This window comes from Lepisosteus platostomus, chromosome 5 (genome assembly GCF_059453375.1).
Source record: "Lepisosteus platostomus isolate fLepPlt1 chromosome 5, fLepPlt1.hap1, whole genome shotgun sequence".
NCBI lineage: Eukaryota > Metazoa > Chordata > Actinopteri > Semionotiformes > Lepisosteidae > Lepisosteus > Lepisosteus platostomus.
Genome location: NC_142615.1, coordinates 1997127 through 2067825, shown reverse-complemented (window position 1 = coordinate 2067825; position 70699 = coordinate 1997127). Strand labels below are relative to the sequence as shown.

Sequence of the window (70699 nt, the reverse complement as noted above, 5' to 3'; positions counted from 1 at the left end):
TTAAACTACAGTACAGCTAAGTGCTGAGCACACAGGTTTGAGATCTGAAGCAGAATAAAGGTTTTAGTTCAGCACACAGGTTTGTTGAGTATTAAAGCTCAGTACAGGCGCGAGTTTAGCTCACTGAGTATTAAAACTGTAAACTGATTCAAGTACGAAAGCACAGTACAGGTGAGTATTTAACTGTGTCACTGAATGCGAGTATTAAGTTACAGCCTTCATGAGATGTCAGCACACCATTGTCAACACTACACTGTCTACAATAAAACATACCAGAACAGAAATTTAAGTACCTGTCTCTGGGATACAAGAGCTGTGTCCCCCTCTGGAATCAAACCCTGAACTCTGCAACCCACCGGTCCTAATCCCAGCTCAGCACTGCGAGGCTGCTGTTTCACAGACCACATGCAGCTGGACTGAGAGAAAGAGACAAGCAGAGAGACGCCACAGAGGAAGAAATACAGACAGCAGAGAGCTCCTCACCTCCCTCCCAACTCCCCGTCCACACCTGTCTTCACACTGTCAGCCTCTGGACATCCTGGAAAATAATACAGGAGAGATCATACAACTCACACCCCAACTAATCCATACCTGCCTTCCCACTGTCAGTCACTGGACATCTCGGAAAGTAGGAAAAAGATTACATGAGAGACCATCTAACCTGCATCCATACCGGTCTTCCCACTGTCAGATTCTGGACATCCTGGAAGATAGTACAGGAGAGATCATCCAACATGCATCCCAACTAATTGATGCCTGTCTTCCCACTGTCAGCCTCTGGAAAACTAGGAAAAGAATGCAGGAGACACCATCTAACCCATCTTCCCACTGTCAGCCACTGGACATCCCGGACAATTAGGGAAAAAGATTACATGAGAGACCATCTAACCTGCATCCATACCTGTCTTCCCACTGTCAGCCCCTGGAAAACTGGGGAAAAGAATGCAGGAGAGTCCATCTAACCCATCTTCCTACTGTCAGCCTCTGGACATCCTTGAAAATAATACAGGAGGGATCATCCAACATGCATCCCAACTAATCCATACTTGTCTTCCCACTGTCAGCCACTGGACATCCTGGATAAGTAGGGGAAAAAAAAAGATTACATGAGAGCCCATCCTTAGACGGTAAGCTGCATCCATACCGGTCTTCCCACAGCCAGCCTCTAGACATCCTGGAAAATAATACAGGAGAGACCATCTAACCTGTATCCATACCTGTCTATCCACTGTCAGATTCTGGAAACCCTGGAAAATAATACAGGAGAGATCATACAACTCACATCCCAACTAATCCACACCTGTCTTCCCTCTGTCGGCCTCTGGAAAACTGGGGAAAAGAATGCAGGAGAAACCATCTAACCCATCTTCCCACTGCCAGCCTCTGGACATCCTGGAAAATGATACAGGAGGGATCATCCAACATGCATCCCAACTAATCCATACTTGTCTTTCCACTGTCGGCCTCTGGAAAACTGGGGAAAAGAATGCAGGAGACACTTTCTGACCTATCTTCCCACTGCCAGCTCCTGGACATCCTGGAAAATAATACAGGAGAGACCATCCAACATGCATCCCAACTAATTCATACCCGTCTTCCCACTGTCGGCCTCTGGACATCCTGGAAAATCTGGGAGTTAATACAGCAGAGAGCATCCAACCTGCATCTGAACTCCTCATCCAGACCACTATCATGTTGCTCACGCTTTTGAGAGACAAATCAGGAGGAGTCCTCTTGGGGCTCCAGATCTCCACCTGGACCAGGGGCATCAGCAGCTCTTCGTCCAGACCACTGTGACGTTGTCCACGTTTTCGAGAAAGGAACCACAAGTACGCAAACTGTGCAACAACTATTACAACCGAGAGTAACTCCCAACATCACTCGACACAGAGGAGCTGTGTGGATCCCTTCACAGTTAAAAACAGCAGAGACAGTCTGAACTCTCTTCCACTCCTGGTTTAGTCAATTTTGTACAGATCAGAAATATAATACGTCTACTACTGGTCCTACTCGAATACTGCTTCTAATATTCGTGTTCCTCCTGAAAAACACTGCTTTTCCTTGAGCTCCTACTGAAAACTCATACTTTCACTAATGCTGCTGCTGAAAACAGTACTGCTTCTACGCCTACTGCTGCTTCTCAAATTAACAAAGTTGCTTCTATTATCAGGGCTGCTACTGAAAATACCAATTCTTTTAGTTGTGCTCCTGCTGAAAATAAGAGCAATACTGCTTTTATTACTAATGCAGCTGCTGAAAACATTACAGCTCCTGAGACGAGTTAATAAAACATGAAAAACGAATACTACAAGTACGTCAAATACTAAATCACTGCTGATCAATTCAGATCACTAACCTGTGACACAGGAGTGACCAGACTACACTGGCAATGGCTTGTTAATAAGACAGGATTAAGCGTTGCTGTGCTTTCCCAAATGAGGCCCCATCTCTCTCTTCATCTCTGTGGTGCAGCCACAGAGAAGCTATTCATGCAGGCTGATTTAAAGATGTTTTCTTTTGATAAGGGACAGCTCCCGAATGGGGATGCACTTAGCTTAGCCTGGCTATCATGATCCATGGTCATCCGTTGGCGCCTATCTGTCTAGGGAGTGCCAGACAGACATCTGGACTGCATTCCCAAGTGTCAGGAGTAAGGGACTCATATCTCACCTTGATCAACCAATCAGGGACTGGTAGGGCGTGGCAACACCACGTGGGTCTCGGATGCCCATGAAACTTTCAACCAATGAGCGACCTGCAGTTCCCCAAGGTAAAAATAAGCAACAAGGGACAATCCCAGGGCAGGGAAGGACAGTTGGGAAGCACAGAACAGTTCCCAAGGGAACACGGTTCCCAAGCGCAGGACATTCTCAAAGCGCCCCTCCTGACCATCCTCAGACTCAGCCCGGACCACCAGGTAACGGCCAGTGTGTCCGAGTGCAGGACTTTCCTTTGTTCTAAGGGTCGAGGAAGGAGGTAGCCAGCGCGTAAACAAAGGACCCACCCGAGGTTAGCACCAGCAGCAGGCCTCGTGGACAGGTCGGGACTGTGGACAGCTGAATCAGTATTCAGTACTGGTGCTTCATCAGGGACAAATCGGTCCTCTTCCTGACCCGCTGGGACTCTGTCAGTTTTCTCCTGTGCACAAACTCTTGCTCGTTTCAGCCAGCACTAACCAGCTGGTCTTCAGAGAGCATCAGCAGCACAGTGCCATAGGAATCTCCACCACGTCGCCAGCCACACAGCACGGCCTGGCACCGAGCTGGAGAGCGCCGACTGGACACAGCAACCAGCCTGCCTTTGCTTCTTTGTGTCTGCAGGAGATCGGATGAGTATTCAACTTGACTGCATTACAGCTCGAGAATTCAACTGTCATCTCAACCAGTTGAGATCAATTTAATTCCTATAAGTGATGTACTTGTTCTGAGTATCTAGTGTAGAAGTTGTAACCAAGTTCATTTACGAAACGGACTAAATGAACAATATACCGACTCTTCGTGACTAAATGAATATACCTGTTGTATTCTGCTAACCCTCTCGATAAGATCTGTTATGTAACAACCACACAGTACAGCAAATATATAAAAATTATCCAAAAAACACCCCTTCTGGTTTAACAACCACCACGGGAAATATACAAAATAATTATCCCAGGAGGAAAACCGGCTGGTTTAGTGACTAGACAGTAAAATTAACACCCAGCACGGCGATTACATAGAATACATATTCAGGAATAACTCCATCTGGATTAATGACTAAGCAGTAAAATGACCAACTAGTACAAGGTTATTATTCAGGAAAAACACCTTCTGGTTGAGTAACTACACAGCACAAAATACAAACAGTACTGCGAAGGAGCGGGGAGTCGTCTTCCTCAACATCCTGGTACACTAGGGAAAGGAATAGAGTCCAGCCTCATCCCCAACACCTCTTTCATACCCATCTTCCCACTGCCAGCCTCTGGTCATCCTGGAAAACTGGGGAAAGGAAGAGTCCAACCTCATCCCCAACACCTCTTTCATACCCATCTCCCCACTGTCAGCCTCTGGACATCCTGGTACACTAGGGAAAGGAAGAGAGTCCAACCTCATCCCCAACAACTCATCCATACCCGTCTTCCCACTGTCAGCCTCTGGACATCCTGGTACACTAGGGAAAGGAACACAGGAGAGAGTCCAACCTCATCCCCATCACCTCTTTTATACCCGTCTTCCCACTGTCAGCCTCTGGCCATCCTGGTACACTAGGGAAAGGAACAGAGGAGAGAGTCCAACCTCATCCCCAACAACTCATCCATACCCGTCTTCCCACTGTCAGCCTCTGGACATCCTGGTACACTAGGGAAAGGAAGAGAGTCCAACCTCATCCTCAACACTTCTTCCATACCCATCTCCCCACTGTCAGCCTCTGGACATCCTGGTACACTAGGGAAAGGAACACAGGAGAGAGTCCAACCTCATCCCCAACACCTCTTCCATACCCGTCTCCCCACTGTCAGCCTCTGGACATCCTGGTACACTAGGGAAAGGAACACAGGAGAGAGTCCAACCTCATCCCCAACACCTCTTCCATACCCGTCTTCCCACTGTCAGCCTCTGGACATCCTGGTACACTAGGGAAAGGAACACAGGAGAGAGTCCAACCTCATCCCCAACACCTCTTCCACACCCATCTTCCCACTGGCAACCTCTGGACATCCTGGAAAATAATGCAGGAGAGACCATCTAACCTGCATCCATACCCATCTTCCCACTGTCAACCTGGGGAATCAGGGAAAGGAGAGACTGGGAGGAGCATCCAAATGCCATCCATACCCGTCTTCCCACTGTCAGCCTCTGGACCTCCCGGAAAATCAATGAAAAACAGGAGACCCCATCCCACCCACATCCCAACTAATCCACACCCGTCTCCCCACTGTCAGCTTCCGGGTATCCTGGAAAGTTCGGAAAGAGAACACAGGAGAGAGTCCAACCTGCAGCTGGACTCCTCATCCTGACCGCTGAGATGTTCTTCATGCCTTCGAGAGAGAAACCACAAGTACGCAAACTGTGCAGCAACTATCACAACCGAGAGTGACTCCCAACATCACTCGACACAGAGGAGCTGTGGAGGTCCCTTCACGTCCGAACTCTCTTCCACTCCTGACGGGGGGTTCGTCCAGATCATCTCCCGTCAGGAAGGCGAGGGGGACAGAGGAAGGTCCAGAGGCTTCAGCTCCGTGCCAACAAGCCCTTTGGAAGGGTGGCCAGGGGGAGGAGCAGACCGAGGCACCTGGAGCTTGTCCACCGCTGGTCAGAGGAGGCCAAAACTGGACTTTCCGGCCCCGGTCATCGTGGGTACCTGTGGCGCAAGACCTCCTGTACCAGATGGGGGGGGGGGGTCCGCGATGCTCTGGGGCTGCTCTCCCGCCGGTGGTCCGATGGCAGCAGGAGCTCTCAGCGGTACCAGACCCGGTCGCCTCGGGCCTCAGGAGGCTGCGTCGGCGGCCGGAGACGGATCTCCCAACGGGACGAGGATCCAGACTGCACCGCGGCGTCGACAGAGACGGGGCCGACACCGGACAAGGAAAGGACAGCAGGGCTTCGCCACGGCCCTCTCGGCCCCCCGACGCGAGCCCTGCTGAAGACCCCAGGTCCGAGCTGGAGAGGGCTGCCCATCAGCGCCGGGGAAGAGGCTTAGCTTGGACCCCTCAAGCGTACAAGACGGTAACCCCTCGTTCTGGTCAATGTGCCTCTTCTGCCCCGTAAGAAGAAGAAGGAACCAACTGCAGGCTCGTCATCTGATCCTCTTGACGCCGATGCTACAACCCCAGAACGTTCAGCTGAGCTCCAAACATCCTCCTCCAAATACAAGTCCCCTTCTCCTCTCTCGAGAGCACGGGGGTCCGTCATGAGGACGTGTCTGCGGGGAGAAGAGGGCTCCCCATACGGACACTCAGAACGAGCGCTGCTGCCGCCGCCGCCAGCCTGCTGTGCGAAACCCGTGACCTTTGACCCGACCGGAGGCTGCTCTCGCGCCTGTATGAGCGCGTCCTCTCCACGCGCGTGAAGCCGGGACCCTGCTGGACCCACACCGAACCGGAGCGAGGAGTCGTCGTCTGCCTCAACAGCGCACACCTGCGCCCCTCGGGGACCGGGAAGGGCTCTGCATGGAGGAACGGCCCGGGACGATCCCTCCCAGAGTGCTCACCCACCTGACCCAGAGCTGCAGGAACAGACGTCCGGCCATCATCCTCCCCAGGGGAAGATCCACCAAGAGCTCAATACAGGGGAGCAAGAATTGTGTCTCCTTTGTTTCGGGGAAGGTTCTATCTAATGTTTTGTCTTGTTGACGCCAGGATGTTTCATCATTAATTCAAGATAATTGATTCCTTGTGTTGGAAATATATTTCTTCCTATTTACCAAGGGGTGCCAACACTTCTGGAATCCGCTGTATACAATAAAGATACAGGAAAAACATCGTCTGGTTTCGTGACTAGGAATTTAAATTAACAACCAGTTCAGGTAATATACTGTATAACATAAGTACGCAGGAAACACAGTCTGTTTTCGTGATTGGGCAGCACAATTAAGAGCCAGTATGGTGAGTACATAACGATTAAAAAGGAAAAGCTAGTCTAGTTTAGTGACTGGGCAGCACAATTCAGAACCAGTTCGGTGAAGACTGTACATCACAGTTCTTGAGAAAAAACACCATTTGGTTTAGTGACTAGAAATTAAAATGAACAACTAGTACAGTCAATATACAAGAGGACTAGTAAGTAAAAACGGTCTAATGGAGTGTCTACAACACAGTACAATTGACAACCAGTACAGTGAATATATTACAAATATTTAGGAAAAACGCTGTGTGGTTTAGTGGCTGGACAGCACTTGTACGGTGAAGATGTGGAAGGATCCAGAAAGACCATCGTCTGGTTCAGAGACTAGACGCTACAAGTTAAAAACAGTTTGGTGAATGCATAACAACCATTTAGCAAAACACCATCTGCTTTAGTGGCTGGTAATTAAAATTAACCAGTCCAGGGAACAGATAAGACAACTTAAAAGGAAGAGCTGTCTAGTTTAGCGATTAGGAAATTAACAACCATTTTGGCCAATACGGAATTATCCAGAAAAGACTCCTTCAGGTTTAACAGCCAGTACAGGGAATACTAAAAATAATTATCCTGGAAGAACACCATCTGCTTTAGTGGCAAGACGGTACAATTAACAAGCAGAACAGTGAATCTCTCTCATAATTGTATAGGAAAAGGCATAACTGGTTGAGTGACCAGAAACTCAAACTAACAACCAGTACAGCAAGTATATGTAACAGTGTGTAGGGTCAACAGACCACTGACCAGGTCCTTGTGAGGGAGAGACAGCAGGAGTTCAGGACACAGCCCTGAGGGTCACCCCCTGGCACCCCGACAGGAGGAGTCCTCTTGGGGCTCCAGCTCTCCACCTGGACCAGGGGCATCAGCAGCTCTTCATCATCATCATCACCCTCACAGGCTCCAGCAGGCAGGCGAAATAACTAGAACTAGTTACTAGAAATTAAAGTTAACAACCACTACAGTGAAGATATAAAAAGGCATTCATGAAAAACACCATCTGGTTTAGTGACGAGACAGTACAATTAACAACCAGTACGGTGAAAAATTCAGGAATAAGACCATCTGGTTTCACTGACTAAAAACCACAATTACCCACCAGTATGGGATATCAACAATTATTAAGGAAAAGCACTGATGGTTTGTCTGGTTTAGTGACCCTAGTTAGACAATTACCAACCAGTGTGGCAGTTATATCAAAATTATTCTGGAAAACCTGTCTGGGTGAGTGACTATACCAGTAAACCAGGAACCAGCACAGTGAATATATACAGTCATCACTGTGGACAGGAACTGTCTGGTTCAGGGACGAGACCACAGCTGACAACCAGAAAGGGTGAACTGATTCAGGAAAGATGTCATCTGGTTTAGGGACAAGGCAGTACAGTTAAGAGAGTATGGTGATTGTGTAATAATTATTCAGGAAAACCACTGTCTGCTTCACTGGAAAGTAAAATGAATAACCAGTCCAGTGCATCTATATCACAAATCCATCATTACACCATCTGGTTTAGTGATGAGACTGTACAATTAACAACCACTGTGGTGAATACATACTGTAGGATAATTAATGAGGAAAAGCTTCATGATTTAGTGACTCCAAAGTAAAATTAACAACCAGTAGAGTGAATATAAGATCATTAATAAGGAAAAAGACTGTCTGGTATAATGACTAGAAAGTACAATTATCAACCAGTACAGAGAATATAGAAGATAAGGAGAAACTGTCCAGTTTAGTGACTAGAAATTAAAGTTAACAACCTAATAACCAGTAAAGTGAATATACAACATAAGTCATCATGAAAAACACCGCCTGGTTTAGTGACTAGACAGAAAATTTAACAGCCAACACGGTGAATATAGAGCATAATAATGGACAATTGTCTGGATTGCGACTAGAAATTAATATAAAAAGGGAGAATAATTAATACATAATTGTTCAGGAAAACTGTCCGATTTAGTGACTAGAAACTACCATTAACAACGACGACGGTGAAAATAAGATAACTAATAAGAAAAAACTCCGTCTGATTTAGTAACAAAGCAGTAAAATTAAAAACCAGTACAGAGAACAGAAAATTATTATTCAGGAAAAACATCGTCTATTTTAGCGTTTATAAATTAAAATTAACAACCACGCAGTACAACAAATATATACAAATTATTAAAAAAACACCCCTTCTGCTTTAACAACCAATACGGGAAATATACAAAATAATTATCCCAGGAGGAAAACCGGCTGGTTTAGTGACTAGACAGTAAAATTAACAACCAGCACGGCGATTACATAGAATAAATATTCAGGAATAACTCCGTCTGTTAGTGACTAAGCAGTAAAATGACCAACCAGTACAAAGTTATTATTCAGGAAAAACACCTTCTGGTTTAGTAACTACACAGCACAAAATACAAACAGTACTGCGAAGGAGCGGGGAGTCGTCTTCCTCAACATCCTGGTACACTAGGGAAAGGAATAGAGTCCAGCCTCATCCCCAACACCTCTTCCATACCCATCTCCCCACTGTCAGCCTCTGGACATCCTGGTACACTAGGGAAAGGAACAGAGGAGAGATTCCAACCTCATCCCCAACACCTCTTCCATACCCGTCTTCCCACTGTCAGCCTCTGGCCATCCTGGTACACTAGGGAAAGGAACAGAGGAGAGATTCCAACCTCATCCCCAACACCTCTTCCATACCCGTCTTCCCACTGTCAGCCTCTGGCCATCCTGGTACACTAGGGAAAGGAACAGAGGAGAGAGTCCAACCTCATCCCCAACACCTCTTCCATACCCGTCTTCCCACTGTCAGCCACTGGACATCCTGGTACACTAGGGAAAGGAACAGAGGAGAGATTCCAACCTCATCCCCAACACCTCTTCCATACCCGTCTTCCCACTGTCAGCCTCTGGCCATCCTGGTACACTAGGGAAAGGAACAGAGGAGAGAGTCCAACCTCATCCCCAACACCTCTTCCATACCCGTCTTCCCACTGTCAGCCACTGGACATCCTGGTACACTAGGGAAAGGAACAGAGGAGAGAGTCCAACCTCATCCCCAACAACTCATCCATACCCGTCTTCCCACTGTCAGCCTCTGGCCATCCTGGTACACTAGGGAAAGGAACACAGGAGAGAGTCCAACCTCATCCCCAACACCTCTTCCATACCCGTCTTCCCACTGTCAGCCTCTGGCCATCCTGGTACACTAGGGAAAGGAACAGAGGAGAGAGTCCAACCTCATCCCCAACACCTCTTCCATACCCACCTTCCCACTGTCAGCCACTGGACATCCTGGTACACTAGGGAAAGGAACAGAGGAGAGAGTCCAACCTCATCCCCAACACCTCTTCCACACCCATCTTCCCACTGTCAGCCACTGGACATCCTGGTACACTAGGGAAAGGAACAGAGGAGAGAGTCCAACCTCATCCCCAACACCTCTTCCATACCCGTCTTCCCACTGTCAGCCTCTGGCCATCCTGGTACACTAGGGAAAGGAACAGAGGAGAGATTCCAACCTCATCCCCAACACCTCTTCCATACCCATCTCCCCACTGTCAGCCTCTGGACATCCTGGTACACTAGGGAAAGGAACAGAGGAGAGATTCCAACCTCATCCCCAACACCTCTTCCATACCCGTCTTCCCACTGTCAGCCTCTGGCCATCCTGGTACACTAGGGAAAGGAACAGAGGAGAGAGTCCAACCTCATCCCCAACACCTCTTCCATACCCACCTTCCCACTGTCAGCCTCTGAACATCCTGGTACACTAGGGAAAGGAACAGAGGAGAGATTCCAACCTCATCCCCAACACCTCTTCCATACCCATCTCCCCACTGTCAGCCTCTGGTCATCCTGGTACACTAGGGAAAGGAACAGAGGAGAGATTCCAACCTCATCCCCAACACCTCTTCCATACCCATCTCCCCACTGTCAGCCTCTGGCCATCCTGGTACACTAGGGAAAGGAACACAGGAGAGAGTCCAACCTCATCCCCAACACCTCTTCCATACCCACCTTCCCACTGTCAGCCTCTGGACATCCTGGTACACTAGGGAAAGGAACAGAGGAGAGAGTCCAACCTCATCCCCAACACCTCTTCCATACCCGTCTTCCCACTGTCAGCCTCTGGACATCCTGGTACACTAGGGAAAGGAACAGAGGAGAGATTCCAACCTCATCCCCAACACCTCTTCCATACCCGTCTTCCCACTGTCAGCCTCTGGACATCCTGGTACACTAGGGAAAGGAACAGAGGAGAGAGTCCAACCTCATCCCCAACACCTCTTCCATACCCGTCTTCCCACTGTCTGGACCTCCCAGAAAATCAACAAAAAACAGGAGACCGCATCCCACCCACATACCAATTAATCCACACCCGACTTCCCACTGTCAGCTTCCGGATATCCTGGAAAGTTCAGAAAGAACACAGGAGAGAGTCCAACTTGCAGCTGGACTCCTCATCCTGACCGCTGGGATGTTCTTCATGCCTTCGAGAGAGAAACCACAAGTACGCAAACTGTGCAGCAACTATCACAACCGAGAGTGACTCCCAACATCACTCGACACAGAGGAGCTGTGGAGGTCCCTTCACGTCCGAACTCTCTTCCACTCCTGACGGGGGGTTCGTCCAGATCATCTCCCGTCAGGAAGGCGAGGGGGACAGAGGAAGGTCCAGAGGCTTCAGCTCCGTGCCAACAAGCCCTTTGGAAGGGTGGCCAGGGGGAGGCCCTGCTGTCGGAGGAGGAGCAGACCGAGGCACCTGGAGCTTGTCCACCGCTGGTCAGAGGAGGCCAAAACTGGACTTTCCGGCTCCGGTCATCGTGGGTACCTGTGGCGCAAGACCTCCTGTACCAGATGGGGGGGGTCCGCGATGCTCTGGGGCTGCTCTCCCGCCGGTGGTCCGATGGCAGCAGGAGTTCTCAGCGGTACCAGACCCAGTCGCCTCGGGCCTCAGGAGGCTGCGTCGGCGGCCGGAGACGGATCTCCCGACAGGACGAGGATCCAGACCGCACCGCGGCGTCGACGGAGACGGGGCCGACACCGGACAAGGAAAGGACAGCAGGGCTTCGCCACGGCCCTCTCGGCCCCCCGACGCAAGCCCTGCTGAAGACCCCAGGTCCGAGCTGGAGAGGGCTGCCCACCAGCGCCGGGGAAGAGGCTTAGCTTGGACCCCTCAAGCGTCCAAGATGGTAACCCCTCGTTCTGGTCAATGTGCCTCTTCTGCCCCGTAAGAAGAAGAAGGAACCAACTGCAGGCTCGTCATCTGATCCTCTTGACGCCGATGCTACAACCCCAGAACGTTCAGCTGAGCTCCAAACATCTTCCTCCAAATACAAGTCCCCTTCTCCTCTCTCGAGAGCACAGGGGTCCGGAATGAGGACGTGTCCGCGGGGAGAAGATGGCTCCCCATACGGACACTCAGAACGAGCGCTGCTGCCGCCGCCGCCAGCCTGCTGTGCGAAACCCGTGACCTTTGACCCGACCAGAGGCTGCTCTCGCGCCTGTATGAGCGCGTCCTCTCCACGCGCGTGAAGCCGGGACCCTGCTGGACCCACACCGAACCGGAGCGAGGAGTCGTCGTCTGCCTCAACAGCGCACACCTGCGCCCCTCGGGGACCGGGAAGGGCTCTGCATGGAGGAACGGCCCGGGACGATCCCTCCCAGAGTGCTCACCCACCTGACCCAGAGCTGCAGGAACAGACGTCCGGCCATCATCCTCCCCAGGGGAAGATCCACCAAGAGCTCAATACAGGGGAGCAAGAATTGTGTCTCCTTTGTTTCGGGGAAGGTTCTATCTAATGTTTTGTCTTGTTGACGCCAGGATGTTTCATCATTAATTCAAGATAATTGATTCCTTGTGTTGGAAATATATTTCTTCCTATTTATCAAGGGGTGCCAACGCTTCCGGAATCCGCTGTATACAATAAAGATACAGGAAAAACATCGTCTGGTTTCGTGACTAGGAATTTAAATTAACAACCAGTTCAGGTAATATACTGTATAACATAAGTACACAGGAAACACACTGTCTGTTTTTGTGACTGGGCAGCACAATAAAGAGCCAGTATGGTGAAGACTGTACATTACAACTCTTGAGAAAAGAACACCATTTGGTTTAGTGACTAGAAATTAAAATGAACAACTAGTACAGTCTATATACAAGATGACTAATAAGTAAAAACGATCTAATGGAGTGTCTACAACACAGTACAATTGACAACCAGTACAGTGAATATATTACAAATATTTAGGAGAAACGCTGTGTGGTTTAGTGGCTGGACAGCACTTGTACGGTGAAGATGTGGAAGGATCCAGGAAGACCATCATCTGGTTCAGAGACTAGACGCTACAATTTAAAAACAGTTCGGTGAATGCATAACAACCGTTTAGCAAAACACCATTTGCTTTAGTGGCTGGTAATTAAAATTAACCAGTCCAGGGAACAGATAAGACAACTTAAAAGGAAGAGCTGTCTAGTTTAGCGGTTAGGAAATTAACAACCATTTTGGCCAATACAGAATTATCCAGAAAAGACTCCTTCAGGTTTAACAACCAGTACGGGGAATACTAAAAATAATTATCCTGGAAGAACACCATCTGCTTTAGTGACGAGACGGTACAATTAACAAGCAGAACAGTGAAGATCTCTCATAATTGTATAGGAAAAGGCATAACTGGTTGAGTGACCAGAAACTCAAACTCACAACCAGTACAGCAAGTATATGTAACAGTGTGTAGGGTCAACAGCCGACTGACCAGGTCCTTCTGAGGGAGAGACAGCAGGTGGTCAGGACACAGCCCTGAGGGTCACCCCCTGGCACCCCGACAGGAGGAGTCCTCTTGGGGCTGCAGCTCTCCACCTGGACCAGGGGCATCAGCAGCTCTTCATCATCGTCGCCCTCACAGGCTCCAGCAGGCAGGCGAAATAACTGAAACTAGTTACTAGAAATTAAAGTTAACAACCACTACAGTGAAGATATAAAAAGGCATTCATGAAAAACACCATCTTGTTTAGTGACGAGACAGCACAATTAACAACCAGTACGGTGAAAAATTCAGGAATAAGACCATCTGGTTTCACTGACTAAAAACCACAATTACCCACCAGTATGGGATATAAACAATTATTCAGGAAAAGCACTGATGGTTTGTCTGGTTTAGTGACCCTAGTTAGACAATTACCAACCAGTGTGGCAGATATCACAATTATTCTGGAAAACCTGTGTCTGGGTGAGTGACTATACCAGTAAACCAGGAACCAGCACAGTGAATATGTAGAGTCATCACTGTGGACAGGAACTGTCTGGTTCAGGGACGAGACCACACAGCTGACAACCAGAAAGGGTGAACTGATTCAGGAAAGATGTCATCTGGTTTAGGGACAAGGCAGTACAGTTAAGAGAGTATGGTGATTGTGTAATAATTATTCAGGAAAACCACTGTCTGCTTCACTGGAAAGTAAAATGAATAACCAGTACAGTGCATCTATATCACAAATCCATCATTACACCATCTGGTTTAGTGATGAGACTGTACAATTAACAACCACTGTGGTGAATACATACTGTAGGACAATTAAAGAGGAAAAGCTTCATGATTTAGGGACTCCACAGTAAAATTAACAACCAGTAGAGTGAATATAAGATTATTAATAAGGGAAAAGACTGTCTGGTATAATGACTAGGAAGTACAATTATCAACCAGTACAGAGAATATAGAAGTTAATTAATAAGGAGAAACTGTCCAGTTTAGTGACTAGAAATTAAAAGTTAACAATATAATAACCAGTAAAGTGAATATACAACATAAGTCATCATGAAAAATACCGTCTGGTTTAGTGACTAGACAGAAAATTTAACACCCAACACGGTGAATATAGAGCATAATAATGGAAAACTGTCTGTATTGCGACTAGAAATTAATATAAAAGGGAAGAAATTAATACATAATTATTCAGGAAAAACTGTCCGATTAAGTGACTAGAAACTACAATTAACAACGACGACGGTGAAAATATAAGATACTAATAAGGAAAAACTCCGTCTGGTTTAGTGACAAAGCAGTAAAATTAAAAACCAGTACAGAGAACAGATACAATTATTCAGGAAAAACATCGTCTATTTTAGCGTTTATAAATTAAAATTAACAATCACCCAGTGCGGCAAATATATAACAATTATTCAAAAAAACACCCCTTTTGGTTTAACAACCAGTACGGGAAATATACAAAATAATTATCCCGGAGGAAAACCGGATGGTTTAGTGACTAGACAGTAAAATTAAAAACCAGCACGGCGATTACATAGAATAAATATTCAGGAATAACTCCGTCTGTGTTAGTGACTAAGCAGTAAAATGAGCAACCAGTACAAGGTTATTATTCAGGAAAAACACCTTCTGGTTTAGTAACTACACAGCACAAAATACAAACAGTACTGCGAACATTTGTTCAATTGCAAAAAACACCGTCTCTTTTAGCGACTGGAAATTAAAATTAGCAACCACCCAGTACGGAGAATAGATAATTATTCAAAAAAAACACCCCCTCTGGTTTAACAACCAGTAGGGGAAATATACAAAATAATTATCCCGGAGGAACACCGACTGGTTTAGTGATGAGACAATTAACCACTATGGTGAATACATAGGATAATTAAAAAAAGAAAAACTCAGTGATTTAGTGACTCCAAAGTAAAATTAACAACCAGTAGAGTGAATATAAGATCATTAATAAGGAAAAAGACTGTCTGGTATAATGACTAGGAAGTACAATTATTAACCAGCACAGTACAGAGAATATAGAAGATAATTAATAAGGAGAAACTGTCCAGTTTAGTGACTAGAAATTAAAAGTTAACAACCTAATAACCAGTAAAGTGAATATACAACAAAAGTCATCATGAAAAACACCGTCTGGTTTAGAGACTAGACAGAAAATTTAACAGCCGGTACGGTGAATATAGAGCATAATAACGGAAAACTGTCTGGACTGCGACTAGAAATTAAGATAAAAAGGGAGAATATTTAATACATAATTATGCAGGAAAACTGTCCGATTTAGTGACTAGAAACTACAATTAACAACGACGACGGTAAATATACAAGACAACCAATAAGGAAAAACTCCGTCTGATTTAGTGACAAAGCGGTAAAATTAAAAACCAGTACATAGAACAGAAAATTATTCAGGAAAAACACCGTCTCTTTTAGCGACTAGAAATTAAAATTAACAACCACCCAGTACGGCGAACATATAACAATTATTGAAAAAAAACACCCTTTCTGGTTTAACAACCAGCACGGGAAATACACAAAATAATTATCCCGGAGGAACACCGGCTGGTTTAGTGACTAAACAGTAAAATTAACAACCACTATGGTGAATACATAGGATAATTAATCAAGAAAAACTAGTGATTTAGTGACTCCACAGTAAAATTAACAATCAGTAGAGTGAATATAAGATCATTAATAAGGAAAAAAACGGTCTGGTATAATGACTAGGAAGTACAATTATCAACCAGTACAGGACAGAGAATATAGAAGATAATTAATAAGGAGAAACTGTCCAGTTTAGTGACTAGAAATGTAAAGATTAACAACCTAATAACCAGTGAAGTGAATATACGACATAAGTCGTCATGAAAAACACCGCCTGGGTTAGCGACTAGAGATTAAATTGAACAAGTAGCGCAGTGAATTCATAATATAATCGATTAGGACAATCACCGTCCAGTTTAACGCACAGCGCAATTAACAACCAGGACGCCGAATATATAAAATAAGAGAAAACTCCGTCTGGTTTAGCGACTAGACAGTACACTGAATATATAAGATAACTAATAAAACAGAACTCCGTCTGGTTTAGTGAATTAGCAGTCAAATTAAAATACCGGTACAGGGAATTTCAGGAAAAACAGTCTATTTTGGCGACCAGAAATTAAAATTAACAACCTGTACAGCGAGCATAATTATCCCAGAAAAACACCTCTCCTAGTTTAACAACCAGTACGGGAAATATACAAAATAATTACCCCGGAGGAACGCCGGCTGGTTTGTCTACTGGACAGTACAATTAACGAGCAGGGCGGCGGAGATACAACTTCATTATTCAGACAAAACACCGTCTGGTTCAGTCAACGTAACAACCAGTCCAGTGGAGAGACAAGACAATGAATACGGAAAAACTCTGTCTGGTTTAGTGACTAGAAATGACAATTAACAACCAATATGGTGAAAATAAGAGATAAAGAAAAACACCGCGTGGTTTAGTGACTGTTTCACTGAATAAACTATAAGGAAAATACGTAAAAAATGAAAAACCATTTCTTACTACCATACACGGCGAATAAACCGACCAGGACGCCGAAACTCGTTTGTTTGTTTGTTCAGTTTGCAGACGAAGCGGCGTCGAGCGACCTGCCGTTAGTCAATGAACCAGGAGAGTCCACTTCCGCCGCTCAATTAAACAGCCGAGTCCACTTCCGCCGCGTAATTAAACAGCCGAGTCCACTTCCGCCCCTCAATTAAACAGGAGAGTCCACTTCCGCTCCTCGATTAAACAGGAGAGTCCACTTCCGCCCCTCAATTAAACAGCAGAGTCCACTTCCGCCGCGTAAATAAACAGCAGAGTCCACATTCCCTGACAGCCTTCACACAGGAGACTGAAAGAGCCGCCAGCCCCGTGTCCCTCCTCTCCGATGACACTCCTCCTCCAGGGAAATGATCCTCAAGTTATATAGAAACGTCACGTATTCGCGGGTCATTTCAGGACTCACCTACAGTAGGTCTAAAATACAGGATTCATCTGGACCGTGAATAACAGACAGCACTCTGAGCACACAGTGCAGTGATCATTACAGTGAACACACAGTGCAGCGATCATTACAGTGAACACACAGTGCAGCAATTATTACAGTGAACACCTAGTGCAGTGATCATTACAGTGAACACAGTGCAGTGATTATTACAGTGAACACACAGTACAGTGATTATTACAGTGAACACAGTGCAGTGATTATTACAGTGAACGCACACTACAGTGATTATTACAGTGAACACAGTGCAGTGATTATTACAGTGAATGCACACTACAGTGATTATTACAGTGAACACAGCGCAGTGATTTTATAGTGAACACACTGTACAGTGATGGTCATATAGAATACCCAGTACAGTGATTATTATAGTGAACACAGTGCAGTGATTATCACAGTGAACACACATTTCAGTGATTATTACAGTGAACACAGTGCAGTGATTATTACAGTGAACGCACACTACAGTGATTATTACAGTGAACACAGTGCAGTGATTATTACAGTGAATATAAGTGCTGTGATTATCACAGTGAACACAGTGGAGTGATTATCACAGTGAACGCTCACTACAGTGATTATCACAGTGAACACAGTGCAGTGATTATTACAGTGCACACTGCATCCTCTTAGAGCTCTGCGGCTCAAGAACAACGGTGGAGCTGACAGTATTCCCAGTGCGCTCACTGGCGCCGCCCTGCAGGCTGTCCCCGGTACTGTTCCTCCAGAGCAGCCGGGTGGTTTCATCACAGGAAGAGGAACAGGTGAGGAGGCAGGTCAGGGTGACGTTGGAGCCCCTCTGCACCGCTCCAGAGGGGTCTGACCTCACTGGAATGAACAGCACAGAAAAGCAACACGTTTGAAAGAGAGGGCGGAAGTGGACCCTGCTGTTTAATTTAGGGGCGGAAGTGGATTCTCCTGTTTAATCGAGGAGCGGAAGTGGACTCTCCTGTTTAATTGAGGGGCGGAAGTGGACTCTCCTGTTTAATTACGTGGCGGAAGTGGTCTCACCTGGTTAATTGAAGACCGGAAGGGCGCTCGATGCCACTTCCTCTTCAAACTGAACGAACAGACGAGTAACGGCGTCCTTCTCGGTTTGTTCTTTGTATCCGGTTGTAAGAAATAGTTTTTAATTTTTTATGTATGTTCCCTTACAGTTTATTCAGTGAAAGAGTTACTAAACCATGCGGTGTTTTTCTTTATGTCTTTATGTCTTATCTTCACGATATTGGTTGTTAATTGTAGTTTTTCTGTATTAATTCTTGTCTATGCCCTGGACTGGTTGTTGTTGACTGAACCAGACGGTGTTTTGTCTGAATAATGAAGTTGTATCTCCGCCGCCCTGCTCGTTAATTGTACTGTCCAGTAGACAAACCAGCCGGCGTTCCTCCGGGGTAATTATTTTGTATATTTCCCGTACTGGTTGTTAAACCAGAAGGGGTGTTTTGGGGGAATAATTGTAATATATTCGCCGCTCTGGGTGGTTGCTAATCTTAATTTCTAGGCGCTAAAAGAGACGGTGTTTTTTTTTGCAATTTAACAAACGTTAAATATTCGCAGTACTGTTTGTATTTTGTGCTGTGGAGTTACTAAACCAGAAGGTGTTTTTCCTGAATAATAACCTTGTACTGGTTGGTCATTTTTCTGATTAGTCACTAACCCAGACGTAGTTATTCCTGAATATTTCTTCTACTGTATGTAATCGCCGTGCTGGGTGTTAATTTTACCGCTTTATCACTAAACCAGCCGGTGTTCCTCCGGGATAATTATTTTTATATTTCCTGTCCTGGTTGTTAAACCAGAAGGGGTGTTTTTTTTTAAATAATTGTTATATATTCGCCGTACTGGGTGGTGGTGGTTCATTTGAAAAAGAGACGGTATTTTTGGCAGTTTAACAATTAAGTTTTCGCAGTCCTAGTTGTAATTCTTGCTGTTCAGTCACTGAACCAGTCACTGAACCTGAATATTTATTCTGTCTAATCGCCCCGCTGGTTGTTCAGTTTAATTTCTAGCCAGTCAGCTCATCATCAGTGTTTTTCCTAAATACCCGTGTCGTTTATTCTCCGTGCGGGTTGTTCATTTTACTGTCTCGTCCCGAAATCGCAGGTTTTCCTGAACCACCCTGCTATATAGTCGCCGTTCTGTTTGTTTCTTAATGGTGCAGATGGCGTTTTTCAGTCAGTAGCTCGTCTCATGCAGTACAATATTATTATTATTATTTTTATTACAGTATATCCACCGGGCTGGGGGTTCATTTCACACTCTCGTCGCTGAACCGGACGGTGTTTCCCCCGGAGAATCGTTTTCGTGTCGATTTTTCAAGCGCTCGTCAACAATGCCAGACGCACAGTAAGCAACATAAACACACAACATACACAAGCTACAGTACTGACAAACGAGGTGGCGTCTTGACTAAACCCCAGGATCGCAGACGGCTGGCAAGTATATTCGCATCCTGTGCGTTTTTCCAGTTGAGCACCACCTGTATTGGGATTGACCTTCTCTGGTATTGACAGGAAGGACCGTCCCTCAGTCTGGAGGGCGTGCCGACACGGCGCTTGTCCACATCTGGGGTCCTGCGCCCATCAGAGCAGGCCTCCGCACAGCGCTGCTCGGACGGTAGGCCCAGTTCTGCGGAGCACGTGATGGTCAACAGTAATGTCTTGCACTTCTATAGCGCTTCGCTGGACGGTCCACTCGGAGCGCTTGACAGGTAATGGGGACTGGGGACTCCCCTCCACCACCACCAGCCTGACCAGAGGGGTCATCGGACAGCCCCACCCAGACAGCCTGACCAGAGGGGTCATCGGACAGCCCCACCCAGACAGCCTGACCAGAGGGGTCATCGGACAGCCCCACCCAGACAGCCTGACCAGAGGGGTCATCGGACAGCCCCACCCAGACAGCCTGACCAGAGGGGTCATCGGACAGCCCCACCCAGACAGCCTGACCAGAGGGGTCATCGGACAGCCCCACCCAGACAGCCTGACCAGAGGGGTCATCGGACAGCCCCACCCAGACAGCCTGACCAGAGGGGTCATCGGACAGCCGCACCCAGACAGCCTGACCAGAGGGGTCATCGGACAGCCGCACCCAGACAGCCTGACCAGAGGGGTCATCGGACAGCCGCACCCAGACAGCCTGACCAGAGGGGTCATCGGACAGCCGCACCCAGACAGCCTGACCAGAGGGGTCATCGGACAGCCCCACCCAGACAGCCTGACCAGAGGGGTCATCGGACAGCCCCACCCAGACAGCCTGACCAGAGGGGTCATCGGACAGCCCCACCCAGCACCCAGACAGCCTGACCAGAGGGGTCATCGGACAGCCCCACCCAGACAGCCTGACCAGAGAGGTCATCGGACAGCCCCACCCAGACAGCCTGACCAGAGGGGACATCGGACAGCCCCACCCAGACAGCCTGACCAGAGGGGTCATCGGACGACAGCCCCACCCAGACAGCCTGACCAGAGGGGTCATCGGACAGCCCCACCCAGACAGCCTGACCAGAGGAGTCATCGGACAGCAGTTCCACAGAGCCAGGTAGTGTGGAAGTTGTTTTCTGGAGTACACGAGACAGTGTACAGGAGGAGGAGAAGCCCGTGGGGGTGTCAGGAGGAGGAAGAGAGCCTGTGGACAACACGCCTGTGTTTCTCCAGTTCGGGTCTCCAGCACAGCAGCTCTGGGCCGGAGCAGTCGGGACTCGGTGGAGCACAGGCTGCCTTCAGGCCTGTTTATTCCCACCAGACGCAGCTCCTGCAGGAGGAGCTCGGCCCCGCAGGCAGGGAGAGGGCAGGGAGGGACTGGGAGTGGGGTAACACTGTCCCCCGCTGGAGAGGGCGCCCCCAGACCTGCAGGTAGAGGACAAGGGGGTCTGCTTGACTGGTCCTGAAGGGCAGGTGAGGTCAGACCAGGCGACGCTGGTCTTCCACGATCCCACTGGGAGCAGACCGGACCGATCCGGATCCGCGCTCTCCGAGGGGGTGGAGCAGGAGTCGTCTCTGGGAGACGGCCAGGATGTTCCTCCTCCTCCTGCCTGCTGGAGCCTGTGAGGATGACGATGGTGATGAAGAGCTGCTGGAGCCCCAAGAGGACTCCTCCTGGTTGGTCTCTCAAAAGTGTGAGCAGCATCACAGCGGGCTGGATGAGGAGTTCAGTTGCAGGTTGGATGCTCCCTGCTATATTAATTCCCAGATTTTCCAGGATGTCCAGTGGTTGACAGTGGGAAGACGGTTATGGATGCAAGTTGAATGACCTCTCCTGTATTATTTTCCCTAATTTTCCAGGATGTCCAGGAGCTGGCAGTGGGAAGATTGGTTAGATGGTGTCTCCTGCATTCTTTTCCTGAGGCTGACAGTGGGAAGACAGGTATGAATTAGTTGGGATGTGAGTTGTATGATCTCTCTTGTATTAGTTTCCGGGATGTCCAGGAGCTGGCAGTGGGGAAAAACAGGTATGGATGCATGTTGGATGATCTCTCCTGTATTTTCCGGAATGTCCAGAGGCTGGCAGTGGGAAGACAGGTATGGATGCAGGCTAGATGGTCTCTCCTGTATTTTCCAGGATGTCCAGAGGCTGGCAGTGGGAAGACAGGTTAGATGGCGTCTCCTGCATTCTTTTCCCCAGTTTTAAAGAGGCTGACAGTGGGAAGACAGGTATGGATTAGTTAGGATGCATTTTGGTTGGTCTCTCCTGTACTATTTTCCAGGATTTCCAGAAGCTGACAGTGGAAAGACGGATATGGATGCAGGTTAGATGGTCTCTCCTGTAATCTTTTTCCCTACTTTTCTGGGATGTCCAGTGGCTTACAGTGGGAAGACGGGTATGGATTAGTTGGGATGTGAGTTGGATGATCTCTCCTGTATTATTTTCCTGGATGTCCAGAGGCTGGCAGTGTGAAGATGGGTTAGATGGTGTCTCCTGCATTCTTTTCCCCAGTTTTCCAGTGGCTGACAGCGGAAAGACAGGTATGAATTAGTTGGGATGGATGTTGGATGATCTCTCCTGTATTATTTTCCAGGATTTCCAGGAGCTGGCAGTGGGAAGACCGGTATGGATGCAGGTTAGATGGTCTCATGTAATCTTTTTCCCTACTTTTCCGTGATGTCCAGAGGCTGACAGTGTGAAGATGGGTTAGATGGTGTCTCCTTCATTCTTTTCCCCAGTTATCCCGAGGCTGGCAGTGGGAAGGCAGGTATGGATTAGTTGGGCTGTGAGTTGTATGATCTCTCTTGTATTTTCCGGGATTTCCAGAACCTGACATTGGGAAGACCGGTATGGATTAGTTGGGCTGTGAGTTGTATGATCTCTCTTGTATTTTCCAGGATGTCCAGGAGCTGGCAGTGGGAAGACCGGTATAGATGCTGGTTAGATGGTCTCATGTAATCTTTTTCCTTACTTTTCTGGGATGTCCAGTGACTGACAGTGGGATAACCGGTATGGATGCAGGTTAGATGGTCTCTCCTGGTATCTTTTTCCCTACTTTTCTGGGATGTCCAGTGGCTGACAGTGGGAAGATGGGTTTGGATTAGTTGGGATGTGAGTTGGATGATCTCTCCTGTATTTTCCAGGATGTCCAGAGGCTACCAGTGGGAAGATGGGTTAGATGGTGTCTCCTGCATTCTCTTCCCCAGTTTTCCCGAGGCTGGCAGTGGAAAAACAGGTATGGATTAAGTTGGGATGTGTGTTGGTTGACCTCTCCTATACTATTTTCCAGGATTTCCAGAACCTGACATTGGAAGACCGGTATGGATGCAGGTTAGATGGTCTCTCATGTTATCTTTTTCCATGATGTCCGGAGGCTGACAGTGGGAAGATGGGTTAGATGGTGTCTCCTTCATTCTTTTCCCCAGTTATCCCGAGGCTGGCAGTGGGAAGGCAGGTATGGATTAGTTGGGCTGTGAGTTGTATGATCTCTCTTGTATTTTCCGGGATTTCCAGAACCTGACATTGGGAAGATGGGTTAGATGGTGTCTCCTGCATTCTCTTCCCCAGTTTTCCCGAGGCTGGCAGTGGAAAAACAGGTATGGATTAAGTTGGGATGTGTGTTGGTTGACCTCTCCTATACTATTTTCCAGGATTTCCAGAACCTGACATTGGAAGACCGGTATGGATGCAGGTTAGATGGTCTCTCATGTTATCTTTTTCCATGATGTCCGGAGGCTGACAGTGGGAAGATGGGTTAGATGGTGTCTCCTTCATTCTTTTCCCCAGTTATCCCGAGGCTGGCAGTGGGAAGGCAGGTATGGATTAGTTGGGCTGTGAGTTGTATGATCTCTCTTGTATTTTCCGGGATTTCCAGAACCTGACATTGGGAAGATGGGTTAGATGGTGTCTCCTGCATTCTCTTCCCCAGTTTTCCCGAGGCTGGCAGTGGAAAAACAGGTATGGATTAAGTTGGGATGTGTGTTGGTTGATCTCTCCTGTATTTTCCAGGATGTCCAGAGCCTGGCAGTGGGAAGATGGGTTAGATGGTGTCTCCTGCATTCTCTTCCCCAGTTTTCCCGAGGCTGGCAGTGGAAAAACAGGTATGGATTAAGTTGGGATGTGTGTTGGTTGATCTCTCATGTATTTTCCAGAATGTCCAGAGGCTGGCAGTGGGAAGACAGGTATGGATGCAGGCTAGATGGTCTCTCCTGTATTATTTTCTGGGATTTCCAGAGGCTGGCAATGGGAAGACAGGTTAGATGGCGTCTCCTGCATTCTTTTCCCTAGTTTTCCAGAGGCTGACAGCGGGAAGATGGGTATGGATTAGTTGGGATGCATGTTGGTTGGTCTCTCCTGTACTATTTTCCAGGATTTCCAGAAGTTGACAGTGGAAAGACGGATATGGATGCAGTTTAGATGGTCTTATGTAATCTTTTTCCCTACTTTTCTGGGATGTCCAGTGGCTGACAGTGGGAAGACGGGTTTGGATTAGTTGGGATGTGAGTTGGATGATCTCTCCTGTATTTTCCAGCATGTCCAGAGGCTACCAGTGGGAAGATGGGTTAGATGGTGTCTCCTGCATTCTTTTGCCCAGTTGTTCAGAGGCTGACGGTGGAAAAACAGGTATGTTTGCATTTTGGATGGTCTTTCCTGTATTATTTTCCAGGATGTCCAGAGCCTGGCAGTGGGAAGATGGGTTAGATGGTGTCTTCTGCATTCTTTTCCCCAGTTTTCCCGAGGCTGGCAGTGGAAAAACGGGTATGGATTAGTTGGGCTGTGAGTTGTATGATCTCTCTTGTATTTTCTGGGATTTCCAGAACCTGACATTGGGAAGACGGGTTTGGATTAGTTGGGATGTGAGTTGGATGATCTCTCCTGTGTTTTCCAGCATGTCCAGAGGCTGCCAGTGGGAAGATGGGTTAGATGGTGTCTCCTGCATTCTTTTGCCCAGTTTTCCCGAGGCTGGCAGTGGAAAAACAGGTATGGATTAGTTGGGCTGTGAGTTGTATGATCTCTCTTGTATTTTCCAGGATGTCCAGGAGCCGGCAGTGGGAAGACCGGTATGGATGCTGGTTAGATGGTCTCATGTAATCTTTTTCCTTACTTTTCTGGGATGTCCAGTGACTGACAGTGGGAAGACAGGTGTGGATTAGTTGGGATGTGAGTTGGATGATCTCTCCTGTATTATTTTCCAGGATGTCCGGGAGCTGGCAGCGGGAAGATTGGTTAGATGGTGTCTCCTGCATTCTTTTCCCCAGTTTTCCAGAGGCTGGCAGTGGGAAGACAGGTATGAATTAGTTGAGATGGATGTTGGATGATCTCTCCTGTATTATTTTCCAGGATTTCCAGGAGCTGGCAGTGGGAAGACCGGTATGGATGCAGGTTAGATGGTCTCCTGTAATCTTTTTCCCTACTTTTCTGGGATGTCCAGTGGCTGACAGTGGGAAGACGGGTATGGATTAGTTGGGATGGATGTTGGATGATCTCTCCTGTATTATTTTCCAGGATGTCCTTGAGCTGGCAGTGGGAAGATGGGTTAGATGGTGTCTCCTGCAATCTCTTCCCCAGTTTTTCTGAGGCTGACGGTGGAAAAACAGGTATGGATTAAGTTGGGATGTGTGTTGGTTAATCTCTCCTGTGCTATTTTCCTGGATATACAGAACCTGACATTGGATGACAGGTATGGATGCAGGTTAGATGGTCTCTCATGTTATCTTTTTCACTACTTTTCCGTGATGTCCAGAGGCTGACAGTGGGAAGATGGGTTAGATGGCGTTTTCTGCATTCTTTTCCCCCCCAGTTTTCCAGAGGCTGACAGTGGGTGAAAAACAGGTATGGAGCCATGTTGGATGATCTCCTGTATTATTTTCTAGGCTGTCCAGAGGCTGACAGTGGGAAGATGGGTTAGATGGTGTCTCCTGCATTGTTTTCCCGAGGCTGACAGTGGGAAGACGGGTATGGATTAGTTGAGATGTGAGTTGTGTGATCTCCCCTGTATTACTTTCCGTAATTTTCCAGGATGTCCAGAGCCTGGCAGTGGGAAGATGGGTTAGATGGTGTCTCCTGCATTCTCTTCCCCAGTTTTCCCGAGGCTGGCAGTGGAAAAACAGGTATGGATTAAGTTGGGATGTGTGTTGGTTGATCTCTCATGTATTTTCCAGAATGTCCAGAGGCTGGCAGTGGGAAGACAGGTATGGATGCAGGCTAGATGGTCTCTCCTGTATTATTTTCTGGGATGTCCAGTGACTGACAGTGGGATAACCGGTATGGATGCAGGTTAGATGGTCTCTCCTGGTATCTTTTTCCCTACTTTTCTGGGATGTCCAGTGGCTGACAGTGGGAAGATGGGTTTGGATTAGTTGGGATGTGAGTTGGATGATCTCTCCTGTATTTTCCAGGATGTCCAGAGGCTACCAGTGGGAAGATGGGTTAGATGGTGTCTCCTGCATTCTCTTCCCCAGTTTTCCCTGAGGCTGGCAGTGGAAAAACAGGTATGGATTAAGTTGGGATGTGTGTTGGTTGATCTCTCCTATACTATTTTCCAGGATTTCCAGAACCTGACATTGGAAGACCGGTATGGATGCAGGTTAGATGGTCTCATGTTATCTTTTTCCCTACTTTTCCGTGATGTCCAGAGGCTGACAGTGGGAAGATGGGTTAGATGGTGTCTCCTCCATTCTTTTCCCCAGTTATCCCAAGGCTGGCAGTGGGAAGGCAGGTATGGATTAGTTGGGCTGTGAGTTGTATGATCTCTCTTGTATTTTCCAGGATGTCCAGGAGCTGGCAGTGGGAAGACCGGTATGGATGCTGGTTAGATGGTCTCATGTAATCTTTTTCCTTACTTTTCTGGGATGTCCAGTGGCTGACAGTGGGAAGACAGGTATGGATTAGGTGGGATGTGAGTTGTATGATCTTTCCTGTATTTTTCCCTAATGTTCCATGATGTCCAGAGGCTGACAGTGGGAAGATGGGTTAGATGGTGTCTCCTGCATTCTCTTCAACAGTTTTCCAGAGGCTGACAGTGGGATGATGGGTATGGATGCAAATTGGATGGTCTCATTTAATGTTTTCACTAATTTTCCAGGATGTCCAGAGGCTGACAGTTGGAAGACAGGTGTGGATTAGTTGGGATGCGAGTTGTATGATCTCTCCTGTATTAATTTCCAGAGGCTGACAGTGGGAAGATGGGTATGGACGGGGAGTTGGGAGGGAGGTTGGATGCTCTCTCCAGTCTCTCGTTTCCCTAGTTTTCCAGGATGTCCAGAAGCTAACAGTGGGAAGACAGGTATGGACGGGGAGTTGGGAGGGAGGTGAGAAGCTCTCTGCTGTCTGTATTTCTTCCTCTGTGGCGTCTCTCTGCTCGTCTTTCTCTCAGTCCAGCTGCATGTGGTCTGTGAAACAGCAGCTTCGCAGTGCTGAGCTGGGATTAGGACCGGTGGGTTGCAGAGTTCAGGGTTCGATTCCAGAGGGGGACACAGCTCTTGTACCCCAGAGACGGGTACTTCAGTTACTGTTCTGATATCATGTTTTATTATAGAGGTGTATTGTAGACAGTGTAGTGTTGACAGTGGTGTGCTGACGTCACATGAAGGCTGTAACTTAATACTCGCATTCAATGACACACTGTGTGCTAAATGCTCACCTGTACTGTGCTTTAGTACTTGAACCTGTGTACAGTTGTAATACTCAGACATGGAGCTGAACTCTCACCTGTACTGGGCTTTAATACTCAACACCTGTGTGCTGAACTAAAACCTTTATTCTGCTTCAGAACTCAAACCCGTGCTCAGTTCACCTTTATTGTAGTTTAATACTCGGACACATCTGTGTACTGATTCTTCAACTGTACTGCGCTTTTAATAATCGGGGACAGATCAGTGTGCTGAATTATCACCTGTATTGAGCTGCAATAATGACACTGATACTTGTGTGAGGAACTCTAATATGGACAGTTGTAACACTTAAACCTGTGTACTGAATTCTGTACGCTGTACTATAATACTCCATGACGCATCTGTGTACCGAGTTCTTGACTGTACTGAGTTTTAATACTCAATGACAAGCCAGTATTCTGAACCCTTGTAGTGTACTGTAATACTCACAGCTGGACTGAACTCACCTGTAGTGAACTTGAATTCTCAAACCTGTGTACTGAACTCTCTCCTACACTAAACTTTAATACTCTTTGACACCTGTGTGCTGAACTGTATTGTTTCGGTATTTGAACCTGAGTGCTGAACTGTTGCCTGTAGTGTGTTGTAGTACTCAAATTTGTATACTGAACTCTTGGCTGTACTGAGTTTTAATACTCCTTGACACACCTGTGTGATGAACTCTAATACTGTACGTGCAGTTATACTAACTGAGCAATGACATCTGTGCACTGTACTCTCCACTTAAATTAACGACATCAGTATGCTGTACTGAGCTTGACTACTCAATGACAAACCAGTATTTTGAACCCCTGCCTGTGGTGTACCTTAATTCTCAAACCTGTGTACTGAGCTTTAATACTTAGTGACACCCTTGAGTGTACTGTACTGAACTCGCCTGTGTGGAGCTTTAATGACAAACCCAGTTTTCTCAGCTCTCGTCTGTAGTGCACTTGAATAATCAAACTTGTGTGCTGAACTCTCTCCTATAATGCTTAAATTTAATACTCTGACACACCTGTGAGCTGGACTGCATTGTGTTCAAGTATTCTATTCTGAGTGCTGAACTGTTGCCTGCAGTGTATTGTAGTAGTAAAAACTCTGTACTGAACTCTCAGCTGTACTGAGCTTGAATACTCTGCCACACTTGAGAACTCTAGTATGTACAGTCATACTGAACTCTGTACACTGTACTATAATACTCACATTTGTGTACTGGATTCTCAACTGCACGGTGCTTGAATAATTAATGACAGTGTGAGCGATGTGTTGTGCTGTTTTAATACTTAATGACAAACAGTATTCTGAACCCCTGCCTTTAGTGTAATACTGTACTCCATAACCCACCAGTGTGGTGAAGTCTCACCTGTTTAGTACTTCGCCTGTAATATGGTTTAATACTCAAACCTGTGCGCTGAACTCATAACTTTGAGACCAGGTATTAAATCTTGGTAACAAAATGAATTTTACAGTTTTCATATTAAGTGCAGCTTTGTGAACGTGCTGTTTGTTGGCCACATCGTTGCAGGCAGGTGTGAAACTGCTGGTCTCACCACGAGCGAGAGGGAGAGTTTGTGGAAATTGTCACACAAAAGCAGCCCTTCCTGCTCACTAGCTGCTGTACACACACATGAAATGGGCTCTCCTACCACCCTTAATCCTTTCTGGTCTTTTTGATCTGGCGTCTGTATTTCAATCGAAGCCTCACTGTCGCGTGTTTGACTGTTCAGAACAGTTTGACTTTCTGCTGGTCCGCTCCTCTGTTGTGAGAGAGCACTGTCTCCTTCTCCAAGGGATCAGCCAGGAAGGAGACGGGTCATAAACACGGGCACTGATGTGGGTCTCCTCCACAAGTCCCATCCAGCAAGCACAGGTTGTGCAGCACATTTCACCCCAGAACTGTTCCAACATCATCTGTGTGCCGAGTTGACAAGTAAGTAGCATTTGTCGGTAAAACGGTCTTGAAATCGAGCTGTTGAGTTCAGTTCACCTGCACTCGTTGCACGTGTTGTTAAAACAAAATTATATAGAACCTGCAAGAATGTCTCTTTTGTGTGCGATTTCCCATAAAATAGCCACTACTGTAAAGCAGTTCACACAAAAGAGCACTTTTGCAAGACTTGAAAACGAAGGAGTGTATTTTAATTTGTTGGCAGGATGCTTTGTTTTTTTTTGCTGTAGTTGGATAAAGCATCTAAGACCATGTAGCCTTATACACATCAATTTAACGTGAATCTAGTAGCACAAATCTCTTGTGCTAGAGCATGTTTGCAGTGCAAGAGGACTGCTTTTGTCTGTTTTGTTGCCTCATTCTGAAATGCTGGCAATATGGTGTGGCACATTGAAACTTCATCGCTGTTGTGATGTGGAGGTTGCACACTTGATAGTTTCATTGTGGTTTGAAACGCACATCCTTTCTGATTCAGTATAACTTTGAAAAGTTAAGAGTGTTGCAGTTCTCGTTTAATACTCGCAGTAACATCTCTATGATGACTCACCTGTACTGAGCTTTAATACTCTGCCCTGTGTACTGAACTCACCTGTACTGAGCTTTAATTCTCAAACGTGTACTGAACTCTTCACCTGCACAGTTATAACACTCAGACTTGTTCACTGAGCTCTCACCTTTATTGTAATACTGAAGTCTCACGTGCACTTCTGCCAGTCTCAGAGGTATGGGGTAAGTTCTCATGTACAGTATATTCTCTTGTAAAACTCAAACCTTCTGCCCTGAGCTCTGCACCTGTACTATTCTATTCCTCAGCTGCGTGGGCGAAGGTCTCGCATGGTTTCTCTTGTAATACGCAGACGTGTATACTGAACTTGAACCTGTACTGCTGTTGTATTTCTCAGATGTGTATATTGACCTCACCTGTACTGTTTGTTATACTCAGACATGTGTACTCCTGTACTGTTATAATACTCTGATCTGTATACTGATCTCTCAGCTGTAGTATTGTATTCTTCAGATGTGTATACTGAACTCACCTGTACCGTTATACTCAGATATGTGTACTCGACTCGGTACCTGTACTATTACTCTCAATTCTGCACTGAATGCTGCACCTGTAGCATTATCCTACTCTGATCTGTGTACTCACCTGTGCTGTGTGTAATACTCAGATGTGTGTGCTCTGTACCTGTACTGTTGTAATACTCTGATTTTTATACTGATCTCTCATCTGTATTGTTATTGATCTGTATCCTCACCTGTCCTGTTGTATTTCTCAGTGTATACTGAACTCATGTGTACTGTTTTTTATACTCAGACATGTGTACTCTGTATCTGTACTGTTATAATACTCTGATCTCTCACCTGTACTGTTGTATTCATCAGAAGTGTATAGTGAACTCACCTGTACTGTTTCTTATATGCAGACGTGTACTCAACTTTGTAAATGTACTATTATACTCCCAACGCTGCACCTGTACTGTTATCCTACTCTGATCTGTGTACTCACCTGTACTGTTTGTAATACTCAGATGTGTGTGCTCTATACCTGTACTGTTGTAACACTCTGATCTGTGTACTCAGTTGTACTGTTGTATTCTTTAGACGTGTATACTGAACTCACCTGTACTGTTTGTTATACTCAGATGTGTATATTGAACTCACCTGTACATCTTATTCTCAGATGTGTGTGCTTTGTACCTCTGCTGTTATAATACTGTGATGTGTACTCATTTGTACTGGTGTATTTCTCAACTGTGTATACTGAACTCACCCGTACTCTTTGTAATACTCAGATGTGTGCTCTGTACCTGTACTGTATAATACTCTGATCTGTATCCTTACCTGTAATGTTGTATTCCTTCCCTGTGTATACTGACTAAATGTACAATGTGTAATACTCAGCTGTGTGTACTGAACTGTGTACCTGTACTTTCAAGATTGCTTGATCTGTATTCTCATTTGTACTGTTTGTAATACTAAGATGTCTGTATTGAACTGTGTACTTGTATCTCTGGTAGTCTGATCTGTATTCTCGTTTGTACTGTTTGTAATACACAGCTGTCTGTATTGAATTGTGTACCTGTATTTTAAAGATGGCTTCATCTGTATTCTTGTTTGTACTCTTTGTAATACTCAGATGTCTGTATTGAACTGTGTATCTGTACTTCTATGATAGTCTGATCTGTATTCTCATTTGTAGTTTGTAATATGCAGCTGTCTGTATTGAACTGTGTACCTGTACATTAATGATAGTTTCATCTGTATTCTTGTTTGTACTCTTTGTAATACTCAGCTGTCTGCATTGAAGTGTGTACTTGTAGGATAATCTGATTTGTATTCTCTCCTCTACTGTTTGTTATACTTGGATGGGTGTATTGAGTTGTGTACCTTTACTTCTAGGATAATCTGATCTGTGTTCCTAGCTGTACTATTTGTTATATCTGAGGTGTGTTTTGAGCTGTGTACCTTTCCTTGTTTGATAATCTGATCTGTATTCACAGCTGTGTATTGAACTTTGCCCTTACACTACAGTGCTGTGCTACTCTGCACAATGATCTCTCATGTGCACGGTTTCTTAAGCAGGGATACTGAGCTCACCTACAGGTGCAATGCTATATTGAACTCTGCCTAGCACTGGTGCTTCTTCCTCAACTCTGTACCTGTGCTGTTGTAACACTCCTAGGTGTGGCTGGAACTCGGTAGTTGACAGAGGGAGAAGAAGGTACTGGACTCCACCCCCTGCGTGCTGTAAAACTGTTCCCTGTGTACTGAACTCTGCCCCTATACTCCTGCTTGTCTGACTTATATAATAACCTCCCCCGTTGTGCTCTAATGCGGAGTTCTGCTGGTACAAACTCCACAGCTGCCTTTTCATGCTGAAGTCGTATCGGGACTCTGCTCTCCTTTTCCAACCTTTGTTAGTTTCACTTATGGGGGTAGTAAACTCCTCCTCTGTACTGGTGTACCACTGGGATCTGGAGCTGGGGCGTGACGGCCTTCATCTTGTTCCCAAGTTCAGCCCCTGTGCTTTTGTCACACTCAGAGGGCTGTAATACTGTGTACTGAACTTTCCTCCTGTACACTTATACGAGTCAGAGACGTACTTAACCCTGTAACCTACTGTATTTCTCCCCTGAATTGTGCTGTAATATTTACACTCTGCCTTATTCCCAGGGTTAGAACCCAGTAGTGCTCTGCTTCTCCCTGTACTGTTGTAATATTCCTCCCAGGGGTGTGACTGTACTGCAGCTTTCTGATCCCTGTTCTGTACTGTAATGCTCAGAGGGGTAGGTTCACAGCTGTGCTCATGCTAGACTCGTACCCTTCAGCCCTGCGTCCGGACCCCCTGCTGCAGCTGGGGCACTGTGCAGCCCTGTGTCCTAACCCCAGACAGCAGCGGGGGTACTGTGCACCCCTGTGTCTGGACCCCCTGCTGCAGCGGGGACACTGTGCAGCCCTGTGTCCTAACCCCAGACAGCAGCGGGGGTACTGTGCACCCCTGTGTCTGGACCCCCTGCTGATAATGATAATGATTCTTTATTAGCCCTATACAATTTCTTGCATTAGGAATGTGTCTTTTCGCTGCAGCGGGGGCACTGTGCAGCCCTGTGTCTGGACCCCCTGCTGCAGCGGGGGCACTGTGCAGCCCTGTGTCTGGACCCCCTGCTGCAGCGGGGGCACTGTGCACCCCTGTGTCTGGACCCCCTGCTGCAGCGGGGGTACTGTGCAGCCCTGTGTCCTAACCCCAGACAGCAGCGGGGGTACTGCGCACCCCTGTGTCTGGACCCCCTGCTGCAGCGGGGGCACTGTGCAGCCCTGTGTCCTAACCCCAGACAGCAGCGGGGGTACTGCGCACCCCTGTGTCTGGACCCCCTGCTGCAGCGGGGGCACTGTGCAGCCCTGTGTCCTAACCCCAGACAGCAGCGGGGGTACTGCGCACCCCTGTGTCCGGACCCCCTGCTGCAGCTGGGGCACTGTGCAGCCCTGTGGGCTCACCTCTTGCCTCCGTTGGGCTGGAATGGTTAAAACGAGGGGCTGTGGTTTTGCCCGTCCTGTGCTTCGATGGTTACACACCACCACGCCTGCGGGCTGAATGTCAGTGTCTATAATGGGTGGAGGAAGGGATCCAATCTCTACCCTCTCTGTCACTCCTGACTGCTGCAGGACCTCTTGAACTACATTTCCCAGCAGGCCTGGGGGGGGGGGGAGAGACTTATAATGGTGGCCAATGGAATACCTCCCCTGGGTTGATGGGGGACAGGTGCTGTCAATTCAAGCCTGCAGGCAGTGTATATAATGAGGGGGTGAGAGAGTAGAGCTCAGATCCTGCTGGAGCTCCTGCAGAGATACTAGTTCACCCTTTGGGTGGTGTTCTGTGGGAAAGATGTCTCAGTTGCAGGGAAGCCGGGATGGAGGGATATATATATATACATACACATTGAGCAAGTGGGCATGTTTTAAATAAAGCAGGAGCTGGCCTACTTTCACAGTACTGGATTTTTTTTCCTGGATTTCTATCTCCTTTTCTGATTCACCAGCTAGGACTGCTCTTAGTTGATTCTCTTGCTTCATGTCTAAACTCCCTCTCCTTTTTTAGCTTCAGCGTGGCTCTTGTCAGAACCACATTACCCAGAGTGCACTGTAGCTTTCAGTTGCTGCCCAGTGTGAGGAGGAGAAGGAGTGGGCAGGTGACACTGAAGAAGCAGGAAGTGGAGTCAGGCCCTGTTCCTGCAGACAGAGCCCAGTGCTGGTACACGTCCAGGAGCAGTTCAAGCAGAAGGACCATCTCCCAGCCTCTCTCCAGGAGTGGTTTGTTCAGCTGTGGGCACCAGTCAACAGGATGGCAGCTGCTGTGCTTCTTGGTGTGCTGGTCTTGCAGGGATCTGGAGTGGAAGGTCACTGGTGGGCCTGGGGTAATTCACACATGCTCCCAGTGGGATCAGGGGCAGTTATACAGTTAGCTGCTCTGACCTCCTGCCCAGCAGAGTCTCTGGCTGATCAGGAGCTAAACCCAGTAGTTTTCCCATCTTTTTTCAGCTCACGGGACAAGAGACCTGTCCTGGGCCAGTGTCCAAATGACAGCCCAGGACAGGTGGACAGCTCTCAGGACAGACACTCATGGCCACAAGGTAGGGAAACAGGGCTCTTTATTCACAGATCAAGATGAAGTGTTCCAGAAACCACAAGACAAACCTCTAGTTCTTCTCCCAACTGTAGCTAGACGTGCAGTCGGCTTCCCCAGGCCTCTGTGAAGACAAGTCAGACCTCCTCCCCCGACACAGCTCAGCTCTGCAGCTCTTCCCTCCTGCTCTGCTCAACACAACTGCTCTCTGTCCCCAGCAGCACCAGACTGAAGGCCTCCCCTCCTGCCTTTTAACTGTCTCCCCACCAATCGTCTTCCACCAATTAGGCAGGTGATTATAGGCAGCAGGTTGTTCTCCTGGGCCTCGTTGGGGATGATCCCATATAAAAATCAGACTGTTAAACGAGGGCTGGAGCTTGTTTTGGGTCTCAGAATTAATCTTGCTGGATGTCCTACAGGCTCCTCTGTGTTGGGGCTCAGTTGTTCCTAAAAAATCAATAAAAATAAAAGTGTAATTATGTGAATATTTGTGCAAATTAAATGAAAGCCAAGCATCTTGTTTTCTACAGGTTTTGATCCCACAGCCTCTGTGTTAGAAGCCCAGAGCTCTTCCACTGAGCCACAGCATCTCTATAAGTCTGGGGCTCCTGTGTGCTCTTGGCCTTCCCAGCTCAGGGTTCGAGACTGAGGGGTAAAAGACAGACCGAATGAGCTCTCCTTCAGGACAGGAGCCAGTGGAGGAGTGGAGATGGTGCTGAGCTCCTGAGCACAAGGTTGTGGGTTCAAGTCCTGGCTGAGAGCTGAGGTGAATTTACAGTGTGATTCTCCCCAGCAGTGAGAGGGTGAGAAGTAAAAGCCCACAGCCCTTGTGTCTTTATTTATCAGTGTTACTGTTCACAAGAATTAAATTAACAAAAGCTCCAGGTCCTTCCAGGATTTGAACCCACAACCTCCAGGCAGAAGTCCAGAGCTCTTCCCCTGAGCCACAGCATGTCTTTGTAGGTGTGGGGCTCCTGTGGGCTCTTGGTCTTCTTCCCAGTTCAGGGCTGAAACGGAGGGATAAGAGACAGACCGAATCCCTCTCCACTCCGGGCAGCAGACGGAGGAGTGGAGACGGTGCTGGGCTCATGACCGCAAGGTTGTGGGTTCAAATCCTGGCCGGTCCCTGGTAAGTATCACCCAGGTGAGTATCCAAGGTAAGTATGTGGGCTGGGTAGACAGGAGGGGTAGACAGGGCTAGGTAGGAGGGTGGGACAGTCAGGTTGAGAGGGTGGGGTAGGTAGGACAGGCAGGGCCAGGTAGTGCAGGTAGGAGGAGGGTGGGGTAGACAGGCCCAGCTAGCAGGTGGGGGCAGGTCAGCTGAGAGAGGACAGGCAGGGCTGGGAGGTGCAGGCAGGGGGTTAGGTAGAGGGGGTAGATAAGGGGTAGGCAGGGCTAGGAGAGGTAGACAGGTACAGGCAGCAGGAGGTGGGTGGGGTAGGCAGGACCAGGTAGGGTAGAATAGCATGGGGGTGGGGTAGGTTAGGGGAGACAGGGGGTCAGGTAGAGTTGGGAGGGGCAGGCAGGATCAGGTGAGGTAGGAGGTGGCCTAGGTTGAGGAGGAGAGAGTAAGAGAAGGAGCAGAGAGGAGCCCAGGCCACAGGGGGGGTCAGATAGGAGGGGGTAGGCAGGTAGAGTAGAGAGGAGGGTCAGGTGAGGCAGGAGGTGGCCTGGGCTGAGGAGGAGAGAGTAAGAGAAGGAGCAGAGAGGAGCCCAGGCCACAGGGGGGGTCAGATAGGAGGAGGTAGGCAGGGCTAGGAGAGGCAGGAGGAGGAGGTGGGTGGTGTAGGCAGGAGCAGGTAGAAGAAGGGGTGGGGTAGGTGGTGGTGGAGGAGGATGAGGAGGGGGTGTTGACAGGTAGGGGGAGAAGAGGAGGGTGGGCTGATGTTCTCCCCCCCCCATTAGTATCTAGTGTCATTATAAAAAAAATTAGTATCTAGTACCTGTAATATATATAAATAGTATTTATTTATAGATACTAAGGGGGGGGGAGGGGAAGAACATCAGCCCACCCTCCTCTTCTCCCCCTACCTGTCAACACCCCCTCCTCATCCTCCTCCTCCACCACCTACCCCACCCCCTATTCTACCTGCTCCTGCCTACCCCACCCACCTCCTCCTGCCTGCCTCTCCTAGCCCTGCCCACCTAACCCCCTCTACCCCTCCTATCTGACCCCCCCTGTGGCCTGGGCTCCTCTCTGCTCCTTCTCTTACTCTCTCCTCCTCAGCCCAGGCCACCTCCTGCCTCACCTGACCCTCCTCTCTACTCTACCTGCCTACCCCCTCCTATCTGACCCCCCCCTGTGGCCTGGGCTCCTCTCTGCTCCTTCTCTTACTCTCTCCTCCTCAGCCCAGGCCACCTCCTGCCTACCTGACCCTCCCAACTCCCTGTCTCCCCTAACCTACCCCTCTGCTATTCTACCCTACCTCATCCTGCCTACCCCACCCACCTCCTGCTGCCTGTACCTGTCTACCTCTCCTAGCCCTGCCTACCCCTTATCTACCCCCTCTACCTAACCCCCTGCCTGCACCTCCCAGCCCTGCCTGTCCTGCCTGTCCTCTCTCAGCTGACCTGCCCCTGCCCCCACCTGCTAGCTGGGCCTGTCTACCCCACCCTCCTCCTACCTGCACTACCTGGCCCTGCCTGTCCTACCTACCCCACCCTCTCAACCTGACTGTCCCACCCTCCTGCCTAGCCCTGTCTACCCCTCCTGTCTACCCAGCCCACATACTTACCTTGGATACTCACCTGGGTGATACTTACCAGGGACTGGCCAGGATTTGAACCCACAACCTTGCAGTCATGAGCCCAGCACTGTCTCCACTCCTCCATCTGCTGCCCGGAGCAGAGAGGGATTCGGTCTGTCTCTTATCCCTCCGTTTCAGCCCTGAACTGGGAAGAAGACCAAGAGCCCACAGGAGCCCCACACCTACAAAGACACGCTGTGGCTCAGGGGAAGAGCTCTGGACTTCTGCCTGGAGGTTGTGGGTTCAAATCCTGGAAGGACCTGGAGCTTTTGTTAATTTAGTTCTTGTGAACAGTAACACTGATAAATAAAGACACAAAGGCTGTGGGCTTTTACTTCTCACTGCTGGGGAGAATCACACTGCAAATTCACCTCAGCTCTCAGCCAGGACTTGAACCCACAACCTTGTGCTCAGGAGCTCAGCACCATCTCCACTCCTCCACTGGCTCCTGTCCTGAAGGAGAGCTCATTCGGTCTGTCTTTTATCCCTCAGTCTCGAACCCTGAGCTGGGAAGGCCAAGAGCACACAGGAGCCCCAGACTCATAGAGACGCTGTGGCTCAGTGGAAGAGCTCTGGGCTTCTAACGCAAAGGCTGTGGGATCAAAACCTGTAGAAAACAAGATGCTTGGCTTTCATTTAATTTGCACAAATATTCACATAATTACACTTTTATTTTTATTGATTTTTTAGGAACAACTGAGCCCCAACACAGAGGAGCCTGTAGGACATCCAGCAAGATTAATGCTGAGACCCAAAACAAGCTCCAGCCCTCGTTTAACAGTCTGATTTTTATATGGGATCATCCCCAACGAGGCCCAGGAGAACAACCTGCTGCCTATAATCACCTGCCTAATTGGTGGAAGACGATTGGTGGGGAGACAGTTAAAAGGCAGGAGGGGAGGCCTTCAGTCTGGTGCTGCTGGGGACAGAGAGCAGTTGTGCTGAGCAGAGCAGGAGGGAAGAGCTGCAGAGCTGAGCTGTGTCGGGGGAGGAGGTCTGACTGCTGAGCCTGGGAGCTGGGAGTCTGACTTGTCTTCACAGAGGCCTGGGGAAGCCGACTGCACGTCTAGCTACAGTTGGGAGAAGAACTAGAGGTTTGTCTTGTGGTTTCTGGAACGCTTCATCTTGATCTGTGAATAAAGAGCCCTGTTTCCCTACCTCGTGGCTGTGAGTCTGTCCTGCAGAGCTGTCCACCTGTCCTGGGCTGTCAGTTGGACACTGGCCCAGGACAGGTCTCTTGTCCCCTGAGCTGAAAAAAGATGGGAAAACTACTGGGTTTAGCTCCTGATCAGCCAGAGACTCTGCTGGGCAGGAGGTCAGAGCAGCTAACTGTATAACTGACCCTGGTCCCACTGGGAGCATGTGTGAATTACCACAGGCCCACCAGTGACCTTCCACTCCCGATCCCTGCAAGACAAGCGCACCAAGAAGCACAGCAGCTGCCATCCTGTTGACTGGTGCCCACAGCTGAACAAACCACTCCTGGAGAGAGGCTGGGAGATGGTCCTTCTGCTTGAACTGCTCCTGGAGGTGCACCAGCACTGGGCTCTGTCTGCAGGAACAGGGCCTGACTCCACTTCCTGCTGCTTTAGTGTCACCTGACTCCTCCTCCCACTGGGCAGCTGACTGAAAGCTACAGTGCACTCTGGGTAATATGGTTCTGACAAGAGCCATGATAGAGCCACACTGAAGCTAAACAAGGAGAGGGAGTTTCAAGATGAAGCAGAGTATCAACCGCGAGCAGTCCTAGCCACTGAATCGTAAAAGGAGACATAAATCAAGGAATCAGCTCCTGCTTTATTTAAAACATGCCCACTTGCTCAACGTGTATGTATATATATATATCCCCTCATCACAGCTTCCCTGCAACCGAGCCATCTTTCCCACAAAAAGCCACACAGAAAGGGTGAACTAGTGTCTCTGCAGGAGCTCCAGCAGGGTCTGAGCTCTACTCTCGCATCCCCTCATTATATACACCGCCTGCAGGCTTGAATTGACAGCACCTGTCCCCCATCAACCCAGGGGAGGTATTCCATTGGCCACCGTTATCCCCTCCCCCCCCCCCCCCCACAGCCTGCTGGGAAATGTAGTTCGAGAGGTCCTGCAGCAAGACAGTCCCACTGAGAAAGCTAGATGGTGGAGACAGCCCACTCCCTCCTCCCCTTATCAACACTACCTGCCTTTGCGTGCGCACACACACACTGTGTAATACGAATCGATACAGGCAGGGGGGGAACGTACGCTGCCCTGGCTGGAGCGTGGATGTGGTACAGTATGTTGAAATCACAGAGATGACAAGTACGTAGTGTAACAGGCAGCCGCCGTTCGGGAAGGACCTAGCCACTGCTCCAGCCCGACTGCAGCTCCGCCTCGGCTCCCGTGCCCCAGCGGTCCCCAGCCCAGCTCCGCCCTGGGGGAGCAAAACACAGTCTGAGACTGAGCAAAGTCACTCAAATTACCCCCCCGTCAGCAAGCCCAGAGAAATGGGCAGAGCTGTTAAGAACAGCAGGCGAGCGTGGCCGAGGCTCAACACAATTGCGTTGTGCGCAGACGGGTGGCGGTGTGTAACGATTGCAGCATGGTACAGGCCACACCTCAGCACACACGCTTAACCCTTCTTGCCCAACACTGGCAGGAGCTGAGCAGACAGGTCTGCACACTGAAACAGCTGCAGGGTGGGTTGAGGACGGGGCTGAAGTGGACCAGTGCATCATGGGCACAGATGTGAGCCTACACCTCCTGGAATTAACAGGGGACAGTCCAGCACAGAGGTGGCAGCATTAGAACTGGACCGTGGGCAGGTCTGCTTATTTGTGAGATGGGACAGCACCAGCTGGGCAAGAAGTCACGCACCAGGTAACGTATTACAGCACTCCAGGTGAAAGGACAATATACGGGTCACACTCTTACAACAGGACAGGTAGAGAGTTCACTCACCCCTGGTCTGAATACCGCAACGGGACAGGTAGGCAACACAGTACAGACAATTGAGTGTTACAGGACAGGTACAGAGTTCACTCGACACTGGTCTGAATACTGGAACAGGACAGGTACACAGCACAGTGCAGAAAACCGAGTGTCACAGGACAAGTACAGAGTTCACTTAACACTGGTCTGACTACGGCAACGGGACAGGTACAAAACACAGTACATAGATCTGAATATTACAAAAGTACAGGTACAGAGTTCAGTGCTGTAGTTTGATCATCACACTCGTACATGTGAGAGTTAGAAAAATAGGCTGCACTATTAGAGCACAATACAGAGAAGACTTCAATAGAGACATGCCATTTTGTAAATAACATCACAGAGAAAATTCAGCCTCCCTACCTGAGCCTTACAACACTACAGGTGAGTTTGTTACAGACGGCTGAGGAAGGCAGTGGTACAGGTTCAAAATTAAGTGCAGACATCACAGCAATACAACAGTACAGATACAGAGTTCAGCACACAAGGCACAGAGGTACAATGGTACAGGGTTCAGATTACAGTAGTACAACAGTACAGGTACAGAGTTCAGGACACAAGGCACAGAGGTACAATGGTACAGTGTTCAGATTACAGTATTACAACAGTACAGATACAGAGTTCAGGACACAAGGCAGAGGGGTATTCAGAGTACAATATTACAATAGTACAGGTGTAGAGTTCAGGAAACAGGTCACAGTATTACAACAGTACAGGTACAGAGTTCAGTCCACAAGGCAGAGGGGTACAATGGTACAGTGTTCAGATTACAGTATTACAACAGTACAGGTACAGAGTTCAGTCCACAAGGCAGAGGGGTACAATGGTACAGGGTTCAGGGCACAGGTCACATTATTACAACAGTACAGGTACAGAGTTCAGGACACAAGGCAGAGAGATACAATAGTACAGGTACAGAGTGCAGTACATAGGTCTGAGTATTACAATAGTACAGAGGAGTATACATAGAGTACTATAACAGAGGTACAGAGATCAGTCCACACATCTGAGTATTACAATAATACAGGTTAAGTGCAGTATACATGTCTGAGGAACACAACAGGACAGATGAGTATACAGATCAGAGTATTATAACAACACCGGTGCAGGGTTCAGTACATAGTTCTGAGTACTACAGGAGTACAGGTGTAGACTTCAGTAAACAAGGCTGAGTATTACAACAGTACAGGTGAGAGGTCAGAACACACATTTGAGCATTAAACCTCAGTAGAAGGGAGTTCAGCACAGCTCTGAGAACTACAACAGTACAATAAACAGTTCAGCACCAAAGTTGGAATATTACACACAGAGGTCTGAATGTTAAACTACAGCACACAGTATTAGCATGGCCCTGAGTATTATGGATCAGTGGAAGTGAGAGATCAGCAGAGTGGTTTACGTATTTTAGTACAGTTCAGGTGAGAGCTGAGAGTTCAGAATACTGTTGGGTCATTGAGCATTAAGGTTCAGTCCAGGTGAGAGCTGAGCACACAGATTTGAGTATTCAAGTTCCTAACAAGTGACAGTTTAGAATACTGGTGTGTCATTGAGCATTAAAGTTCAGTCCAGGTGAGAGTTCAACACACAGGCTTGAGTATTAAAGTTCAGTACAAGTGAGAGTTCAGCACACTCATCTGTCCTTGATTTTTACAGCAGAGTACACTCCAGAACAGTACACAGATGTGTATTATGAATAGAAGGGAGAGCTAGTACACAGCTTTGAGTACGTATCAGAACATGTGCATACTGTATGTGAGTTCGTCACACAGGTGTACCAGAGTATTAAAGCTCAGTACAGCTGAGAGTATAATACACAAGGTTCAGTACTACAAAACTACAGGACTCAAAACAGTTCAGCACTCAAATACTAAAACAATACAGCTCAGCACACAGGTGTGTTAAGGAGTATTAAAGCTCAGTGTAGGAGAGAGTTCAGTACACAGGTTTGAGAATTCAAGTTCACTACAGGTGAGTTCAGTCCAGCTGTGAGTATTATATTATATTACACTACAAGGGTAAAGAATACTGGCTTGTCTATTAAAACTCAGTACAGCACAGTGATCTGTCGTTAATGATTAAAGTGGAGAATTCAGCACACAGATGTGTCATTGAGTATTATAGTACAGTGTACAGTTGTAATGAACTCTGTACATGTCAGAGTTCTTCACACAGGTGTGTCAAACACTATTAAAGCTCAGTACAGCTGAGAGTACAGTCAGTCTCAACAGGCAACAGTTCAGCACTAGGGTTCAAATACTAAAGCACAAAGCCGTTTAGCGCACAGGTGTGTCAGAGTATTACAGCTCAGTACAGGAGAGAGTTCAGCACACAGGTTTGAGTATTGCAGTGCACTGCAGTCAAGGGTTCAAAATACTGGTTTGTCACAGAGTATTAAAGTTCAGTACAGCCCACTGATCTGTCATTATTCAAGCACAGTACAGTGGAGAATTCAGCGCACAGATCTGTCTGAGTATTACAGTACAGCGTACAGAGTTCAGTACGCAGGTATGAGTGTTACAACTGTCCATTTTAGACGTCTTCACACAGGTGTGTCAGAGTATTAAAGCTCAGTACAGCTGAGAGTACAGTATACAAGTTTGAGTACTACAACACTACAGGAAACAGTTCAGCACTATTCAGGGACAAATACTAAAACACAGTACAGTTCAGTGTGTCAGTGTGAGTGTTAAGGTGATTAAGAAAGTATTCATGAGAATTCAGGAGTCTGCTGTCTACAATACAGCCAATATAATAAAACACTATCAGAACAGTCTATCTGAGCAAAGTCCCCTCTGGAATCGAACCCTGAACTCTGCAACCCACCGGTCCTAATCCCAGCTCAGCACTGCGAAGCTGCTGTTTCACAGACCACATGCAGCTGGACTGAGAGAAAGACGAGCAGAGAGACGCCACAGAGGAAGAAATACAGACAGCAGAGAGCTCCTCACCTCCCTCCCAACTCCCCGTCCACACCTGTCTTCACACTGTCAGCCTCTGGACATCCTGGAAAAATTAGGGAAAAGAATACAGGAGAGACCATCCAACTTGCATCCATGCCTGTCTTCCCACTGTCAGCCTTTGGACAGCCTGGAAAAAGCATCCAACCTCCATCACAACTAACCGTCCACACCTGTCTTTCCAATGTCAGCCTGTGGACATCCTGGAAAATAATATAGGAGAGAGTCCAATCAGCATACATACCTGTCTTTCCACTGTCAGCTTCTGGACATCTTCGAAAAATAGGAAAAATTATACAGGAGAGACCATCTAACCTGCATCCAAACCCGTCTTCCCACTGTCGGCCTCTGGATAGTCATGAAAATCTGGGAAAAGATGGCAGGGGAACCCAGCCTGTACCCCTACCTGTCAGTGTGACCCCTGTGGCTGGTGCTGCATGAGCTCGGAGAGCAGGAGGCTCTGCTGTCGGCTGTACAGCTCACGAGTCTGAGGGCAGCAGTCCGGCTCGGTCCTGCTCCTCCGAGTCCGAGCACAGCACCCCCTCTGCTCCCCAGACCGATGCGGCGTCGTGCCATCGAGAGAGACCTCCAGCCGAGAGGAACGATCATATCACCGGATTCGTTCACAGTAGTTCACCACACCGAGCTGAAGACAAATGGAACACACCACCAAGCAGGAGGCAAAGAGAAACTCCGGACTTCTCTCTGCTTTGTTACAGAAGCCGATACCCTGGCTCCTCTCCAGACACAGCTGGGTGAGCTCCTCCAGTCAGGACAGGAGGCTCTGCTGTACACAGAGGGGGGTGGGGGTGTGGAACAAGCTGCCCAGCCCTGCTGTTGAAGCCGATACCCCGGCTTCTCTCCAGACACAGCTGGGTGAGATCCTCCAGCCAGGACAGGGGGCTCTGCTTTACACAGAGGGGGGTGGGGGTGGGAAACAAGCTGTGCGGATTCTCTCACAGCTAACGAAGAAAAGAAAACTCCTATTTTTTCCTCGACGCCCATTCTCAGCTCTTTCTCAAGCGGCTGTGGTTAGCGCCTCTGACAGGAAGGGGCCGGCTCTCTCCACCGGCCAGTTCAGCCTCAGAGTCGCTTCCTGCTTCTGTCGCTGCAGGGAGGGAGAGACCGAGAGGGCGAGAGGGCGAGGGGCACACTGGCAGACTGGACAATGAGGTCGGCGCTGCCCTCTCTGATGGCACCTCTCCTGATCTGGGCGCTGGGCTCCGCGCAGGGTGAGTCGGGTCACCAGGTCCGGACAGAACCGGAGGGAGGGAGACAGAGGGACTGGGGTTCGAGGAAGGCCATTGAGAAGTGAGAGCAGGAGGCTCTTCTGTACACAGAGGGGGGTGGGGGTGGGGAACAGGCTGCCCAGCCCTGTGGTTGAAGCCGATTCCCTGGCTTCTCTCCAGACACAGCTGGGTGAGCTCCTGGTTAACGAATAAACTACTAACTCATCTTACCGAACAGACTCGTTGGCTATGAGCCTCCTCTCGTTTGAAAGTTCTTACGACACCATGAGGTCAGGAGGAAAGCTGCTAATTTCCCGATCCTGTTTCTTTGTGTTTGGAGATGTGACGCGTCGCTTCTCTTGAAGAGAAAGGGTGAGAATTATAAACCACAACACTGAAAGAGGAAGAAGAGAGGAAACTGAGAATAGAGAGTAGAGAGGAGCTGTAGATACTGGAACAGAGTGAGAGGAGGTGAGGAAGAGGAGAGAGGAGACACATCAGAGCTGTAGACACACTAGAACAGAGAGGAGGTGAGGAAGAGGGGAGAGGAGACACATCAGAGCTGTAGACACTAGAACAGAGAGAGGAGGTGAGGAAGAGGAGACATCAGAGCTGTAGACACTAGAACAGAGGGAGGAGTGTCTGACTGTGGCTGAAGGTGATGAAGAGGTGACGGGAGCTCACGTTGTGCGTCTGTCCTGCAGGTCAGCAGCTGTTCTCCTCTGAGGGAGGGAATGTCTCTCTGCCTTGTGATGGAGACAGGAGCTGCGATTCAGTTTCCTGGAAATACAACACTGGGTCTGGGCCCGAGACACTGCTGATCGAGAACGGACAGGTTGTTACCACACAGACAGACAGGGCTGGGAGACTGACGGTACTGTCTGACTGCTCCCTACACATACACAACCTGAAGAAGGAAGACACTGGACAGTACACCTGTGGTCCTCACTCCACTAGAAGAAAGACCGTCTCTCTCAGCCTGCTCTCTGGTAAGACCCTGAGTGACGAGAAAGAGGTCTGAATGCAGATATCCCAATGACGAGATCGGATCTGAGCGTTCGCGTATTTGATATTTCTCACTGACAAGAATGAAGTCAGGATCCTGTAGTCTGACCTCTCTCCCGGTGGGTGCTTCCCGGTTCACTCCGAGCTCGATCCCTGCAGCTCGCCGCCCTCACTCACTCCCCCGTCCGGCCCGACCCGAAGGAAGAGGTTCTGTTTCCACCCTTTCACTCCAGAGGTCCAGAACCCCAGTCCAGAGGTCTAGAACCCAGATAGACCTACAGTAGAGAGGGTTTCTAGAACGGGTGTTTGATCCTCTCTCTCTCTCCTCCCCAGTCAATTTCAGCTTGATGGGAGAAGTCCTGTCACTGTACTGCAGACTGTATCCTGATGTTGACAGTGCCGAATGTAACAAGACCAAGAACCTGAGACTGACCTGGGTGGACGAGCAGGGCGCAGAGCTGAAAGACCGGAGATTCAGGATCATAGTGTCTCCGTGTGAGTCTGTCCTGACCGTGAAGCTCCGTGATTTCAATCGAGACCAGGCGTGGAGGTGTGATCTGAGAGAGGAAGACGAGCTGAAGGCTTCAGTGCAGTACAGACACTCAGGTACTCTCTACCAGTCCGGACTGAAGACGGGTCACAAAAAATAGTACATTGTACTGCACTGTTCTACACTATACTGCGCTGCACTCCTGAACTGTATTTCGCTACACTATATGATAGTCTTCTGGATTTCACTGTGCTGTTATACTGTACCACACTGCACTATACTAGACAACACTGTACTGTTATACTGTATCACAGTGCACTATGCTACAACTGTACTAGATAACACGGTACTGTTATACTGCATCATGCAATACTATGGTGAATAGCACTATGCTATACTGCCTTGAACTTCACAGTGCTACCATATACTGTACTGTATTACTGCACTGAGCTGCACCTTGCTCAAGTATACTGTACTGTATTACTGTGCTATACTTCACTGAGCTGCACCATTCTTTAATATACTGTACTGTATTACTGCGCTATACTGCACTGAGCTGCACCGTGCTCTAATATACTGTACTGTATTACTGCACTATACTGCACTGAGCTGCACCATTCTTTAATATACTGTACTGTATTACTGCGCTATACTGCACTGAGCTGCACCATTCTTTAATATACTGTACTGTATTACTGCGCTATACTGCACTGAGCTGCACCATTCTTTAATATACTGTACTGTATTACTGCGCTATACTGCACTGAGCTGCACCATTCTTTAATATACCGTACTGTATTACTGCGCTATACTGCACTGAGCTGCACCGTGCTCTAATATACTGTACTGTATTACTGCGCTATACTGCACTGAGCTGCACTGTGCTCTAATATACTGTACTGTATTACTGCGCTATACTGCACTGAGCTGCACCGTGCTCTAATATACTGTACTGTATTACTGCGCTAAACTGCACTGAGCTGCACCATTCTTTAATATACTGTACTGTATTACTGCGCTATACTGCACTGAGCTGCACTGTGCTCTAATATACTGTACTGTATTACTGCGCTATACTGCACTGAGCTGCACCGTGCTCTAATATACTGTACTGTATTACTGCGCTATACTGCACTGAGCTGCACCATTCTTTAATATACTGTACTGTATTACTGCGCTATACTGCACTGAGCTGCACCGTGCTCTAATATACTGTACTGTATTACTGCGCTATACTGCACTGAGCTGCACCATTCTTTAATATACTGTACTGTATTACTGCGCTATACTGCACTGAGCTGCACCATGCTCTAATATACTGTACTGTATTACTGCGCTATACTGCACTGAGCTGCACCATTCTTTAATATACTGTACTGTATTACTGCGCTATACTGCACTGAGCTGCACCATTCTTTAATATACTGTACTGTATTACTGCGCTATACTGCACTGAGCTGCACCATTCTTTAATATACTGCACTGTATTACTGCGCTATACTGCACTGAGCTGCACCATTCTTTAATATACTGTACTGTATTACTGCGCTATACTGCACTGAGCTGCACCATTCTTTAATATACTGCACTGTATTACTGCGCTATACTGCACTGAGCTGCACCATTCTTTAATATACTGTACTGTATTACTGCGCTATACTGCACTGAGCTGCACCATTCTTTAATATACTGCACTGTATTACTGCGCTATACTGCACTGAGCTGCACCATTCTTTAATATACTGTACTGTATTACTGCGCTATACTGCACTGAGCTGCACCATTCTTTAATATACTGTACTGTATTACTGCGCTATACTGCACTGAGCTGCACCGTGCTACCATATACTGTACTGTATTACTGGACTATACTATGCAATACTGCTGTGCACTGCCCCGTGCCACACTAGTGTAGCTGGCTACCCACTCTATACTGTACTGCACTATACTACACTGTAGTCCACTTTACTCCACTCCATGGTAACCGTCTAGTTTGGCAGGGGAACACCAGGCCTGCTGTGAACTGCCGGTGTCGGAAACCCCCTTCCTCCTCTTGCTTCCACAGAACGTCCCGCGGTCCCGGGTTCGAGAGAGGTGTTCGTCCCTGAGGGCGGCTCCCTCCACCTCCCCTGTCTGCTGACCGCTGACCTGGAAGAAGGACAGAAGCTGGTCTGGACCTTTCAGAGATTCAATACCAGCCTCAGTGAGACACTCTTTACCCTCGTACGTGTGGGACCTCCTCTCAAAGGGCAGACAGTAGATGACAGAGTCCAGATGGCACAGAACACATCACTGCTGATCTCTCAGGTCCGGACCCAGGACAGCGGCGTCTACAAGTGTTCACGTTATCAAAATACAAGGCTTCTACAAGACCATCAGAGCGTCGCTCTGAACACGCTGTCAGGTAGGTCCCATCTGCACAGCGCCCCCCGGTGGACAGAACAGCTGATATCGCACCGCTTACCGACCCGTGTCCAGCTGGAGCAGCGCTGACCAGACCATCCAGCGGTACTCAACAGAACCAGCCACCTCCTTCAGGGAAAGGACAGAGAGATGCAATCCGAAATGACCCCCACACAATTTAAGTCATCAGAACGACAACCACGATGATGATGATGATGATGATGATGATGATGGATGTCAGGAACTCGAGTTTCTGGTGGTTTTATTCCGTCTCTGACGGCACTTAGTAAACGCGTTTTGGCTTCTGGGGCATCTGGGATTGCACAGCCTTGTGGGGACAACTGGAGCAGGTGTGGGCTGGCTGGGAAGGTGCTCATTTTGATCCGACAGGTCACCGCGGCTTCGATCTTTTCCCCAGTGAGCGCCGATCACACTGGAGAGGTGCTGCCGGGCTCCACCATCACCCTGACCTGCTCCCTCTCCTGCGGGCTGGGCTGTGGCCACACGGAGCTGAGCTGGCGGGACAGTACTGGGGTCCCACTGCAGGGCGGCGCCAGTGAGCGAACAGGGCAGACCGTCAGAGCCAGGATTGTCCGTTGGCCCCAGGGGCCTGAGAGGATCCTGTGCATCGCGATCAGAGACGGAGCAGAGATCGCCTCCACCCAGGAGTGGACCATCGACCTGAAGGACAAAGACACACCTGGACCCAGTGCAGGTAATCCATCAGGTAGCAAACAGAAACCAGGGCAGTTAAGTGTGTGACCACTCCCGCACAGACAACAAACAACACACACATTACAGAAACACAGAGACATCACACACAGTCATGTCACAGTCAGACAGGCACAGCAGAGACACACGCAGACAGGCACAGGCAACACACAATACACACATTAGAGAAACGCAGAGACAACACACACAGTCATGCCACAGTCAGACAGGCACAGACAACACACATTAGAGAAACGCAGAGACACAACACACACAGTCATGCCACAGTCAGACAGGCACAGACAACACACATTAGAGAAACGCAGAGACACAACACACAGTCATGCCATAATCAGACAGGCACAGACAACACACATTAGAGAAACGCAGAGACACAACACACAGTCATGCCATAGTCAGACAGGCACAGACAACACACATTAGAGAAACGCAGAGACACAACACACAGTCATGCCATAGTCAGACAGGCACAGACAACACACATTAGAGAAACGCAGAGACACAACACACACAGTCATGCCACAGTCAGACAGGCACAGCCAACACACATTAGAGAAACGCAGAGACACAACACACACAGTCATGCCATAATCAGACAGGCACAGACAACACACATTAGAGAAACGCAGAGACACAACACACACAGTCATGCCATAATCAGACAGGCACAGACAACACACATTAGAGAAACGCAGAGACACAACACACAGTCATGCCATAATCAGACAGGCACAGACAACACACATTAGAGAAACGCAGAGACACAACACACAGTCATGCCATAATCAGACAGGCACAGACAACACACATTAGAGAAACGCAGAGACACAACACACAGTCGTGCCATAATCAGACAGGCACAGACAACACACAACACACATTAGAGAACCGCAGAGACACAACACACACAGAGTCATGCCACAGTCAGACAGGCACAGCAGAGACGCACATGCAGAGGGACTCGGGCCAGACCGGACCACTGTGATCTCACCTGGACTGAGGGGGCTGGGATTCTCTCCTCCTCAGGCCCGTCCAACCCGCTGTGGACAGTACTGGTTCCACTGGTCCTTGCGGTCGCGCTGGTCAGCGCCGCAGTCGGGCTGTGCGTCTGGAGGGGGAGGAAGAGGAGGATGAGGAAGGAGCCGTCCGTGGGTCAGAGCCCGGGCCCAGACACAGGTGGGTCAAGAGAGTCTGCTGCAAGAGAGCAGCAACACGCAGCCCGATCCGGGTACCCGCCCCGAGCACAGCGACTGACGGCCGTCGTCCTGGGGTTGGGGAAGAGAAATTCCTGGTGCTGGTCTGTGACTGCAGGAAGGAACGGATCCCAGGAGCTCCCCCAGCAGGGCAGCTTGTTCCCCACCCCCACCCCCCTCTGTGTACAGCAGCGCCTCCTGTCCTGACTGGAGGAGCTCACCCAGCTGTGTCTGGAGAGAAGCCAGGGTATCGGCTTCAACCACAGGGCTGGGCAGCTTGTTCCCCACCCCCACCCCCCTCTGTGTACAGCAGAGCCTCCTGTCCTGACTGGAGGAGCTCACCCAGCTGTGTGTGGAGAGAAGCCAGGGTATCGGCTTCAACCACAGGGCTGGGCAGCCTTGTTCCCCACCCCCGCCCCTCTCTGTGTACAGTAGAGCCTCCCATTTGGAGAAGAACACCAGCTGACGAGTCCCACTGGACAGTAACAGTATCACTGATCTCCCCTCTCCAGGAGAGACCCCCTACGACGAAGTCAAACCGGCTGCAGGGGGGCAGGTGACCCCGGCGACCGCCGACGAGAACTACGCCAGCGTGACCTTCAACCCCGGGCCCGGGGGGGCGGGGCCAGCGGGGGGCGGAGACGCCGTCATCTACTCCGCCGTCAAGGCCGGCAGCTAGGACCCCTCCCACAGTTCCTGAGCACTGTAAATTAGCAGCAGACCAGGCCATCCAGCTGTGTCTGGAGAGGAGCCAGGGTATCGGGTTCAACCACAGGGCTGGGCAGCCTGTTCCCCACCCCCACCCCCCTCTGTGTACAGAAGAGCCTCCTGTCCTGACTGGAGGAGCTCACCCAGCTGTGTCTGGAGAGAAGCCAGGGTATCGGCTTCAACCACAGGGCTGGGCAGCCTGTTCCCCACCCCCACCCCCCTCTGTGTACAGAAGAGCCCCCTGTCCTGACTGGAGGAGCTCACCCAGCTGTGTCTGGAGAGAAGCCAGGGTATCGGCTTCAACCACAGGGCTGGGCAGCTTGTTCCCCACCCCCACCCCCCTCTGTGTACAGTAGAGCCTCCTGTCCTGACTGGAGGAGCTCACCCAGCTGTGTCTGGAGAGAAGCCGGGGCATCGGCTTCAACCACAGGGCTGGGCAGCTTGTTCCCCACCCCCACCCCCCTCTGTGTACAGAAGAGCCCCCTGTCCTGACTGGAGGAGCTCATCCAGCTGTGTCTGGAGAGAAGCCAGGGTATCGGCCTCAACCACAGGGCTGGGCAGCCTGTTCCCCACCCCCACCCCCCTCTGTGTACAGCAGAGCCTCCTGTCCTGACTGGAGGAGCTCACCCAGCTGTGTCTGGAGAGGAGCCAGGGTATCGGGTTCAACCACAGGGCTGGGCAGCCTGTTCCCCACCCCCACCCCCCTCTGTGTACAGTAGAGCCTCCTGTCCTGACTGGAGGAGCTCACCCAGCTGTGTCTGGAGAGAAGCCAGGGTATCGGCTTCAACCACAGGGCTGGGCAGCTTGTTCCACACCCCCACCCCCCTCTGTGTACAGAAGAGCCTCCTGTCCTGACTGGAAGAGCTCACCCAGTCACCTTACCAGTCTCACTCTTCAATGTGCCCATTTCCCCCACCCCGTTTCCCAGCAACCTCCTGGCTCCTCACAGCAAAACACTCTCCCAGCATCACAGCACCCCCTGGTGGAGAGAGAGAGAGAGAGAGAGAGAGAGAGAGAGAGAGAGAGAGAGAGAGAGAGAGAGAAACATTTCCATTTTATTCTAAGTTTTACTCAACACTTTGCTGTTATTTGCTTCTGTTTCAGCCTTGTCCATTGCTTGGTCCAATGAATCAAATCCACATTTCAGCTCAAGGCCGTGATTGGCCTCAACGCGTTTGATTTTGAGAGACGGCGCAGTACCACTCTTCACCACAGTGGGGCGGAAGAGGGCGATTTCTCCGAAAGCCGGCCCTCCACTCCCCCGGGCCCTGGTGCATTCTGGGTTCAGTCCCGGTTCCGAAACCGGGGGGGGAGGGGTACCCTTCTGTGACTCCTTTAGGGGGCCCAGAGGCGGCTCAGGGTTCGAGTCAGAGAGGTCACAGTGGGAGAGGGGCAGCGACTGTAAACTGAGATTTTTCGGGGGTCTTCCGAACGTTTTTGGGCAGTCGGGGACGGAGGGCGGCGCCCGCTCTCAATCGGTACGATCAGTAATAAAGTTATCAATCACCTTGCCTGCTGTCCGGCTGAGTCAATACTGGAGAGAGAGGAATCTGCGCTGTGGGCTGGGCCAGAGGAGAGAGAGAGAGGAGAACACCAGAGAGACAGGAGAGAGAGAAGAGAGAGACATCAGAGGAGAGGAGAGGGGAGGGACAGACAGGAGAGAGAGAAACCAGAGAGACAGGAGAGAGAGAAGAGAGAGACAGACAGGAGAGAGAGAAACCAGAGAGACAGGAGAGAGAGAAGAGAGAGACATCAGAGGAGAGGAGAGGGGAGGGACAGACAGGAGAGGAGAGGGGAGGGACAGACAGGAGAGCGAGAAACCAGAGGACAGGGGAGGGACAGACAGGGGAGACAGACAGGAGAGAGAGAGAGAGATGGGTAGGGAGGAAGAGCAATACTTGAACCACTTTAGTCTTCCTTAGTTTGAGACAGATCCCCACCAGCTGGGGTCAGGGAGGACAGCAGCATCTGGACACGACTGGACGCTGCGGAGGCAGAGTGTCTCAGCATTACTGCAGGACGCACAGACAGTGAGTGTGCCAGAGGGCTCTCTCTCTCTCTTCTCTTTCACTTTCAGTGGGTACGAGTGTGCGTTCAGTACAGACAGGGCGTCCAGTGTGTGAGAGAGCGAGTGTGTGTGTGTGTGTGAGAGAGAGAGAACAGGGCGCTCACAGGCTGGGTGACAGTTGCAGGCAGAGGAAGTTGTTGATATTTCCAGAGCAGCAGGGACGGAAAATAATCTCACTGCAGCCTGCGGCTCTCTGCTCCGCACCAAGGTGAGTCTGTGTGTGTGTGTGTGTGTGTGTGTGTGTGTGTGTGTGTCTCTGCTCCACACCAAGGTGAGTCTGTGTGTGTGCTCTCTCTGCTCCACACCAAGGTGAGTCTGTGTGTGTGTGCGCTCTCTCTGCTCCACACCAAGGTGAGTCTGTGTGTGTGTGTGTGCGCTCTCTCTGCTCCGCACCAAGGTGAGTCTGTGTGTGTGTGTGCGCTCTCTCTGCTCCACACCAAGGTGAGTCTGTGTGTGTGTGTGCGCTCTCTCTGCTCCACACCAAGGTGAGTCTGTGTGTGTGTGTGCGCTCTCTCTGCTCCACACCAAGGTGAGTCTGTGTGTGTGTGTGCGCTCTCTCTGCTCCACACCAAGGTGAGTCTGTGTGTGTGTGTGTCTTCTCTCTGCTCCGCACCAAGGTGAAAGTCTGTGTGTGTGTGTGTGCTCTCTCTGCTCCACACCAAGGGGAGTCTGTGTGTGTGTGGGCTCTCTCTGCTCCGCACCAAGGTGAGTCTGTGTGTGTGTGTGTGTGTGCTCTCTCTGCTCCGCACCAAGGTGAGTCTGTGTGTGTGTGTGTGTGTGTGCTCTCTCTGCTCCGCACCAAGGTGAGTCTGTGTGTGTGTGTTCTCTCTGCTCCGCACCAAGGTGAGTCTTTGTGTGTGTGCTCTCTCTGCTCCGCTCCAAGGTGAGTCTTTGTGTGTGTGTGTGTGTGTGTGTGTGTGTGTGTGTGTGCTCTCTGCTCCACACCAAGGTGAGTCTGTGTGTGTGTGCTCTCTCTGCTCTGCACCAAGGTGAGTCTGTGTGTGTGTGCTCTCTCTGCTCTGCACCAAGGTGAGTCTGTGTGTGTGTGCTCTCTCTGCTCTGCACCAAGGTGAGTCTGTGTGTGTGTGTGCTCTCTCTGCTTCACACCAAGGTGAGTCTGTGTGTGTGTGCTCTCTCTGCTCCGCACCAAGGTGAGTCTGTGTGTGCTTGCTCTCTCTCTCTGCTCCCCACCAAAGTGAGAGTCTGTGTGTGTGTGTGTGTTCTTTGCTCCGCACAGAGGTGAGTCTGTGTGTGTGCTCTCTCTGCTCCGTACCAAGGTGAGAGTGTGTGTGTGCTCTCTCTGCTTCACACCAAGGTAAGAGTGTGTGCGCGCTCTCTCTCTGCTCCACACCAGGGTGACAGTGTGTGTGACTCTCTCTGCCCACAGCGCTGTGTGACAAAGCTCAGCCCCTCTCTCTCTCTCTCTCTGTGTGTGTGTGTGTGTGTGTGTGTGTGTGTGTGTGTGTGTGTGTGTGTGTTGATGCTGCTACACCAGCAGAACCTGACGTCGGTCTCCGGTGTGGGAAGAGTCTCTCTGAAATCAGACTCCTCCTGCTGCACAACAGTCGGTCTTCTACACCGCAGTCAAACCGGGCCGGTTCTGCTTCACCGGGGCTCGACGGACCTGCCCTCTCTCTGCAGCTGGGAGGAGGAGCTAAGGTGAGCAGGCAGGATGAATTACCCCAGAGAACTACCCCAGCTGCAAGGGGGAACACTGACCCACACACCCCCAGAGCTCATCGGCATTGCACCTGCAGCTACTGTTGTTCCTGTGGTGGTGGTGGTGTTGTCGTCATCTCCAGACGCACTGGCCACACACAGACACACAGGGAGTCCTCTCTGTCCTCTCACAACCTCACAGAATCTGAGCTGTGCGGCGTGCAGCATTCCGGCAGTCATGTGCCCTGTCTGAGCTCAGTCACACGGTCTGACACTGTCTCCCTCTTTCTCTTCAATATTAACCCCCCTCTCTCTCTCTCAGTGCAGTGTTCATGTCCTGGAGTGTCCAGTCAGTGTGTCTGTATGAACCCCTCTCTCTCTCAGTGCAGTGTTCATGTACTGGAGTGTCCAGTCAGTGTGTGTGTATGAACCCCTCTCTCTCTCAGTGCAGTGTTCATGTACTGGAGTGTCCAGTCAGTGTGTCTGTGTGAACCCCTCTCTCTCTCAGTGCAGTGTTAAGGTGTTAACTGGAGTGTTCAGTGACTTACAGCACCCAGATCCTCGTACAGGAGCAAACCGGGGACGAGGAGGGTCTCGTGTCCTTGTTCCCGCCCACTTCCTGTTAGAGAGTGTGAAACTGAGGCAGAGAGCGTGAGCACAGACACACAGAGAGCACCCTGCGCAACAGAGCAGGCACACAGACACAGGGACAGAGAGAGACCGGGAGACAGGGGCAGAGAGGAGAGAGAGAGACCGGGAGACAGGGGCAGAGAGGAGAGAGAGAGACCGGGAGACAGGGACAGAGAGAGAGAGAGAGAGAGAGAGAGAGAGAGAGAGAGAGAGAGAGAGAGAGAGAGAGCACAAGCCCACACGAGTATTGGCTTCTGTGCAGGACGGGACCCCCACGCTGCCCGCGGCCCGGATACTGCCCCTCCACACTGCGCTGCGCCTTGGGGTACGTACTGCACCGCCCGACACAACTCGTCAAGCTGTCACCCCCCAAACACTGCGGTCCAATACCTGCCTGTCCTGTCCAGACACAGCTCCAGGCAGGACAGGAGGCTCTACTGTACACAGAGAGGGGTGGGGGTGGGGAACAGGCTGCCCAGCCCTGTGGTTGAAGCCGATACCCCGGCTTCTCTCCAGACGGGGCGGGGGTGGGGAACAAGCCGCCCAGCCTCGTTATTTAAAGTCGGAAGCCCGGCTTCGCTGTGGAAACAGCCGGGGGCAGACGGCTCGGACCAACGACCCAGCTCAACCCCCTCCTCCGCTCTGCCGGCGCGCAAAAATAAACCAGATCAACAGTAAAGAGAGACGCGATCGCCACTTGCAGCCGGAGCCTGACTCAGCTGCAGAAGTGAAACTCGCCGCGGGCAGAGCAGCACAGCGCTTCTGCTTCCGAGCTGACGACCCGGCTCGCTGCGCATACACACACAACACACACACAGCACACACACCCCGCTGGCCCGCCCCTCGGCGAGCCCGGCGGTTTCCGGCCCCCCCCAGGTCACAAGCGGAAGTTGCGATGGCCAGTTCGAAGAAGCAGCTCCACCCCAGTGTCTGCTGGTGCTGCTGCTGCACCTGCAGGCCGGGCGGGGGGTCGCTACCGCCCGCGGCCGCCAGGCGGCGCCGGGGACTCCGCGCTTCTCGACCCGGAAACAGGGTCGAAACGCTGCGTCTCCGTTTCTTTTTTTTTTTTTTGTTTCGTTTTGGTTCGGTTTTTGTTTCCGCTGTTTCAGCCCCCTCGCACCGCGATCTCGTTAAAAAGACACACGACGTGGCGCGCGGCTCGGACGGCCCGGGAGAAGAGGGCACCGCCCGTCGGGAAACGGAGTTTAAAGGCGCAGGACCGTCCGTCGGGAAATTCTGCTTTCGTAGCGGGCGACGCGCCGGGGAGGCGTCCTCTGTAGAGTCGCGTGTTCGGTTTTGGGCAACTCGTTATTCTGTACACAGAGGGGGGTGGGGGTGGGGAACAGGCTGCCCAGCCCTGTGGTTGAAGCCGATACCCCAGCTTCTCTCCAGACACAGCTGGGTGAGCTCCTCCAGTCAGGACAGGGGGCTCTTCTGTACACAGAGGGGGGTGGGGGTGGGGAACAAGCTGCCCAGCCCTGTGGTTGAAGCCGATACCCCGGCTTCTCTCCAGACACAGCTGGGTGAGCTCCTCCAGTCAGGACAGGAGGCTCTGCTGTACACAGAGGTGGGTGGGGGTGGGGAACAGGCTGCCCAGCCCTGTGGTTGAAGCCGATACCCTGGCTTCTCTCCAGACACAGCTGGGTGAGCTCCTCCAGTCAGGACAGGAGGCTCTACTGTACACAGAGGGGGGTGGGGGTGGGGAACAGGCTGCCCAGCCCTGTGGTTGAAGCCGATACCCTGGCTTCTCTCCAGACACAGCTGGGTGAGCTCCTCCAGTCAGGACAGGGGGCTCTTCTGTACACAGAGGGGGGTGGGGGTGGGGAACAAGCTGCCCAGCCCTGCTGTTGAAGCCGATACCCTGGCTTCTCTCCAGACACAGCTGGGTGAGCTCCTCCAGTCAGGACAGGAGGCTCTACTGTACACAGAGGGGGGTGGGGGTGGGGAACAAGCTGCCCAGCCCTGCTGTTGAAGCCGATACCCTGGCTTCTCTCCAGACACAGCTGGGTGAGCTCCTCCAGTCAGGACAGGAGGCTCTACTGTACACAGAGGGGGGTGGGGGTGTGGAACAAGCTGCCCAGCCCTGTGGTTGAAGCCGATACCCTGGCTTCTCTCCAGACACAGCTGGGTGAGCTCCTCCAGTCAGGACAGGGGGCTCTGCTGTACACAGAGGGGGGGGTGGGGGGACCCTGAGGGGCGCAGTGCCTTTTCAAGTGCCGCAGGGAGACAGAAAGTTGCCGCTCGTTAAGCCTCGTTAAGAACCCGGCTGGTCTTTCAGGGCCGATGGCCGAGAGCACCGGTCAGCCGGAGAGGCCAGCCGACGGGGTGGTCATCTCGGTGAGGGCCGAGGGGCCCGCGGCCTCCGACGACCGGTCCGAGGGCAGCGGGACCCACCTGCACACCAACGGTAAGACAACCGCCTTCGTCGCCCTCATCATCCTCGGTTATATAAGCACCAGGACAGTGGTATCAGCAGGACTAGGGGCAAGAGGAGCAGCACTCAGTCCCTCAGTCAGGACAGGGGGCTCTACTGTACACAGAGGGGGGTGGGGGTGGGGAACAAGCTGCCCAGCCCTGCTGTTGAGGCCGATACCCTGGCTTCTCTCCAGACACAGCTGGGTGAGCTCCTCCAGTCAGGACAGGAGGCTCTTCTGTACACAGAGGGGGGTGGGGGTGGGGAACAAGCTGCCCAGCCCTGTGGTTGAAGCCGATACCCTGGCTTCTCTCCAGACACAGCTGGGTGAGCTCCTCCAGTCAGGACAGGAGGCCCTGCTGTACACAGAGGGGGGTGGGGGTGGGGAACAAGCTGCCCAGCCCTGTGGTTGAAGCCGATACCCTGGCTTCTCTCCAGACACAGCTGGGTGAGCTCCTCCAGTCAGGACAGGAGGCTCTACTGTACACAGAGGGGGGTGGGGGTGGGGAACAGGCTGCCCAGCCCTGTGGTTGAAGCCGATACCCTGGCTTCTCTCCAGACACAGCTGGGTGAGCTCCTCCAGTCAGGACAGGAGGCCCTGCTGTACACAGAGGGGGGTGGGGGTGGGGAACAAGCTGCCCAGCCCTGTGGTTGAAGCCGATACCCTGGCTTCTCTCCAGACACAGCTGGGTGAGCTCCTCCAGTCAGGACAGGAGGCTCTACTGTACACAGAGGGGGGTGGGGGTGGGGAACAGGCTGCCCAGCCCTGTGGTTGAAGCCGATACCCTGGCTTCTCTCCAGACACAGCTGGGTGAGCTCCTCCAGTCAGGACAGGAGGCTCTGCTGTACACAGAGGGGGGTGGGGGTGGGGAACAGGCTGCCCAGCCCTGTGGTTGAAGCCGATACCCTGGCTTCTCTCAGGACACAGCTGGGTGAGCTCCTCCAGTCAGGACAGGGGGCTCTACTGTACACGGAGGGGGGTGGGGGTGGGGAACAGGCTACCCAGCCTCTTCGGGCACCCGCCTGTGATCTAGCCCAGCCCTGGCTGCAGCAGGAAGGGATCGTACCCAGAGCAGCACCAGCTGCAGAAGTAGCCCGATCGGTCACTCGGCGCTCCCTCTCTCTCGGACCCGCGCTCGGCCTGACCTCCTCCCTCCGGCCTGTCCCGCCCCCACAGCCCGGAGCAACGGCCAGGTGCTGCTGGCCTGCTCGTCCACCTGCCCCTGGGCCCCTCGCTTCGACCTGGCTCTGTGCAGAGGACTGCTGGCCGCGAAGGGTGTTCAGGTGAGCCCCGCGCAGGCCCGCCACCGCCACCTGGTGTTCGCCGCCCGGTACTGCAAGACGAAGGAGTTTATTTCGAGTGTGCCATAAAATGTAGGATTTGTCGCCCTCCTGTGGACGCATTCTCACACTGCACTGGCACTGTGTTCACTAATAATAATAATTATATGTTATAGATAATGAATGTATCATTGCAATTCTCTGGACCAGCTAATTTTCTAGTGCAGTAGACCAGTCTGTTACAATAGGAGCTCCAGTCCCAGTGCAGTAGAACAGTCTGTTACAATAGGAGCTCCAGTCCCAGTGCAGTAGACCAGTCTGTTACAATAGGAGCTCCAGTCCCAGTGCAGTAGACCAGTCCTGTTACAATAGGAGCTCCAGTCCCAGTGCAGTAGAACAGTCTGTTACAATAGGAGCTCCAGTCCCAGTCCAGTAGACCAGTCTGTTACAATAGGAGCTCCAGTCCCAGTCCAGTAGAACAGTCCTGTTACAATAGGAGCTCCAGTCCCAGTGCAGTAGACCAGTCTGTTACAATAGGAGCTCCAGTCCCAGTCCAGTAGAACAGTCTGTTACAATAGGAGCTCCAGTCCCAGTCCAGTAGACCAGTCTGTTACAATAGGAGTATATTCCAGATCCCGGTCCAGGAATTCGACCGACCCTTCCTGAACGCCCTGGACAGCCCTTCGATCAGACGCTACCTCCTGTTCAACTCCACCCTCTTCCAACTCTTCCTGGCCCCAGTGAGTCACTCCGAACTGGACTTCTCTCCCTGTTCCCCAGGCTGTGCGCGTGGTGATCTGGTGTCTGTGTGTCTCTCCAGGCTATGTACATGGTGATCTGGTGTCTGTGTGTCTCTCCCCAGGCTGTGTACATGGTGATCTGGTGTCTGTGTGTCTCTCCCCAGGCTGTGTACATGGTGATCTGGTGTCTGTGTGTCTCTCCCCAGGCTGTGTACATGGTGATCTGGTGTCTGTGTGTCTCTCCCCAGGCTGTGTACATGGTGATCTGGTGTCTGTGTGTCTCTCTCCAGGCTGTGTACATGGTGATCTGGTGTCTGTGTGTCTCTCTCCAGGCTGTGTACATGGTGATCTGGTGTGTCTCTCCCCAGGCTGTGTACATGGTGATCTGGTGTGTCTCTCCCCAGGCTGTGTACATGGTGATCTGGTGTGTCTCTCCCCAGGCTGTGTACATGGTGATCTGGTGTGTATCTCTCCAGCCTGTGTACATGGTGATCTAGTGTGTCTCTCTCCAGGCTGTGTACATGGTGATCTAGTGTGTCTCTCTCCAGGCTGTGTACATGGTGATCTAGTGTGTCTCTCTCCAGGCTGTGTACATGGTGATCTGGTGTCTCTCTCCAGGCTGTGTACATGGTGATCTGGTGTGTCTCTCTCCAGGCTGTGTACATGGTGATCTGGTGTCTGTGTGTCTCTCTCCAGGCTGTGTACATGGTGATCTAGTGTCTCTCTCTCCAGGCTGTGTACATGGTGATCTAGTGTGTCTCTCTCCAGGCTGTGTACATGGTGATCTAGTGTGTCTCTCTCCAGGCTGTGTACATGGTGATCTAGTGTGTCTCTCTCCAGGCTGTGTACATGGTGATCTAGTGTGTCTCTCTCCAGGCTGTGTACATGGTGATCTAGTGTGTCTCTCTCCAGGCTGTGTACATGGTGATCTAGTGTCTCTCTCCAGGCTGTGTACATGGTGATCTGGTGTGTCTCTCTCCAGGCTGTGTACATGGTGATCTGGTGTGTCTCTCTCCAGGCTGTGTACATGGTGATCTAGTGTCTGTGTGTCTCTCTCCAGGCTGTGTACATGGTGATCTAGTGTGTCTCTCTCCAGGCTGTGTACATGGTGATCTGGTGTGTCTCTCTCCAGGCTGTGTACATGGTGATCTAGTGTGTCTCTCTCCAGGCTGTGTACATGGTGATCTAGTGTCTGTGTGTCTCTCTCCAGGCTGTGTACATGGTGATCTAGTGTGTCTCTCTCCAGGCTGTGTACATGGTGATCTGGTGTGTCTCTCTCCAGGCTGTGTACATGGTGATCTAGTGTGTCTCTCTCCAGACTGTGTACATGGTGATCTGGTGTGTCTCTCTCCAGGCTGTGTACATGGTGATCTGGTGTGTCTCTCTCCAGGCTGTGTACATGGTGATCTGGTGTGTCTCTCTCCAGGCTGTGTACATGGTGATCTGGTGTGTCTCTCTCCAGGCTGTGTACATGGTGATCTAGTCTGTCTCTCTCCAGGCTGTGTACATGGTGATCTGGTGTGTCTCTCTCCAGGCTGTGTACATGGTGATCTGGTGTGTCTCTCTCCAGGCTGTGTACATGGTGATCTGGTGTGTCTCTCTCTCCCCAGGCTGTGTACATGGTGATCTGGTGTGTCTCTCTCCAGGCTGTGTACATGGTGATCTGGTGTCTCTCTCTCCCCAGGCTGTGTACATGGTGATCTGGTGTGGCCTCTACTCCTCGCTCCATCTGTACCTCAGCAGCTTGGTGGAGAGGAGATTCTGGCTGTTCTGCCTGTCGGTCAGCGTCCTGGCTGTCCTGCTCACCTCACTGGTCCTCCTCATCCTCAGTCAAAACAACAGGAAGGTCAGTCCCTATCCCCGGGGCCGAGGGATACCCCCGTACCCCGAGACTCAGAGACCGCTCGTTCTCTCTCCCAGATCAACATGAACACTGACGTGAGGCTGATCCAGGCCAACGAGGTGCTGAGCCAACACGAGCTCCTGACTGGAGTCTGGGACACGGTGCAGAACTGCTCCAGCCTCCATCAAGTATCCTTCACCGACACCCCCCCGGACCACACACCCCGAATTATACACCCCTCCCGGACCACACACCCCGAATTATACACCCCTCCCGAACCACACACCCCGAATTATACACCCCTCCCTGAACCGCACGCCCCGAATTATACACCCCCCCGAACCGCACGCCCCGAATTATACACCCCTCCCGGACCGCACGCCCCGAATTATACATCCCTCCCGAACCGCACGCCCCGAATTATACACCCCTCCCTGAACCGCACGCCCCGAATTATACACCCCCCCGAACCGCACGCCCCGAATTATACACCCCTCCCGGACCGCACGCCCCGAATTATACACCCCTCCCGGACCGCACGCCCCGAATTATACACCCCTCCCGGACCGCACGCCCCGAATTATACACCCCTCCCGAACCACACACCCCGAATTATACATCCCTCCCGGACCGCACCCCCCGAATTATACATCCCTCCCGGACCGCACCCCCCGAATTATACACCCCCCCCTGAACCACACACCCCAAATTATACACACCCCCTCCGAACCACACACACTGAATTATACACACTGAACCACACACCCCAACACACAGACTGAACCCCACACACTGAATTACACACACACACACCTTTCCTTAACTGGGTCAGCTGCTCTTTGTCCACTTTGACCTGTCCGGCTGCCGGGCCAGGCTGACCGAGCTGCTGGAGGAGCGGAGCTTCGTCGGGGCTCAGCTGCAGGTGGGTCTCGCTGTCCAGCGCCGAGGGGGGCCCCCAGGGAGACGGACATCACTCCCAGCTCCAGCGTCACTCCTGAGCAAGGAGAGCAGAGGACAGGTCACAAACCCACAGCCCCCGAGAGGAGCTGTTCCCCACCCCCACCCCCCTCTGTGTACAGAAGAGCCTCCTGTCCTGACTGGAGGAGCTCACCCAGCTGTGTCTGGAGAGAAGCCGGGGTATCGGCTTCAACCACAGGGCTGGGCAGCTTGTTCCCCACCCCCACCCCCCTCTGTGTACAGCAGAGCCTCCTGTCCTGACTGGAGGAGCTCACCCAGCTGTGTCTGGAGAGAAGCCAGGGTATCGGCTTCAACCACAGGGCTGGGCAGCTTGTTCCCCACCCCCACCCCCCTCTGTGTACAGAAGAGCCTCCTGTCCTGACTGGAGGAGCTCACCCAGCTGTGCCGTCCCAGTTCCTGTGGCGTGAAGCAGACCCCCAGGGTGGGACTCTCCTCCTGGAAGGGATGCAGAGCCAATTCTGGTGCCGTTAGGAGCGGGGGAGGTGCCACAGTGGACAGAGCAGACTCGAACCCTCAACATCCTGTCCCCCGATCCCTGCCGTTGAATTCTCCATACCGACCGTGAACACAAACCCCCCCCCCCCTCTCTTACAGTCCAAGCTGCACCAGAGACTCGCCCACCTCCTGCTGCTCGTGAAGGTCGCGACCCCCGACCCCGAGGGGTCGGTGGAGGCCGCGGATTCCGAGGAGACCCCCCTGCTGCTGAGCGGAGGGGAGCAGGAGCCGGCCCGCGATTCCGCCCGCGGCCAGCAGAGGGAGCCCCAGCTGAGCAAGAGCTACAGCCTGGTGCCCGAGGGGACCCCCGAGGTGAGTCCGGCCCGCTGACCGCTGGGTGTGCTGACCGAGAGATGGGACAACACCCTCACACACTGACCGCTGTGTGCAGACAGACTGGTGCTGACCGAGAGATGGGACAACACCCTCACACACTGACCGCTGTGTGCAGACAGACTGGTGCTGACCGAGAGATGGGACAACACTCTCACACACTGACCGCTGTGTGCAGACAGACTGGTGCTGACCGAGAGATGGGACAACACTCTCACACACTGACCGCTGTGTGTGCAGACAGACTGGTGCTGACCGAGAGATGGGACAACACTCTCACACACTGACCGCTGTGTGCAGACAGACTGGTGCTGACCAAGAGATGGGACAACACTCTCCCACACTGACCGCTGTGTGCGGACAGACTGGTGCTGACCGAGAGATGGGACAACACTCTCACACACTGACCGCTGTGTGCAGACAGACTGGTGCTGACCGAGAGATGGGACAACACTCTCCCACACTGACCGCTGTGTGCAGACAGACTGGTGCTGACCGAGAGATGGGACAACACTCTCACACACTGACCGCTGTGTGCAGACAGACTGGTGCTGACCGAGAGATGGGACAACACTCTCCCACACTGACCGCTGTGTGTGCAGACAGACTGGTGCTGACCGAGAGATGGGACAACACTTTCCCACACTGACCGCTATGCGCAGACAGACAGGTGCTGACCGAGAGATGGGACAACACTCTCCCACACTGACCGCTGTGCGCAGACTGACTGGTGCTGACCGAGAGATGGGACAACACTCTCACACACTGACCGCTGTGTGCAGACAGACTGGTGCTGACCGAGAGATGGGACAACACTTTCCCACACTGACCGCTGTGCGCAGACAGACAGGTGCTGACCGAGAGATGGGACAACACTCTCCCACACTGACCGCTGTGCGCAGACTGACTGGTGCTGACCGAGAGATGGGACAACACTCTCACACACTGACCGCTGTGTGCAGACAGACTGGTGCTGACCGAGAGATGGGACAACACCCTCACACACTGACCGCTGTGTGCAGACAGACTGGTGCTGACCGAGAGATGGGACAACACTCTCACACACTGACCGCTGTGTGCGGACAGACTGGTGCTGACCGAGAGATGGGACAACACTCTCCCACACTGACCGCTGTGTGCGGACAGACAGGTGCTGACCGAGAGATGGGACAACACTCTCCCACACTGACCGCTGTGCGCAGACTGACTGGTGCTGACCGAGAGATGGGACAACACTCTCACACACTGACCGCTGTGTGCAGACAGACTGGTGCTGACCGAGAGATGGGACAACACCCTCACACACTGACCGCTGTGTGCAGACAGACTGGTGCTGACCGAGAGATGGGACAACACTCTCACACACTGACCGCTGTGTGTGCAGACAGACTGGTGCTGACCGAGAGATGGGACAACACTCTCCCACACTGACCGCTGTGTGCGGACAGACTGGTGCTGACCGAGAGATGGGACAACACTCTCACACACTGACCGCTGTGTGTGCAGACAGACTGGTGCTGACCGAGAGATGGGACAACACTCTCACACACTGACCGCTGTGTGCAGACAGACTGGTGCTGACCGAGAGATGGGACAACACTCTCCCACACTGACCGCTGTGTGCAAACAGACTGGTGCTGACCGAGAGATGGGACAACACTCTCACACACTGACCGCTGTGTGCAGACAGACTGGTGCTGACCGAGAGATGGGACAACACCCTCACACACTGACCGCTGTGTGCAGACAGACTGGTGCTGACCGAGAGATGGGACAACACTCTCACACACTGACCGCTGTGTGTGCAGACAGACTGGTGCTGACCGAGAGATGGGACAACACTCTCACACACTGACCGCTGTGTGCAGACAGACTGGTGCTGACCGAGAGATGGGACAACACTCTCACACACTGACCGCTGTGTGCAGACAGACTGGTGCTGACCGAGAGATGGGACAACACCCTCACACACTGACCGCTGTGTGCAGACAGACTGGTGCTGACCGAGAGATGGGACAACACCCTCACACACTGACCGCTGTGTGCAGACAGACTGGTGCTGACCGAGAGATGGGACAACACTCTCACACACTGACCGCTGTGTGCAGACAGACTGGTGCTGACCGAGAGATGGGACAACACTCTCCCACACTGACCACTGTGTGCGCGGACAGACTGGTGCTGACCGAGAGATGGGACAACACCCTCACACACTGACCGCTGTGTGCGGACAGACTGGTGCTGACCGAGAGATGGGACAACACTCTCCCACACTGACCGCTGTGTGCGGACAGACTGGTGCTGACCGAGAGATGGGACAACACTCTCACACACTGACCGCTGTGTGCAGACAGACTGGTGCTGACCGAGAGATGGGACAACACTCTCACACACTGACCGCTGTGTGTGCAGACAGACTGGTGCTGACCGAGAGATGGGACAACACTCTCCCACACTGACCGCTGTGTGCAGACAGACAGGTGCTGACCGAGAGATGGGACAACACTCTCACACACTGACCGCTGTGTGCAGACAGACTGGTGCTGACCGAGAGATGGGACAACACTCTCACACACTGACCGCTGTGTGTGCAGACAGACTGGTGCTGACCGAGAGATGGGACAACACTCTCCCACACTGACCGCTGTGCGCAGACTGACTGGTGCTGACCGAGAGATGGGACAACACTCTCCCACACTGACCGCTGTGTGCGGACAGACTGGTGCTGACCGAGAGATGGGACAACACTCTCCCACACTGACCGCTGTGTGCAGACAGACTGGTGCTGACCGAGAGATGGGACAACACTCTCCCACACTGACCGCTGTGTGCGGACAGACTGGTGCTGACCGAGAGATGGGACAACACTCTCACACACTGACCGCTGTGTGTGCAGACAGACTGGTGCTGACCGAGAGATGGGACAACACTCTCCCACACTGACCGCTGTGTGCAGACAGACTGGTGCTGACCGGGAGATGGGACAACACTCTCACACACTGACCGCTGTGTGTGCAGACAGACTGGTGCTGACCGAGAGATGGGACAACACTCTCCCACACTGACCTCTGTGTGCAGACAGACTGGTGCTGACCGAGAGATGGGACAACACTCCCACACACTGACCGCTGTGTGCAGACAGACTGGTGCTGACCGAGAGATGGGACAACACTCTCCCACACTGACCGCTGTGCGCGGACAGACTGGTGCTGACCGAGAGATGGGACAACACTCTCACACACTGACCGCTGTGTGCGGACAGACTGGTGCTGACCGAGAGATGGGACAACACTCTCACACACTGACCAGCTGACTTCCTGACACTCCCACCCGCTGACACAGCGACATTGTGACACACTGACCGGCTGACACTCTCACGCACTGACCCTGCGACGATCAACGGACACAGTGGCCGGTAGCCTGACACCCACTGACCTACACACCGACGCTCTGACACAGCGACTGAACCCCTCCCCGGCCTCTCGGATACTGTACATCCCCGCTGCCTCCCTCTCTCGGGCGCGCGAGCGAGCGAGAGGGCCGGGCGGCACCCGCAGACCCGATATTCCCCCACGCCATCTGCTCGATTCTCCGCCCCTCTGCAGGAGATGGCCCATCGCCTCCTGCTCACCTACGGCGCCGTCTACGTGAGGCTCCTGGCGGCCCGCGGGCTGCCCTCCGAAGAGCGCCCCCTGCACGTCAGGAGGACCAACACCCCCTGTCTCTGTCAGTACGTAGAGAAGGCCGTGCTGAGATAGAGGGCAGTGGAGTCGAGGCGGGGATAGGAGAGATGAAACCTGTATTACGATTGTACTCTGGCTGGGATATCCGAGACTCACCCCGCACTGGGACCCCGACTGTAGAGACTCCTCCTGCACTGGGACCCCGACTGTAGAGACTCATCCCAGACTGGGACCCCGACTGTAGAGACTCACCCCGCACTGGGACCCCGACTGTAGAGACTCATCCCAGACTGGGACCCCGACTGTAGAGACTCATCCCAGACTGGGACCCCGACTGTAGAGACTCACCCTGCACTGGGACCCCGACTGTAGAGACTCACCCTGCACTGGGACCCCGACTGTAGAGACTCACCCCGCAGTGGGACCCCGACTGTAGAGACTCATCCCAGACTGGGACACTATGGTGTGTCCCTGCACTCTGCTGTATGTCTTGCAATCTACTGTGTCCGGGACTTCACTGGGGGTCTGGTCTGGACCTGCGCAGCACCGGTGGTCCAGTTCGGGACTGTACCGTCGCTGGGGGTCTGGTCTGGACCTGCGCAGCGCCGGTGGTCCGGTTCGGGACTGTACCGTCGCTGGGGGTCTGGTCTGGACCTGCGCAGCGCCGGTGGTCCGGTTCGGGACTGTACCGTCGCTGGGGGTCTGGTCTGGACCTGCGCAGCGCCGGTGGTCCGGTTCGGGACTGTACCGTCGCTGGGGGTCTGGTCTGGACCTGCGCAGCGCCGGTGGTCCGGTTCGGGACAGTACCGTCGCTGGGGGTCTGGTCTGGACCTGCGCAGCGCCGGTGGTCCGGTTCGGGACTGTACCGTCGCTGGGGGTCTGGTCTGGACCTGCGCAGCGCCGGTGGTCCGGTTCGGGACTGTACCGTCGCTGGGGGTCTGGTCTGGACCTGCGCAGCGCCGGTGGTCCGGTTCGGGACTGTACCGTCGCTGGGGGTCTGGTCTGGACCTGCGCAGCGCCGGTGGTCCGGTTCGGGACTGTACCGTCCCTGGGGGTCTGGTCTGGACCTGCGCAGCGCCGGTGGTCCGGTTCGGGACTGTACCGTCGCTGGGGGTCTGGTCTGGACCTGCGCAGCGCCGGTGGTCCGGTTCGGGACAGTACCGTCGCTGGGGGTCTGGTCTGGACCTGCGCAGCGCCGGTGGTCCGGTTCGGGACTGTACCGTCGCTGGGGGTCTGGTCTGGACCTGCGCAGCGCCGGTGGTCCGGTTCGGGACTGTACTGTCCCTGGGGGTCTGGTCTGGACCTGCGCAGCGCCGGTGGTCCGGTTCGGGACAGTACTGTCACTGGGGGTCTGGTCTGGACCTGCGCAGCGCCGGTGGTCCGGTTCGGGACAGTACTGTCACTGGGGGTCTGGTCTTGGACTCTACTGCATCTTTGCACTTCCCATCCAATACCGTTCGTCGGGACCGCTGTCCGGGCTCGGGTTCTCTGGAAGCACGGTAGCACCATCCGCAGACGTCAGGACCGCCGCCCAGCGCCCACTCACCTCTGCCGCCCGTCCCCAGAGAGACTTCCTCCCCTCTATTCCCCCTGCCTGGAAAACAGAGAAGATATTTCCCACCCTGTTGTGCGCCTCTTTATTTCTCCCGAGTGTGTGTGTGTGAGAGAGTGAGAGAGTGAGAGAGCTCTGGGAAGGGGGATACGTACCAGCCACCTCAGCAGAGGGGATTCTGGGATAGGTTTGTCTCAGTGGGGAGTGAGACGGCTCTCTCACAGAGCAGTGCTGGGACCAACAGTCCCACAGAGTCCCACAGGAACTCACACAGAGAGACCAACAGTCCCACAGGAACTCACACAGAGAGACCAACAGTCCCACAAAGTCACACAGGACCACACACGGAGACCAACAGTCCCACAAAGTCACACAGGACCACACACGGAGACCAACAGTCCCACAAAGTCACACAGGACCACACACGGAGACCAACAGTCCCACAAAGTCACACAGGACCACACACGGAGACAAACAGTCCCACAAAGTCACACAGGACCACACACGGAGACAAACAGTCCCACAAAGTCACACAGGACCACACACGGAGACAAACAGTCCCACAAAGTCACACAGGACCACACACGGAGACAAACAGTCCCACAAAGTCACACAGGACCACACAGAAAGTCACCCAGGAGAACACACAGAGACGAACAGTCCCATAAAGTCACCCAGGAGAACACACAGAGACGAACAGTCCCATAAAGTCACCCAGGAGAACACACAGAGAAACAGACCCACAGTCACCCAGGAGAACACACAGAGAAACAGACCCACAGTCACCCAGGAGAACACACAGAGAAACAGACCCACAGTCACCCAGGAGAACACACAGAGAAACAGACCCACAGTCACCCAGGAGAACACACAGAGAAACAGACCCACAGTCACACAGGAGAACACACAGAGAAACAGTTCCACAGTAAAACACAGTCACAAGGAACACACACAGAGGCAGTCACACAAAGTTACAGGAGCACATAGAGACAAACAGTCACAATATAACACACAGTGACACACAGACACATAGAAAAACACACAGTTAAACACAATGAGACATAGTAAAACTCACAATCACACACTCACTATGACAATGTGAGTAACAAACGGAGACAAAATAGCAAAACACAGTGAATCACGGTTACAGGTTAAAATACACAATGAGACAGTGACAATAAAACACAAAGAAAAAGTGACAAACCACACAGAAACACTATCACAAGATACAACACAGACCACAGTAAATCACAGAGACATACAGAGTCACATAAAAAGCACATCCAGACAAAACCAAACAGTAAAACAGTGAGTCACAGTTACAGGATAATAAAGACACAATGACACAATAATACACTCCCAAACAGTAAGACGGGTAAACACACTACACAAAACACACAGAGAAACACAAATACACAGTGAAGACAGTCACAACCACTCACAATCAAAGTCAAGCACACAGTAACAGTCACGAAACAAAGTCAAACCGGTTCAGGAGAAAATACACAGTGAAACACAGTCGCACAACAATACACTCAGAAACAGTAAAACACAGTGACACAGAGTAACAATCAAACGGCCAGATCGCAGTCACAGGATAAAATACACAGTGAGACAGTCACACAATAACACACTCAGAAACAGTCAAACACAGTGACACAGAGTAACACTCAAACAGCCAGATCACAGTCACAGGATAAAATACACAGTGAGACACAGTCACACAATAACACACACAGAGATACACAGTATCATAGTAAAGCACATCGAGACAGTTACAGGATCAAATACACAAACACAGCCACAAAATAAAACCCTCAGAGACACAGAGTCACTCCATAAAACTGTGATAATTACATGAAAAAACAGTAACACACACACAGTCACACAGTAAAACACAAGGAATCACAGAATAAAAATACACAGAGACACACAGCCATACAGTCAAACAGTGAGAGAGACACAGTAATACAGTGAGACAGACAGACACAGAAGCTCCGTCCCTGACTCTGAAATCACAA

The 70699-nt window shown here is 51.1% G+C and overlaps 2 protein-coding genes and 4 long non-coding RNA genes across 13 annotated transcripts in view; 3 read left to right on the top strand and 3 right to left on the bottom strand.

Annotated features, from left to right (window-relative positions):
* LOC148662404 (uncharacterized) overlaps positions 1-761 on the bottom strand; it is a 5367-nt gene extending 4606 nt beyond the window's left edge. The window contains exon 1 of the long non-coding RNA XR_015936315.1: positions 1-761. This exon is cut by the window's left edge and continues 3305 nt beyond it. This is a non-coding gene — a long non-coding RNA (uncharacterized LOC148662404).
* Positions 762-33042: 32281 nt separating this feature from the next.
* LOC148662403 (uncharacterized) lies at positions 33043-38476 on the top strand. Its single transcript, XR_015936314.1, has 3 exons — positions 33043-34579; positions 34668-35375; positions 38010-38476. It is a non-coding gene; the product is annotated as an uncharacterized LOC148662403 (long non-coding RNA).
* Positions 37972-46019, bottom strand: LOC148662402 (uncharacterized). Of its 4 annotated transcripts, none has more exons than XR_015936308.1 (3): positions 45911-46019; positions 43559-45752; positions 37972-43446 (listed from the first exon to the last, which is right to left on the bottom strand). It is a non-coding gene; the product is annotated as an uncharacterized LOC148662402 (long non-coding RNA). The 4 variants fall into 4 exon arrangements; XR_015936306.1 differs by having other exon boundaries at positions 43650-45752; XR_015936307.1 differs by having other exon boundaries at positions 37972-44830; positions 45157-45752.
* LOC148662401 (uncharacterized) lies at positions 44347-52513 on the top strand. 4 transcript variants are annotated; one of them, XM_088631113.1, is made up of 8 exons: positions 44347-44475; positions 45177-45461; positions 45811-46083; positions 48033-48371; positions 48789-49085; positions 50129-50278; positions 50808-51985; positions 52032-52513. In XM_088631113.1, exons 1-7 carry the CDS (start codon positions 44412-44414, stop codon positions 50972-50974), a joined length of 1575 nt encoding a protein of 524 aa, XP_088487239.1. In that variant the 5' UTR covers positions 44347-44411; the 3' UTR covers positions 50975-51985; positions 52032-52513. The 4 variants fall into 4 exon arrangements, with proteins under 4 accessions (XP_088487239.1, XP_088487238.1, XP_088487236.1 ...); XM_088631112.1 differs by having other exon boundaries at positions 52028-52513; XM_088631110.1 differs by having other exon boundaries at positions 52024-52513.
* Positions 51910-55383, bottom strand: LOC148662400 (uncharacterized). Its single transcript, XR_015936309.1, has 3 exons — positions 55279-55383; positions 52911-52988; positions 51910-51982 (listed from the first exon to the last, which is right to left on the bottom strand). It is a non-coding gene; the product is annotated as an uncharacterized LOC148662400 (long non-coding RNA).
* tmem268 (transmembrane protein 268) lies at positions 53202-68746 on the top strand. 2 transcript variants are annotated; one of them, XM_088631121.1, is made up of 10 exons: positions 53202-53279; positions 55623-55685; positions 57639-57767; positions 58951-59057; positions 59687-59794; positions 61479-61640; positions 61715-61825; positions 62470-62559; positions 63210-63422; positions 67049-68746. In XM_088631121.1, exons 3-10 carry the CDS (start codon positions 57644-57646, stop codon positions 67199-67201), a joined length of 1068 nt encoding a protein of 355 aa, XP_088487247.1. In that variant the 5' UTR covers positions 53202-53279; positions 55623-55685; positions 57639-57643; the 3' UTR covers positions 67202-68746. The 2 variants fall into 2 exon arrangements, with proteins under 2 accessions (XP_088487247.1, XP_088487248.1); XM_088631122.1 differs by lacking the exons at positions 53202-53279; positions 55623-55685 and adding an exon at positions 54570-54730.
* Positions 68747-70699: the final 1953 nt, after the last annotated feature.

What these genes read in the sequence shown, in the direction of transcription:
- LOC148662401 (XM_088631113.1), top strand. Translation starts at nt 44,412, where the DNA reads ATGAGGTCGGCGCTGCCCTCTCTGATGGCACCTCTCCTGATCTGGGCG. An exon ending in AGTGCAGTACAGACACTCAG is followed by an intron (nt 46,084 to 48,032) that starts GTACTCTCTACC and finishes TTGCTTCCACAG; the next exon opens with AACGTCCCGCGGTCCCGGGT. An exon ending in GAGCCCGGGCCCAGACACAG is followed by an intron (nt 50,279 to 50,807) that starts GTGGGTCAAGAG and finishes TCCCCTCTCCAG; the next exon opens with GAGAGACCCCCTACGACGAA.
- tmem268 (XM_088631121.1), top strand. Translation starts at nt 57,644, where the DNA reads ATGGCCGAGAGCACCGGTCAGCCGGAGAGGCCAGCCGACGGGGTGGTC. An exon ending in ACTGCTCCAGCCTCCATCAA is followed by an intron (nt 61,826 to 62,469) that starts GTATCCTTCACC and finishes TAACTGGGTCAG; the next exon opens with CTGCTCTTTGTCCACTTTGA. An exon ending in TCGTCGGGGCTCAGCTGCAG is followed by an intron (nt 62,560 to 63,209) that starts GTGGGTCTCGCT and finishes CCTCTCTTACAG; the next exon opens with TCCAAGCTGCACCAGAGACT.